At 32.4% G+C, this 72,089-nt stretch overlaps 4 protein-coding genes and 1 long non-coding RNA gene across 7 annotated transcripts; 2 read left to right on the forward strand and 3 right to left on the reverse strand.

Moving 5' to 3' along the window:
* Positions 1-10,618: 10,618 nt before the first annotated feature.
* On the forward strand, positions 10,619-13,665 carry LOC103863647 (inner membrane protein BB_0250). Its single transcript, XM_009141401.3, has 10 exons — positions 10,619-11,753; positions 11,857-12,153; positions 12,238-12,310; positions 12,379-12,491; positions 12,575-12,659; positions 12,741-12,813; positions 12,906-12,961; positions 13,047-13,112; positions 13,197-13,262; positions 13,339-13,665. Exons 1-10 carry the CDS (start codon positions 11,608-11,610, stop codon positions 13,423-13,425), a joined length of 1,062 nt encoding a protein of 353 aa, XP_009139649.1. The 5' UTR covers positions 10,619-11,607; the 3' UTR covers positions 13,426-13,665.
* Positions 13,528-14,959, reverse strand: LOC103863646 (BSD domain-containing protein 1). Its single transcript, XM_009141400.3, has one exon. It carries the CDS (start codon positions 14,809-14,811, stop codon positions 13,780-13,782), a length of 1,032 nt encoding a protein of 343 aa, XP_009139648.1. The 5' UTR covers positions 14,812-14,959; the 3' UTR covers positions 13,528-13,779.
* A 5,266-nt stretch (positions 14,960-20,225) lies between these two features.
* On the reverse strand, positions 20,226-24,712 carry LOC103863648. The gene is made up of 4 exons (XR_632055.3): positions 22,406-24,712; positions 22,161-22,267; positions 21,301-22,075; positions 20,226-20,443 (listed from the first exon to the last, which is right to left on the reverse strand). It is a non-coding gene; the product is annotated as an uncharacterized LOC103863648 (long non-coding RNA).
* A 4,391-nt stretch (positions 24,713-29,103) lies between these two features.
* On the forward strand, positions 29,104-38,613 carry LOC103863649 (chromatin modification-related protein EAF1 B). 3 transcript variants are annotated; one of them, XM_033289920.1, is made up of 23 exons: positions 29,104-29,576; positions 29,687-29,817; positions 29,883-29,937; positions 30,004-30,092; positions 30,170-31,457; positions 31,568-31,687; positions 31,893-32,090; positions 32,351-32,542; positions 32,643-32,723; positions 32,859-32,916; positions 32,987-33,429; positions 33,538-33,591; positions 33,910-33,952; positions 34,349-34,437; positions 34,523-34,576; positions 34,660-34,740; positions 34,908-35,045; positions 35,134-35,250; positions 35,761-35,861; positions 35,950-36,114; positions 36,225-36,570; positions 36,675-38,158; positions 38,247-38,613. In XM_033289920.1, the coding sequence occupies exons 2-22, from the start codon at positions 29,705-29,707 to the stop codon at positions 38,061-38,063; spliced, it is 5,214 nt and encodes a 1,737-aa protein (XP_033145811.1). In that variant the 5' UTR covers positions 29,104-29,576; positions 29,687-29,704; the 3' UTR covers positions 38,064-38,158; positions 38,247-38,613. The 3 variants fall into 3 exon arrangements, with proteins under 3 accessions (XP_033145811.1, XP_018514090.2, XP_033145810.1); XM_018658574.2 differs by having other exon boundaries at positions 29,108-29,576; positions 34,268-34,437; XM_033289919.1 differs by having other exon boundaries at positions 29,113-29,576; positions 29,721-29,817; positions 34,268-34,437.
* A 1,637-nt stretch (positions 38,614-40,250) lies between these two features.
* Positions 40,251-56,522, reverse strand: LOC103863689 (F-box/kelch-repeat protein At5g49000-like). The gene has a single exon (XM_033290464.1). It carries the CDS (start codon positions 47,786-47,788, stop codon positions 46,727-46,729), a length of 1,062 nt encoding a protein of 353 aa, XP_033146355.1. The 5' UTR covers positions 47,789-56,522; the 3' UTR covers positions 40,251-46,726.
* Between the last annotated feature and the right edge of the window lie 15,567 nt (positions 56,523-72,089).

Consider the following 72,089-nt stretch of genomic DNA (forward strand, 5'->3'; position numbering starts at 1 on the left):
AATACGAGAGTTGGTCTAGGAATCTAGTTGAACATAATCGATCAGATCGATAACGCTTACCTAAGGCAGTGTCGATCGACGCTTATACCATAGCATCGATCGACACTCAATCCGTAACATCGATCGATGCTCATACCATAGAATCGATCGATGCTCGATCTGTGTTAACATGTGAGAGCTGAAATACTGAACTTAGTCAATAGATTAGACTCACAGCGAGAGCTGGTTGTCTTTTGCATTAGATATCGAGTTCTAGAATCAATCCTTAGCATCTATAGTTTAGAGTTCTAATAACCTTAATGAAACCCTAAGTTTAGTAACTATCCTTCCATCAAACAACTTTTTGCCAAGATGAACAATTGTCTTGTTCAACTTGTTTACTGTTTACTATTGTGCATATCTTTATTTACTGCTTTAAACCTATTAGCCTAGCTTAATCAAACTGATTAGATTTATTTGGTTTCCTAGCTCCATGTATTGTTTATTTTTACATTGTTTGGAGTCTAACAAAAGTAAATAAACTAGTGTTTTGATCCAACTAAAATCTTCAACTAATAAGTGTATTGCCTTATCCAGTTCAATCCTCGATTAAACTCACTTATTGATGTGTCGTGAAACTGATAAAGCGTCTTGAATCATGTCTTGAAGCGTTCATGAGCCATATGTCCGTTTGTAATTCTATGTCCCACGTGCCGATCCGCAAAGGCCTATATGTTTTGTGGTACATTTGTTCATCCATTTTGAGGACCGCAGCCCGTACGGGCCTGACCCGCCGTGACCCGCTCGAAGACGAGCCCGCTGCGGTACATGATGGGATGAGACGGATCAACCTATTTGACATTTCTATTTACAATATACATCAAACTTTATAGTTTGATATCAAACAAAATGATTGACACATACATTTTTAGAATATAAATCAAACTTTATAATATGATTTCAAACTTTATAATATGATTTCAAACCAAATGGATTCTAAAACATACTAGCCTAGTGAGTTTTGATTAAGATAACACGAATCAAGATTTAATATTCTATAGTTAAAAATGAGGAAATTGGCCAATTCATACATCAGCAGAAGCTCGCAGTCCCGATCAGTACATAAACAGAGACCTTGTGCTAAATCATACATCAACACAAAATATATTCAAATTTCATACATGGAAAAAGATATTTAGGTTTACCCATACATTATCCGTGTCTCCATTAAATAAATGGTAACGGATGCTGACGTGTCTTTTACATTTTATTTAATAGATAAAAACATAATACCAATAATTTAAATCTGTCATTAACGGATATCAAACTTGAGTTCAGCCTATATTGAACCAATTTCTTAACCACTGTGCCACACCTGGTTAATGATTTTGTTATCTATTGTGTCTTACTTATATCTAATATATTTTGTTCATATATTTCTAATTCTAGAGTTCCACAAAATATATTTTGTTCATATAAAAAAAAAGTTTTTTATACCAACTAAATTTAATTTATATATTTCATTTAGCAAAATATATTTACTCGCTCCCAGACACAGCTCCCTAGGTAGTTTCCCCCGAGTTGTTTTCTTCCTCTTTGGTACACAGCCCCTGGTTTCTGCTCACCCTGTTTAAACCAACCAGCCGGTTTATTACCATTTCGAGTAAAGTTTTTTGAATCTCAAACCGGAGAACAAGTTTTCCCGGGTTCTCACCCCCGACGTCGGTCGGAGGGTCCGCCTGAGCTCCTACCCGCCGGTAGCCGTCTTCCTTTCTCGCACCAGCACCACCGCTTCTCGCCCCACTGCACCGTCGTCAAGTTCTTCTACCCCTCTATCGTTGAAATATACACCACCAGTCGAGACCCTCCCTCAACAACTTGAGACTCACGATGACTCGCCGCTTGACTTACGCTGAGAAAGGTAAAGGAATTGCAACTTCATCCTCATCGACGACCCTTCGCCGAATCAGAGCCCCGGAAATCGACACCTCACAAGCCATAAGAGACAATGAACTAACTCTTATCGGCCGAGTTACAAACCCGCAGGAACAGAGCATCAGGGACCTGATTCCCTTCCTCATACAGAGATGGAACCTCAGAGGAACCGCTACTGGTTCGGAACTTGGCCGCCATTGCTTCCAGTTTCGCTTTGAACTCAAAGAAGATATGGATAGAGTCCTAGCCAAACGACCCTACCACTATGCTAGGTGGATGCTCATCCTGCAACGCTGGGAACCCATCATCTCGCCTGACTTCCCTGCAGAAATACCGTTCTGGATTAGGCTCAGAGGCCTCCCTCTCCACTACTGGGACCCAGAGATGTTCGAACGAATCGGACGCGAACTTGGCAGATATGACAGCTTCGAACTGACTCCAACCTCAGCACGAATCTTGGTCACCATTAATGGGCTCCATCCACTGATAATGGAAACCATTGTAGAGTTCTCAACTGGAGAAGATACCCTCGTCACTTTAGAGTTTGAAAAGCTCGCCAATCACTGCGATCACTGCAAAAGACTGACACACACATCCACTGAATGCTCCCACAGAAACCAATCTTCAGGGGAACAATCTATAGCACCTCAGCGCAATCGACCAGTGGAACCCTCTACCTTTAGACGTATCTATGACGCGGATAGACAGAGAGGGACAGCCAACAGCTGGATAGCCACTCGGAGGGACATAGATTATCACAGGGACGAAAGAGCCAGGAGTCATCAACGCGCCTATGATCAGCGACTCGACAGATATGGACGCCCGTTTGGTGTTAGGCCATCCTCCAAGTACGATCGACCGGAACAGACAAGGAACCGTAGAGCCTCCCCTCCACTACGTAAGAACGGCAATAATATCTACCAAAGAAGATCTGAGTCACCTGTCGACTCGCATGCCTACAGGAGAGACAGACCACCAACTACTATACCGAGGAAGAGCCTTACAAACTCCCAACTGCACGGCCAGGAACCACCACCTTACCCCCGGGTTGAACCGCGCAGGAGATCCCTCTCGTTTGGTACAAGACCTGACAACGCCCATCTAGCGTGGAAAGAGAAACCTCAGGAAAACTATACAGAACACATCAGCACTCCTCATACAACACCAGGAAGGATGATCTGTACTGCTGCCAGAGAATCACACCAACAACTACATGAGGAGATTATGACAGACCTCCATGAAGTCACAAGACAGTATGTTAATGTTGCTGACCCAGTTGAAAGGGAAGCACGAAGGCAAAGAGTCCTAGAAGGGGAATCAAATAACATGATGGCGGAAAGAGTAGCAGCAATGTTAGCCCAGGCACTAAAAGACAAAGGACAAGAACAAGAGGCAAGGCAGGAAGCAGCAACAAATCAAGCCTTGCCAGAAGCTGACTCGCACCTTGAGCAGAATGAGCTACTGTTGGGTCCACAGCCAAAGAAGAGAGGACGTCCCCCGGGTAAAGCAAACACAGCGGGTAAAAATATCCTACAAGGAGCGAGCTCGAGGAAGCGTAACATGCAAGCTATTCAAAACTCTCCAAGAGTCAGGAAAGGAAACAAGCCGAAACAAAATAGCCGCCTCATACGAACACAGTCTTCAAAGAATAAGGGAAGACAGGACTCTAGAGCGCCAGCACTCCCCCCGACCCCATCACAAATGCAACAGATCAATTCTCAAGAACTACCGCCTCCTCCAACAGGCCCGACAGCACCTATGGCACGGATTAACGCCGCAGAACAAAACAAAAACGCGACAGAGCAAGGGAGTAGGACAGAGGCTGCGGATTTTCAAAATCCGCTCCAATCTCTTCCTTAAAAATACTGAGCTGGAACTGTTGTGGGTTAGGGAATCCCATAACAGTCCAGCGGTTGAGGGATATCAAGAAGGAGCTTGATCCCGACGTTATTTTTCTCATGGAAACAAAAAATTCCCCGGAATTCATCGAGTCAAAGCTGGAGGTTCTGAATTTCGACAATAAACATCATGTTCCACCGCACAGCGTGGGCGGAGGAGGGCTGACACTTCTATGGAATTCTTGTATTGACCTGAATGTGATTGCTTCTTGTGATAACTTTATCGACGTGAATGTTATTTATAAGAAGAAATCGTTTTTTGCTACATTCACCTATGGAGCGCCAGAACAACAAAAACGCAGAGAGGTACTCCAAACACTTACCAGTATAGGGTCTGCTCGTGATCAGCCCTGGTTCCTCACCGGAGATTTTAATGATATTATCGAGAACTCTGAGAAGGACGGTGGGCCGCAAAGGGCGGAAGGATCCTTTATTGACTTCAGAACTTTCATGTCTCAGTGTGACCTGTACGATCTTCGCCACACTGGTAACTTCTTATCATGGAGAGGCGTTCGACACACTCATACAGTGCACTGCCGACTTGATAGGGCCATGTCAAACAGCCTGTGGGCGGAACTCTATCCCTCCGGGCGCTGCTCCTATTTAGACTTTGGCGGATCCGATCACAGACCCCTCATCACTATGCTAGAACCCGATACAAAAAGAAAGAAAGGGCTATTCAGATACGATAGAAGGCTCTGCAAAAACGAGGAAGTCCGATGTCTAATAACCACTACCTGGAACAATATCGAGCTACCGGTGGAAGAACATATCGCAGCCTGCAGACAAGCCATCTCTCGATGGAATAGATTACACCATCAAAACAGCCAAGCGACCATCAAAAAGCTCAAACTGCAGTTGGAGGAGGCAATGACGAGCTCAGCGGACAACACACTACTCATCAATGAGACCAACCGAGCGCTCAAGGAGGCATATAAGGAGGAAGAAGAATACTGGCGGCAGCATAGCAGAACGCTATGGCTAGCACTAGGCGACAAAAACACAGGCTTCTTCCATGCTACTGCACGCATTCGCAGAGCTTTGAACAAGTTTTCTGTCATTGAAGATAGCTCCGGAGATGCAGTATTTGAAGAACCGGAGATTCTCACTGTCATCACAGATTATTTCTCCAAGCTCTTCACTTCTTCAGGATCAGTTGTGTCAGCCATCATCGAGGAAGCCCTATCAGCCACAGTCTCAGCTGAGGATAACGATACTCTAGCCAACATACCAACGCCTAAGGAGATCAAAGACGCCCTCTTTTCGATCCATCCCGACAAAGCGCCTGGTCCGGATGGCTTCTCAGCTGCTTTCTTTCGCACCAACTGGGGAACAGTAGGACCTGCTATCATCGCTGAAATAACACACTACTTCGAGCACGAAACCATGCCGCATAGCATCAACCACACACACATCAGGCTCATCCCCAAGATCACGGCGCCGAAAACAGTGGCTGACTATAGACCTATTGCACTCTGTAATGTCTACTATAAGATAGTCTCCAAGATCATCACCCGCCGGCTACAACCGATCCTGAACATGCTGATAGGGGAAAATCAGTCCGCCTTCGTACGTGATAGAGCGATATCCGATAATATCATGATCACACATGAAACATTACACTTTCTGAAGCGGTCTGGTGCGGTGAAACATTGTTCCATGGCGGTAAAGACGGATATGAGCAAAGCATACGATCGGCTTGAATGGAATTTCATTGATGCAGTCCTCAAGCGCTTCGGTATCCAAGACAAATTCCGCGGCTGTATCATGAGGTGCATATCCTCAGTAATATACTCGATACTGCTCAATGGCGATGCTCAAGGCATGATCACACCTACCCGGGGAATAAGACAAGGTGACCCACTCTCACCGTACATCTTCATCATGTGCAGCGAAGTGCTTTCCGGATTATGCTCTGTTGCTCAGAGACAAGGCCGCCTCGCAGGAGTTCGCGTCGCACGTGGATGCCCGAGGATCAACCATCTCCTCTTTGCGGACGATACGATGTTCTTTGTAAAGACCTCCCCGACAAGTGTGGAAGCGCTCAAAGAGATTCTCAGGAAGTATGAATCTGTCTCAGGACAAATGATCAACACCAACAAGTCAGCTATTACCTTTTCGAAGAAAACGCCGCTAGAAACCAGAGATAGAGTTAAGGCGAGTCTTGGCATCTCAAAGGAGGGAGGAGTGGGTAAGTACTTAGGACTCCCCGAATATTTCGGGCGCAGGAAGAAGGACATGTTCACCTCCATTGTGGATAGAGTGCGACAGAAAGCTGCAAGTTGGCGAGCTAAACATCTATCCGCTGCGGGAAAATTGGTGATGCTCAAATCGGTCCTCTCGGCTGTCCCCTCCCACTCCATGACGTGTTTTAAGCTACCAAAGAGCCTAACAAACCGAATCCGATCCGCCCTGACTAGGTATTGGTGGGATTCAAACCCGGATACAAAGAAAATTTGTTAGGTTTCATGGGATAAACTAGCAACTTCAAAAAGGGACGGAGGTTTAGGCTTCCGGGAAGTGGAATCCTTTAACGATGCGCTGCTGGCGAAACAGAGCTGGCGAATCCTACAGCGACCTGAGTGCCTCCTTGCAAGGGTGCTGCTCGGGAAGTATTGTAGAACAGAGGGCTTCATGTCAGTCCAAGCCTCTAATGCATGCTCCCATGGCTGGAGAAGCATCTTAGTTGGACGCGACCTCCTTCTAACCAATACTGGCAAGACTATTGGCAACGGGAGAGACACAAGCATCTGGAATGACCCATGGCTATCTACAACAACTCTAGCCAGACCTATGGGCCCGCCTGAGCAGGCCACAAAGGACCTCAAAGTTGCAGATCTTCTCTCACCAGCAACGGGCGGCTGGGATAAGGACGTTATCAACCGCATTCTCCCTCATGAAGCACCTACAATCCTATGCCTTAAGCCTAGCAAAACAGGAGTGCAGGACAAACACTGTTGGATCAAGACGAAAAATGGAGAGTACTCCACCAAGACCGGTTACTACTCAGCGCTAGACAAACAATGGGAGCAACGACCAGCACCACCAAGCCGCCACCTCTGCAACTGGATGAAAGATGTCTGGACGGTCCCCCTGTCCCCGAAACTACAAATCTTCTTATGGAAGATAATGAATGGAGCCTTACCGCTCGGAGAAAGCTTGGAGAAAAGAGGCCTGCGAGAAAACATAGCATGTGTTCACTGTGGAGCTAGAGAAACGGCTACACATCTCTTCTTACAGTGCCCTTTTGCTATGAGCGTGTGGAGCTCTGCCCCTATACACCAGGTGGTTTCAGTCGCCTCAGCACCAGACTTCCCGACTGCGCTCAAGTTATCAAGGAACCTACCCAACCTACCCCCCACCGGAATGAGAATTGGACCCCTGTTTCCTTGGATTATCTGGAGCATCTGGACAGCACGGAACCTTAAAATCTTTGAAAACAGAAGCTTCAGCCCTTCAGAGACGCTCACAAAGGCCATAGCAGATGCCCGAGAATGGCAAGACGCCCAACAGATGATACCCCCTACTCTGCCGCAGCTACAGCAACCATCACGCCATCCATCAGGCCTTAATACACGTTTTACCATCTTCACTGATGCAGCCTGGAGGAAGGAATCTCTTACGGCTGGGCTAGCATGGTCATGCACAGATAATCACGGGAATATCGTCTTCCAAGGAAGCACACCGGAGCCATGGGTCGAATCAGCGCAACTGGCGGAGGGATTGGCCATAAGGGAGGCACTGCTACAAGCGCAGGCTCAGGGCCTCAACAACATCACCATTAAGTCAGACGCTCAGATCATCATCCGAGCTATCAACAACCGAGAATCAATCAAGGAACTCTTTGGCACTCTTCATGACATCCATAGATTATCTTGTGATCTCGATGTAGTATCTTTTATTTTTATTCCAAGAACTGAAAACTCCACTGCTGACGCTCTCGCTAAGAGGGCTTTGCTGAACTACTCCTTGCTGTAACACCTTCGTTTTTATTAATTAAGTATCTGTCGTTCAAAAAAAAAAAAGAGTTCCACAAAACATATATAAATTCTAAGAAATTGTGTTTATTTGCCTAAATTATTGTTATTGTGTTCTAAATTTTTTTAAAAACTTCAAAATAAAAATAAAATTTTGAAAATCAAAAAATCATTTTCAAAATTTAAAAAGAAAATATGAAAAAAAAATTGAAAAACAATTACTAAAAAATAATTATAAAAAATTTAAATTTGAAAACATATAATTCAAAAATATTTTTTAAAAAAATTATTTTTATTTATTTAAATAATTATTTATGTTGATATAAATATTTTTATTTAAATATTTTTTTATATTTCAATAATTTTTTAATTAAATATAAATATAAATTAAAACTAAAATGTATTTTTGAATATATGTTTTCAAAGTCAAACCTTTTATAATAATTTTTTTCAAATTTTCAAAAAATGTATTTTTCATATTTCTTTTTAAATTTTGAAAATGCTTTTTGATTTTAATTTTTTTTTTGTTTTGAAAATTTTATATTTTTTTATAATAAGACAATAACAATGATTAAGGTAATTAAACAGAATTACTTAGAATTTATATATTTGTAGAACTAATTTTAGATAATTAAAAATATATGAACAGAAAATATAAGATATAAATAAGACACAATAGATAACAGCAAACAAAAATCTTCATAATAGTTATCCGGATCTCACAGTGGACTCCCTCATTAATGTGGAATCCCGAACTTGGAATATTGAGGCAATTAGAACTTTGGTGGATCCTCATGATGCACAAATTATTGAAAGTATTCCCTTAAGTAGAAATCAGATGGACGATAGGAATGGATGGCATTTCACTCATAATGGAAAATATTCGGTCAAATCAGGATATCAAGTGGAACGGGTCTATCCTGATAAGGAAAAACCACCAGAATTTTATGGACCTACAGTGGATACGTTAAAAGCTTTCTGTTGGGAAGTGCGGTGTCCGCCGAAGTTAAGACATTTCTTATGGCAACTTCTTTCAGGATGTATAGCGGTCATGAAGAATCTTCATGGGAGAGGAATACAAGGCGATATTCGCTGTTCTCGATGTGGGGATCCGGAAGAAACAATAAATCATGTATTTTTTGAATGCCCTCCAGCACGTCAAGTATGGGCATTATCTAAGATCCCATCAAATCCGAGTCTTTTTCCTACTGGTTCGTTTTTTGGTAACATGGATCATCTCTTTTGGAGAATTATTCCAAAGATGGAAGATCACCAATTCGCGTGGATATTATGGTATATATGGAAAGGTCGAAACAATAAGGTGTTTAGTAATTTGGATATTGATCCAAGGGAAACACTTAGATTAGCAGAACTGGAATCGACTCTTTGGGCTGAAGCACAGATAGTCACTGAACAGAAAAGGGATAGCCAAGTCCTGATCAGACAGACATTAGAAACGCCAGGACGTTGGTGTTTTATAGATGGGTCATGGAAGGAAAATGATCTTTTTTCGGGGCAAGGATGGTATAGTACCTTACAGGGGTTTGATGGTTTATTAGGTGCAAGGAATGTAAGGGCGTGTCTATCACCTCTTCACTCAGAGGTGGAGGCTTTGATTTGGGCAATGGAATGTATGAAGAACTTACGACAGTTTCAGGTTACGTTTGCAACGGATTGTTCTCAACTGGTGAAGATGGTTTCGGAACCAGAAGAATGGCCAGCATTTGAAAGCTACCTGGAAGATATTAAGCTTTTACGAAGAAGTTTCCACAACTCGGAGATCATCTATGTACCCCGGACGGAGAACCTACGGGCGGATAGCCTGGCACGTTGTGCTAGGAAACAACCGTCTTTCGTCGTTCACATGGATGCGGAGTTACCGATCTGGTTTATAGAGTCAATATGAGTCTGTAAATTTCTTGCTGTCAAAAAAAAAAAAAAAAGATAACATAACCAATAATCTGGTTTGGCACAATGGTTCAGCATTTGATTCAATATCATTCGAACTCAGGTTCAGCTCCACCCAACGACATTTAATTTGTATTATGTTTTATTAATTAATTAAAATGTAAAAGCCACGTAAGCATCTCGTTAAAGCCACATCAGCATCTGTTACTATTTGACTAACAGAGAGACAATCAATGTATGAAAAAAACCTAAATATCTTTGTTCACGTATGAAATTTGAATATACTATGTGTTGATGTATGTTTTAGCATATGATACGTGTTTATGTACTGATCGGGGCCGCAACCTTCTGTTGATGTATGAATTGGCCGATTTCTCGTTAAAAATGATTTAGTCAAGTTAATCTCGTATTAGCCATGTCAGCAAATTTGAAACCATAATTTTAAATGGAATTGAATAAAATTTGAGCCAACAATACATGTCACCTTTGTCATGTAAGCTCTTAGAACCAATCAAATTATAACATTTTTACTTAAATGTATTCTCATTTAGCAACATAATTTCAATAAATATTTTTTTTTTCAACTAACGATATTCTATTACTCAAACTTGAGGTGATATGGTTAACTAGACTAGAATAGAACAAAAAATGTAACAAAGCTCTCTATGAAAAGATCTCGCAATCCTAACTAAAAAATCTGAAATTCCATTATGTGCCCTTGGGATATGAGATATCTTGAAGTTTGGAAAACATATATGCATCGTCTTTATAGCCTCTAATTATGTTGTAAAACTTGGCCAACCTTGAGACTCCTTTAACATTCTGATCAGATTCTTACAATTTGTTCCAAAACACTGACATGACTGATCTAATCTTTGTATATTTGTGTATATTCTTTATGATTGGCTGGTTTAGTCTTTGTATATTTCTTTGGTTTTGGATTCTGGAAGTTTGTCATAACTTGCCAGCTTTGATCCAATCCTTTATATATTCATTGTATAAGTTTATAATCAATATAATCAATCAGTATTATAAAAAAAAACACTTTCGTAGTTTGTTATGTTTGCTTGTAATTTAGAGTTTTGTATGGAACTATAGAACTTTTAGAGTTTTTTTTTGTCGATGGTTAATTATGATATTACAAACTATAATAAATATTACAAGATGATTCTACCGTCGGTACTTCTATCCGCTATATGAAGATTCACGCCTGACTGTATCATCTTGAGCCGTCTTATGAGATCCATGATTGACGGTACTACTTGCACCATGCCGATCTCCTGTATTCTTTTCTCCATAAATCTGTATAATTTGTCTTTGCTGGGATTCGAAATCCAGGCATTTTGGTGTAGAAGCATTAATGAACCCTTATTCAAACAACTAGATTAAGGGCATGATTAACTCTGATCTCTTAGGCAGAGTTCTTTACTCATGATTTGACATTTTTTTGTTTTTTTATTTTTTTTTATACTTTTCGGCTAAGAGACGGGTCTTATATCTCTTATTTAAGAGACAGTTTTTAGTTTTCCTTAGTTAAAATCTAAAAAAATATTAAAAACCGTCTCTTAGTCAAAACTAAGAATTCCAATTAAGAGACTGGGGTTAATGATGGTTTTAGGGTTTCCACAACTTTTAAGGTTTATAATAGCATAAATTACCACTTTGAAGATTTACAAATCTATTTTCAATATTATATCTTTAGCTTATTTCTTAAAATACTTTATGACGTCTAATATTATTCTGGTACAGAATGTTCAATATATCGAAGCTTTTTGGATCACGAAGAGAATATGCGTACCTTCAGAGTCGCCATCACAATTCAGACAAGGCCCTTTGGAATCAAAACTCACACATTGTTTCCTCTTCTTCTTCTCTAGAACCAAAATCGTTACCGTCATCTGTCTGTAAGAATGTTGTCTTCCATGGCGGTTCCGATTAATGTGCTTTCTTTAAACCTTCAGAAACCAAACCTTATTGCTGTCTTGAGGAGCAGAGTTTTGTATGGTACTGCAGAAAGCTTATCCTTCACGCGTCTCTTCAAGCCTTCTTCTTACAGGTTCTATAGAAAGGATTAGAATTTTGGCACTCATTTTTTATTGAATTTTCCTAGAATTAGCGAAAACAAAAAGTATATTAATTTCATTTTCTTACTGTTTCAGGATTAGAGTAAGAAGCTTTCAGAAAGAAAACATAGGAAAGAATGAGTCTGAAGATGAAATGCTTAAGAGCGAAAGCACAAGAGTTTCTGAAAAGAAGAGAGTCTCACTCATAGCAAAGTTAGGTATTGGGTTAGGATTGGCTCTGACTATTACAGTAATATGTGTAACCTTGAAAGGCTCTGCTAGTGGTGGTACACCTTTTGACGTTAAGAGTCTATCCAAAGCTTCATCATCTTCAATTGGTTTTACGTTCAATGCATTTGGAAACAGATTCGTAATTCCCGCAAACGCACCCGGGTAATGAATGTAACAGTTAGCTACAAAACTACCTGAACTAGATTGTACCCCTTTAGCTCTTTCAGTGTGTATTTCTTTCTACAGATGGGTTTACTTTTGCTTGCTAATGGCGGCTGGATTCGGGCTTTTTATCAGCGAAGAGGCGCTAAATATTTGGGTCTGTGGTGCATTAATGTTGGATTATGCTAATCAGATTTTTCATTTTTGATGAAATGTTGAGTGCAGGTTGGGATAACATTGGCTAGAATGTTAACTCTGGATGGGACGTGGCAATCTTTTGCTGAGTCTTTCTCTCGGAATGCTCCTTATATAATGTCTACTGTATCTTGGGTTTACTGGTAAAGATGCAATATTTCTTTGTTAAAACAACATAACAGCTTCAATGGTTCTTCTTTGATGTTTTTGGTGGCAACTTGAAAAGGGGAGTTTGTATAAGCGATATGATACCGTTTTACCTAGGGAAGCTCTTCAGACAAAGTGGAGCATCAGATGATGTTTGTTCAAAGGTTACTTCCCTTAGGTGAATCCACTCCGGAAAATTTTGTATCCGAAAAAGCTGATTATTTTTTCAACATATCGATATAAAGCTGGGTATAGGTAAAGAGAAAGCGATGGGCATTACCCAGGCCGTCCAAAAATATGGAAACCTCTCAGGTTTTGGTAAGTTACAAACTGAACTGAATGCAGTGGATATATTTTCTTGAATATGTGATGTATTACTTATCTCTTTGGTTTTATGAATTTGAATGCAGTGGAAAGATTTTCGCTGGGAGTGAGGAATCCTACAGCATTCTTTGCCGGAGCACTAGTAAGTCTGTCCCTGCACTGATTCTGATTCCATGTAATGTGTAGCAATTTTGGTTACTCGAATCTATTAACATGATCCATTACAGGGAATATCTCCAGAATGTTTCTTTGCAGGAGTTTGCTGCGGTGGTTTGATAACTCTTCCAATTCAGGTTTAGCTTCTTTTCATTATATTCGATTTCAGTCTTCGTTAAAATGTGGACCATAAGACTAACTATAATGTCCAAATATTTCAGTTTGTGATTGGGTTTCTTCTACGGGAACGCCCCATGTTTGCTGTCGCAACAGTCGCAACTGTAGTGGTACGTATATAGAGAGACAACAGAGGTGAACAGCTTTGAGCCTTTGATACAAGTTTTGGTTCCATCTTTTCTGCAGGGAATATGGACAATCTTCCCGTATATGGTGGCTGCAGCCACGGCTTTGTACCTCTATATTCGCAGTCGCTACACACCTAAGACTTAGCTGTCCACATTACTTAAGTATAATACATAGACAGAAAGATACAAGAGCTCAATACTCAGCAAGCCCAAACAAATAAGGTGGTATATACGTATAGTGTAGTAATATCTTTAAAAGAGTTTCACTTGAAACTAATTTGTTCCTAGAACAAACTGTTCTCTTATTTTTTTTTACAAATATGAATATTATACAACTTGTTTGTGGAATATGCACGTTTATAAAGAATCGTATATGCTTTATTTACCTGCCATTGCCCAAGACAAAAGATACGTGTTTGAGCAGACTCACAGTCTTCAACATTAATATCACTAGACCAGTGATCACACTTTTGATTGCAAATCTTGCTTTTTCTAGAACTTATTGTTTAACAGAGTGATCATCATCTGCAACATCCCAAGTTAAATCCTCTTCTTCCTCTGCTACACTGACCCGTCTTCGCCAATCAGATTTCTCCTCATTGCTTCTAATATCATCTTCCATCTGATCCCACCCAAGATCTTCGACCTCACGTAAAGATGGCTGCGTCGAAATCACCGAGATATCGCTATCCTTAGACGACACTTCTCTACTCTCCACCTTCCCCTCCTCACAGACTTTCCTCTCTTTCTCAGCTTCAGTTTCATCTCCCTCGTCATCAAGATCCCAGCTCAAATCCTCCTCTTCTTCTCCAGATGTAGCTCTCTTCACAAGCTTAACCCTAGCCTCCTCAACTTCCTCAAGCTTATGCACTTTATAGTAATACCTCCTCCAGAAAGTCTCAGCATCAACTTCCACAGGCACAAGCTTCACGTACATCTCTTTCACGCCTCTGTTTCCATTGATTAGATCAGCAATCACGTCTCCTTTCTCCTCTAGCTTAAACCCCAAACTCCATTTCTCAAATTCCCCTAAATCATCAGGTTCTCTACCATAGGTGGCTTTATCAGATTGAATCGCAAGCAACTGCATCTGGAATCGACTATAGGGTTTCACAGATAAGCCCTGATGGTATCCACGATCACCAAGATGAGTCGAAGAAGACAAGAGAGAGTCCTTACCACGGGATATGATCTTAGCCGTTGATTTCCACACGGCGCCGCCGATGTCGTCGATCGCTTGACCGACCGATTCGAGGGACTCTTGAGCGACGGAGGCGCCGACGTCGAGGGAAGCAGGTAAGTCCTTGACGGCACGAGAAGCTACTTGTCGGATCACGGAGCTTTCTTTCTTCAATTCGGATCCGAATTCCTCGAATTCGCGACGGTAGGATCCGATTACGGATTCGGATTTGGTTGCTAGGGTTTTGATCAGATTGCCGAAGCTCCATGAAGAAGAAGCCGCATCGTCGACAGGAGATTGAGTGGATTCTGATGGATCGTATTCGGGGAGAACTGATTTGAAGAGATCCATAGGAGATGGAGATTGAAGCTAGAGAGTTTGATCAAGTTGAGTTTTGTACGAAATTGTCTGAGAATATTCCATCTATAAACAAATGAATCAGTGTCGTTACTTGTTATTCCGATCGCAAGTTATAGAAACCGACATGTTTTTTCCCTTTTTTGGTTTGGTTCAACTTTAAAAAAAAAAAATAATACCCAAGTATATCTTTCCATGACACGTAGATAGGGGTGTTCAATCCGGATATCGGTTCGGTTTCGGTTCGGTTATTTTTGGTTTTCGGTATTTCGGTTAGTAAAATATAACTACCATTCTAAATCCATATTTACTTCGGTTTGGTTCGGTTTATATACCGTCGGTTTTCGGTTTATTCAGTTTTATACCAAAAAACATAATTATTTAGTTTGAGATCATATTATATGAATTTTAGAGTCATATTGTCAACACCGTCATTTATTAAAAATATATTACATGTTCAAATAAATGAACAAAAAAAGCAAAAATGCTTCTACCATCAAATAAAATAATCAAATCTATAACTAAAATCAAAGCTTGAAATTTTGAAAATAAAAATATGAAACAAAACAGAAACATGAAAGAAAAGTTTTTTCACTCTTCTATATTTAGTGTTTATTAAAGTCATACTTTTTCAATTGAAAATTTTCCATTAATTATTATTCATCAAATTTATAATCTTCATATTAATTTAGTGAAGACTAAAATAAAGCAAAAAGATCAAAAAAAGACTTAGAAAATAAGATGTCTGAATTGCGATGTATTGTTATTTAGTTATAGTTCAAGTGTTTTACAAATTAAGGTTTTTTATTACTATAAAATTATGGTAATAGTTATTAACACAAATTTAACTTATGTAACAAATAGATTTTCATGTATTGTTATAAAATAAATACATATTTACATGTTTCTACTTTAATCGGTTTTGTTCGGTTTATTCGGTTTAATCGGTTACATACCAAACCATATCCAAATCCTACGGTTTTTATAAAATTATATCCATTCGGTTTATATGGTATATACCAAAACCAAACCATATTGTCTATTTCGGTTCGGTTCGGTTCGGTAAGGTTGGGTTTTACCATATTGAACAGCCCTACACGTAGACTTAAACCCTTTGCAACTACCTAAGGTTGATTTGAGTCTCACAAAGAGATAATACCTAAGCATATCTTTCCATGACACGTAGACTTAAACTCTTTGAAACTCCCTAAGCGGCTTCAAATAATATCATCGCGTAGATCCATAGCCTGTCAAGTATGGTATATATTGTAGAGCGCAAGTTAATCTACTAAAGTCGACCAATTGACATACGTCTTTGGCGAAGAAGACTGATAATTCGATGTATCCGAGCGAGTATGTTGTTTCTCCTGCGAAGCTAGTGAGAGCCTGAGAGGTGCTCTAGTGCATTTCAGTTCGGTTTTATTGAAACCCATACGTCTGAAGGCATAGTAGAGCAACACGTCAGATCGAACTTTCAGTATCAATCATTAAGCGAGACAGCTTGAAACTGGTGACGACTAGTTTTATGACTAAAGTGTCATCATGAGGTTTATCGAGGTGAATTGTTTAACTTTCGTGAAATATGATTTCGTTGTGGGAGAACAATAATCTTATTTCTATCAATCTAAGTTTAATAATACACTAAAATAGGATAAGACATGCACATTGCACATGGTGAGTTTATTTGTATATAATATCGACAATTTTTTTATATATTTGATCATTTTATTTATGCATAGACAATATCTTTTGTTGTTATTATATAATTTATTTCCACTGGACCGGATCAAATTTTATTAAAAATTGTAGAACTAAGCTATAATTAATATATCATGGGTTGATCGGATTGAACATTAAACAAATTATGACACAAAAACCTTATTTTTTTTCACCGAACACATTCTTGAATAAAGTGAACAGTATTGTTTCCACAATTGAATTATTTTGACATTTATCTTCGAGTTGATTTCTCTATGGGACACATTTTTCTCTTTTTTGACACTTTAAGACACAATGTGCTGGAGGCACACTTTCACGGTGTACGAAACATCTTTTTGACTCATATGCCCTTTGCTCAACGATAGAAAAAAGTGATATATAATTGTTTTAGCTAAGCATCTGAAAAGTCAATTTGTTATCTAGTTAGAAAAAGTAACTTGCAGATGTACTAAAGTACGTGTATATAAGAAAATGTCCACCATTTTATTTTTTATTTTATGCTATCGTTGTTTTTTTTATTTCACTTTTGTTTTCTTTTACTCTTATCTCAAAAATTAAAATATATAAAATAAATATAATTAACTATAATAAATTATACATAAGATTCTTTATCATTCAACATCCATTTCATATATATATATAAACATTTATATAAAAATGTGTGGACATGGATATATAAACATTTATATAAAAATGTGTGGACATGGACACAAACCTAAATTTTTTAAAAGCAGACGTTCTCGATCATAAAAAAATAAATTTGTGGATAAAGAAGGGTGGACAAAGATCTCAATAAATATGATAAATGTAGGATATATAATTTGTTGTATAGAACGAAGAATTCAAAAATTGTAAACATAATAATTTATTGTTGTGGTCAGAGAGACGTGACTAAATCTGTGGACATGGACATGGATTAAATTTGTGGATATGGACGGAATCTGTTGATAAAAATTTGTAGACAAAAACGTTTTCATTACTTAAGAGAAAGAACAAAGGTCTTGAGGCAACGACTCAAACCAAACTAAAGGACAAAATATGAAGGACAAACACCACTAGGTGTCAGCATCAACTCTCGAGCTTTATGACCTCTTAGACTCTCCTCAAGGATCCTGTCATGTAGCCAACAAAAACTTTCAGAAGTTATACGATTGGTAACATTGTTGGTAGGTGACACTATCTGCAATTTCTTTGCCACACCACACATACATGATACCACAAACGAAACACAAAACACACAAACACAGTAAAATACAGTGACATAGAAACACAAAGACGATGACATATACAAAGACGAAACAACAACCGAACATCAAATTAGACAAAACAAAAACAAATAAATCAACCACGCGTGTTTCAATACCAAACAATACAATACAATGATATCAACCAAAAGATAGTTCATATTTTCATGGAGAAAATGCACACAACACATCAAACAAACTAAACTCAAACCCGTTTTCCTCAAATTTTCAGAACATCAATTTCACAGAAAAAAAAATCACAAGTGAAGAAAACAAAAAAGAATCTTACCTCAATTTCGAGAAACAGAGAGAATCAACAAACTCAGTCCACCTTTTGTTTGTCTCGAAATCTCAAATCCTTCTTGATTTCCTCCCCACTTCTCAACTTCCTCATGATTTCATCTCAAACTTTTCGTTTATGGTTTGTGTTATTGAACGGAATTTCCAAAACAAAACAAATCAATTAAGGAGTGTATTTGAGGAGAGAACTTCGATAATTACGCGCCGTATATCAGATTAATGTTTACCTTTGCTATGGAGATTGGTTTCATCAGTAGGAACTAAGCTGAATCCAATCAAGACACATCACAATAAAGAGATTCGTCCAAAGGAGAACCACAGAACCAGACTGTCGTACATATATATTTCGGTGGAGGATTCTCGAGAGTTCCCAAGTCGTGTAGATGAGATTACACAATCAAACTCGCGGCGGACCTCTGATTTCATGGTGTTCTATGGAGAAATTGAAGATGAAGAAGAATAGGGTTCAGGGAATTAGGGTTAGTAAACGAAGGGACCGTCAAATTGGGGAAAGTAAATCTGAATCTGAAAAAGTAAAGTTGGAGAGAGAATATAGGTTGGTTTTTGAAAACTCAAAAATCAGAAACTGATCAATCGTTTTTTTTTTAAAGAAGGGAAAGTGACAGCTTAGTTAAGAAGGGTTGTGGTTAGGAGAGAGTGTAGTTAGATTGAAGACATATAGGACATTGCACAAAGAGAAAGTGTGCCTCCAGCAACAAGTGACCTATTGTGTAATTTGAAAGAATGCATTTTAAGTTAGGGTAAATGATAAGCATCATTTTCAAAAATAACAAAAAATTCTTTGTTAATTTATATTTTTGTATTTGTTATGTATAGTTTCATTAGATTTGGAAACAATAAAATATGATTGATCTTGTTTGAATTCTAATACATACTTTCCTATACTTTGGAAAGTTGCTAGTTTATAGGGATATTTGTTTGACTTCTTCATCAAGTTTATTTTGTTTAGATTTCATATAAACTATCATTTTAATTATTAAACAGAATCCAACAAAATATGCTAAAGAAAACTAACAAATCAAATAAACTTTTAAAATACATTTTGGAGGAACGAATGTCTAATTAAATATATAGTAACTAAGGCACATATAAACTATACCTTAAGAAGTCGAAAATGAACATGCTACATATAAATTTGTCTAAATATGCGATTGTCAAATTTTTATATTTATTGTAACTGTTAGTAGCTAATTCTTATCTAGTCCACTTTATTTTTGGGTGAACGTTGGTTTTTAAAGTATGCAAACATATAACTTTACTATAGAAAATAAATTATGAAAAAATAGTTGATACTTACATTACATTTCCTCATTTTTTCAATTTAATTAATTTGGTAAGTATATGTTTGTTTAAATATGTGGGCCAGATTGTGAACCACAAATAAATATGGAACACGCAAATGGTTTATGCTGATTTTGGTTTAGTCCCGTGAGCAAAATTGTGTTCATTTATATGTTGACCATGTAAAACCCAACCAATTTAACATGTATATCATGTTACTTTTTATTGTTATTTTTTATTGTTAGAGAAATATAAGGTAAGACCAAAAAATATTGAAGTCTAATGAAATGGTCTAAACAACTTTCATAGGTAGATTTTTTTAGGACTCCTTCCCTTTTAATAGTATTGATGATCCTCAATTAATGTATATGGGATGTGGGTGGATGGTTAATTTGAAGAACAGTTGATGAAACAAAAAGAACAGTTGATGATTTGAAAAAGAAAATGATAAGATTTGTATATTTAGTTGAGATACGAAACAATTTTCATGATAAAAACAAGATAAGTTATATGGTAAGTATCTTTATTTTTTATTTTAATTTTCAAGAAATAATGAAAAATCTGCAATTATTTATGTTCATGAAAACCTTTTTTGATATTTCGTCATACTTCAAAAGTGAATTACCTATTTTGTAGATTAAAACGTAAAATTATTCACTTTCGTCCGCACATGCGAGGATAATATTTTATAATCAATACTATTAAAACTGAAGGGTCTTTTTTGAAGTCACCTAGGAGTTTTAAAGTATTTACAACTCCATGCCATTAACTTTATTTAAAGATATGCTTTTAATTAAAATCAGTATTTTCGAAATTCTTTTTAGTCAAACAGAAACACCTACATTACAGCTACATAATTCTTTTATTTTAAAAGTAACATAATGTCTTCCTAATGAAACATAACGTATCATTAAATAACAAAGTAACATCTACATTTTAAACAAACTTCAATTGTATCAACACTAATTTTCCTTTCTTATAGATTAGATGTACCATCTCTTTGTATATTGAGAATGATGTTCCAGCAATACCAAGCTTGAACGTTTATTGGATTCTGCAAACTTCAAAATAAAAACAATACATATCTGTTAATATCATTGTTTTTACCAGTCATCACTTCCAAACAGAAGTTTTGTTTACAAACGATTGCAGCATAAATCCTATATGTTGCATTATTCAAATATAGTAGACCAAATTATTTAAATCCCAAACAATATCCACTAAATCAAAACCTCAAAACTTGGCAAATAAACTTGATTGCCGGAAGAGCCTACCTAACAATATCTATATACCACCAATCTTTTAAGAAAAGGATCTAAATTTTCGTAGGTTCCTTAGATAACAATAAAGAATATACCAAAGCATAACTACCAGGTCAAATTTTTTATTTTCATATCTTCAAAATATAAATAACAACCAATCAAAATAAGATTAATGATTTTAATAAACTCATGCCTTATTATATACTTTAACAATATTGATTTGGAATATCTTAAACCCACGGCCTTTTGTTCCTATATATACAGCATACTAACCTCGGATCAATCACGCAGATTTCAAAACAATTCTCATATAATGTATTCTAAGAAAAAACTGGTTTGCAAACCAAAGTCATACACATCTGCAAACCATTCAAAGCCGGATTTGGTGAGACTTTAGAGATCATATTGGCAGACAAAAAAGTAATACTGCTATAATTTAAAATTTTCAAGAGTAATGATTAGTTTTACTTAAATTGTGAATAATGTGTTATTCTTTAAAATTTCTTCCAGGTTATCAAAGTTCATGCTACTTGTAGAAATAACAATTTGAAATCTTTGGGGGATCAATGCATTGTTGGCGAATGCAAGACTATTGAAAACTTCCAAGTTAGTGAACTTGGAAAAGAGTTACGGCCAAAAGAAGAGCTAATAATTACCTGGTAATAAGAGGAACCTTTGTTTGGTATAGATTGTAACCATTTTCATTTACTCCTGAAACAAACCAGAGAATAAAGGTTCATGAAACAATAATCAAACTATATTGAAAATAAATGAGCTATGTACTGAATAACAAATGATATATCAATTAGAAATTTTAAGATTGGAGATCCTTTTACCGTTTCTGATTATCATAATCTAATAAACTAAACAATAATAGTTCATGACAGAGATCTTAAATGTAGATACCAATATTTAATACAATCATAGGAACACTAAAATAAACGGACAAAAATACAGTGAGTGTTAGCAATCAAAAACAAACAAATCATGAAGTTCACATAACGCTTTGAGAGGGTTCCTTTTAATCAACAAATAAAAAGTAATTACTATTGATACCAACATAATTATATTGTAATTTAGTAAAGATTCAAACATCCAATAATCAAACACTAATATATTCAATCTGGAAACTTTGATTAAATAATAAATCAACTAAAGTACGAAAGCTTGTGTCCTCGATCAAGTATGTATACGAAAGCTTGTGTCCTCAAGTATGTATTGATACAAATTTTCAAACCATTCAGTAAAATCAAAACGCAAAATTTGAATATGAACGGATATTATATTATAGCATAAAACTTTAAAAATGTGAAAAAATGAAAGACTTATCTTTAGAACAAGAAGTTGAAGGTATTGAGTAAGCAATTTTCTCCCGATCATTGATCCACAAGCATTTAACGGCATAACTCATCGGGTGACATGAAACATATTCTGAAAATAGTAAAAACTTCAGATTTTGATTTTTTTTATTGTTTCAGTAGACTGTCTGAATAAACTTATTTGAAAGTAAATTGACCTGAAGAGATCGATCTTTATGTATCCTTTAGCTTTAGATCTTTTTTTTGTCTTGAGATATGACTTTTATGATCTTCTTCAGACATAGACGACACTGACAGAATCAACCTGGGATGAAGCAGATCATTCATCATATTAGAGATGCAAAGTAGATCAGAAAAAGAAAATTTGATTTTATATCATAACTAGCTGTTTCGATCATGAGCCTATGATATATTTATAAAAAATGGATTATTGGAGATATACCTTTAACGATCTGTGTTGATGGAGCAAGTTTCATCAGATCTCTGTTTACCGAACATTTTGATCCAGAGACGAACATTTTTTTTTCTGAGGAAGCTAATTGTGGAATGTCAAAATGACAGCTTATCTTTTTCGGTTGGTACTATTAACCTGTTGTGGGTCTGAACAATATTGAAAATATTTCAACATGAATTATAAGCCCAACTTACTTGAATAATACCCCAACATGAATTATTATCCTGTTTTTCCAATAGTTGTATTCAATTAGTATTTGACATAAAATTGAAACTTTTGTATTAGCGATTGACTTTTCTTTTTGAAACATTTTTTTAAAAGTCTTTAATACCTTGGCCAATGTATGCAGAATGTTTTTGAAATAAATATGATCAGCGTTTTTCAGAATTAAATGTAATAAAGTAGAAGACTTTGCATTTAGTTTATTGTTCCAAATTAAAATTTGATGTAGCAAAATCTTTACTTATATTTAAATTTTAAGCATTAAATTTATAATTTGTTATAAAATTTATCATTAAAAATATTTTAAAATCAGTTATGAGCAATGTTTTAAAACCCAACCCGAACACTGAACCGGATGACATACCGGATTGCTGGGTCACTGGGTTGACCGCGGCTGAATCGTGAGTTAATAAATGAATTAATTTTATTATATAATAATATATCAGCTATGTAAATAAAAATATAGAAACTAAAGTTTAATATTTTCTAAATGTTTTTGAAAACTTAAAATAATAGTTTGGATATGTATATATTTTATGTTTAAAAACATTTCAAAAATACTTAACTTTAGTTTTTATATTTTTTTATTTTCAATTGACATACAAAATATCAAAAAATAGTTTAGACTATTTAAAATTTTCTCTAACAAGGTAAGAGTTATGATATCTTTAAAAAATCAAGACATAAAATTTATAAATATTTAAATATCTAATGTAAATAATAAATTAAACTTCAAATACAAAATAAACCAAAAGTAAAAAACCATTGTAATAATTGTCAATAACGGAAATAAACTAACACCAATTCACCTCAACTAATTTTGGTTCTCTCTACCATCTTTCATTTCATTTTCTTCAGGTGGCATAGTGAAATCTTCATCAAAATCTAAAAATCACAAATATAAAACTGAAAAGGGAAAACCTAATATTTTTTTTTTTGTCAGCACCTAACTTCTTAATTAGAAACTGAAAATATAAAACATAATTTAAAACTAAAAAAAAAGAAGTTATTTATTGGTTCACCTTGTTGTTCAACCGGTATCGAGTTCCAGGTTTTACTGGTTTTTGCGGGTTTCTAAGTATTGAATTTTTCACAAAATCCAAACCAGACTTTTTCTGGATCACCGGGTCTACTGGTTCAATCGCGGCCGGTCCGGATCGGGTTTCAAAAACACTGGTTATGAGTCAAATGCAAGACAAGTTTTTTTAAATAAATTTAAACCTCCACATATAAATCGAACCAAACTAAAACATAACCAAACTCAAAATTGTAAAGTAAAGAAGAAAAAATGTTCATATAAATCAGAATGAATTATATATTTATAGAACATGAAAAATTGAACTAAATTAGAACTAAACCAAAACCGAATCAATGTACCAAATATCAAAAACTAATCACGTCAAATAATTTGAGCCAAATCTATACATAATCGAATGGTTTTTATATCTTTTTTATCTAAAAAATAATTATGACAAAAAAAATCCTGCGCTTTGATTTATATATTTGTAGAACATGAAAAATTGAACTAAATTAGAACTAAACCATGAACGGAATCAATGTACCAAATATCAAAAACTAATCAGGTCAAATAATTTGAGCCAAATCTATACATAATCAAATGGTTTTTATATCTTTTTAATCTAAAAAAAAATTATGAAAAAAAAAATCATGCGCTTTGATTTATATATTTGTAGAACATGAAAAATTGAACTAAATTAGAACTAAACCATGAACGGAATCAATGTACCAAATATCAAAAACTAATCAGGTCAAATAATTTGAGCCAAATCTATACATAATCAAACAGTTTTATCTCTTTAACCTAAAAACTTAAAACAACAATCGAAATAGAACCGAAAAGAAAAATCCCGCGCTTTCAAAGCGCGAGTCAAAATCTAGTCTATACTATTAAAGCAGGATCCTATTGTCATAATTACCTTAGGGGCATGTTTCCTTCACTAACATTGCATGTTTCATTAAGGGCAATTAAGTAATATTAATAACAAATCTATATTGGGTCATTATTTTTGGATCCAGCCCAAATCAAATCTCTCTTGGGCCATTTGGACCTATTAAAAAATCAGATTCAATTCTCACTTTTTTTTTCTTTGGGCCATTGAGTCCAAGTTCAAATAATTTTTTTTCAACTATTCTTAATTATTATTTTTTTCTTTTCTTAATATAATTTAAGCATTCATAAAAATAATTGAATTTTTTTTATTGAAAAGTATAAATCTTTATTAAAAGTATATAATTTTTTAATTAAAATATTAACCCCATAATAAAATTAATTTATCAGAGTTATACCAACTTAATTCATTAAAAAATAAAGTTTAATTTTTTTTAACATGAATAGTCATTTAAAATGATATACGATAAATAAAGATAAAATTTTTAAGTCTTTTATAAAATAAAACACAAATATATGAAAATGTGACATTTACTAAATATTTGTCAATTGAAAAAAAAAACAAAAATAAACCCGCGCTTTGAAAGCGCGGGTCAAAATCTAGTCTAATCTATTAAAAGAGGAGTACAAATATATAAAATGCTCCTAGGTTTCCAATTTATTTACAATAACATGACATTGGAATTATTAATTAGCCTACTTTTAGGTTTCTATGTCTTTTTCTGTTTAATTATTATATTTTTAAATTTGAGTTTTAACTAAAAAAAGCAACAGTAATTTAAGAAGTTAATTTCGCCAACTAATTAATTATTACGGTTCAAAACACTTCCTATAATCTAGCTGGCTATTAAATATTTTCTATAAATGAAATCATCTACCATTTAATTATGACTAGATTTCCACCCGCACAACCGTGTGGGTATATATTTTCACATTTATATATATATAGATATTTGTTTTACATAATTATTATATATTTTTAATGTTACTCACATATTTAAATGTTTGTATAATTATGCCAAATATAATAATTTTATAGTTTTCATACTGTAAATTAAAATCATCACATATATATTTTGCTTATTATATATTTGTCTTATTGAATTTGTGTTTGATTACTAAATTAAATTTTTTAATGCATGAAACAACATATATGAAAATAATTTTATATTTAATTTATTATAATCATGATCCTTAATTCAAATCGCTAGATTTTTTTAGTAATTTTTTAATGTTTATTAATTATATAATAAATTACTGTATATTAAAAAGTTTAAGATAAGTTAAAATTTTATACATGTATTATATAGTTTACTAATATTAACCCGTTCTACCAACATATTATATTTTTAGCATAAATATTTTATATTTATGAAAATAAAATATGTTAATTTATCAATTTAAAATAATTTTATCATATTTTCTTCAATATAACATTTTTATTTTAAAATGATAGATTTTATTATAAAATTGATAAAATAGGATATAATTTTATTCTTTTAGTAACATTTCATTACTAATTACAAAATTAGTTGAAAATATTTATATTCAATTTATGACAATTAAGATCTTATTATAATCTTTTTAAGAGATTTGTTAGAATTTTAATTTTTTTTAAAAAAATTAAAAGATATTATGATTAAAGTAGTTAAAAATATTATGTATATTAGCATTAGTGATATACATTTAATATAAAATTTAAATGAGGGTCCAAATAAAAATATCACTCATCAAAAAATCATGATTTTTATTTTATTAGAAAACAAATTTGAGAAAATTAAAATTAAAATAAATATTTATTTCTAACAAAATCTTTAAAAATTATTAGTAAATGTATTTGTGAAATTAATTAATTTCATTTTATTTAAATTTTTGTTTATAAACCAAAACTATATTCAATTTTAATTTCTAATTATATTTTATGATAATTTAAATTAAAACTAACTAATTTTTGAAAGTAAATTTAAAAAGATTCTAAGGAAATTTTAAAAAGATTTTGTTAGAAGATTTTAAATATATTCATTTGTATTTCAAATAAAATGATAAAGGTATTAAAAGATATAATAATGAAGTTATGTAAAATATGATATTTTCTAGGAATGGTCCAAAATAAAAAAATCACACATGAAAAGAAGTCATGACTTCTGTTTTAATATATAAGATATAAAATTATGTCTTCACCGTCTTTTACCCTTGATATTCCTATATAAGTAGAATAAGTATAAACGATGTAGATTTATTAATGTTACATTATTAATAGTTAATTAATAAAAATGATAAAACAACTATAAAGCCACCTAAATCAATTTATGTTTTTATTTACTAAATTTAGAACACAATATCGTTTTAAAGATATATACTTATAATTTTCACTATTAATTAGTAATAACTAAAAAACCACATAAAAAGAATCATTTATATAATATATTAATAAACATATATTTAAATGTAAATATATTATTTTATGTATACTCTTATATAAATAACCCAATATAAGTGTTGAAGAGTATAAAATTTTGATCCGTAAAAAAATAAAAATAAAAATTTGCGCAGATGTTCGGGTCAAATTCTATAAATAAGTGATAAATATCGACATCTCAAAAATAAAATATAATAACTCAATATAAACTATTAAATTATTATGTTTTTGAAATATCCTCTTAAAAAATTATTTAACATAGATAAAGTTTTAAAATTTATATTATTATTTCTTATAAAAGGTAAAACTAAACATCTGTGCGGATGCACGGGTCAAGTTCTGGTTATTTATTAAAATTACATCCATTACTAATTAAAAGACTATAATAATAAATTATTATTTATGTTATCATATAAAAATTCTTACGTATTATAATCATTTTTCATTCTTATGTATACTATATTTTTTTTATCTTATTATATAAAATAGAATTTTCTTCTATTTTGGATGTGCAACATCATTAAATACTCTATTCTGAGTGTGACACGTGTTATAAATTGAAATACACAATATTTATAAAAATTATTCTTTTAATAATATTTTTAAATTTTGGATATTTTTTATTATTATTAATTTTAATCACTTATCTAATCAAATTTTTTTTAATTTGTTTTATGTTTTTGACTAGTTTATGTATTTGATTCATTAAAGATATAAACAATATTAACCGCTGTAATTTTTAACGTAAGAGCTCGAATGCGAAAAATAATTTTACAAATAATAATAGATAGTTATCCAGTTTCCCAATTTTCAGTAAAAAACAATTCCGGTTTGAGTTATTGAAAGCAACTAGGTTTACACCCGCGCTACGCCGTGGGAAAATGTCTATAGGATTCTGTTATTTGATGCAACTAACATTTCATATTTACTTCGTTTGAATAATTCAATCGAACATTTTTACCTTAACTTTAAATATGTTGTTTTGTGATTTTTAGCTTAGCTTCTCCGCTGATCTCTTACTATTTTTTATGAGTTTTAGCATTTGTTATTAATACAATTTAATCATTTTAGGATGCATTTAGATGTATATATTACATTAGAATGTTCATTTGCATTTAACAGAGGTTAAAGTGCACTTTGAAAAGTTTGGGGCGAAATTACAAGTTTATTCTTGCAAATTTCAGAGTTTGTGGCCGATTTGAGAACCGTCAAGAGGCGAGAGACCATTCTGCAAATATGAGGGTTCTGTAATGTACAACTGAAAATCGGGGGTTGATTTGAATGGATATCTTTGCAATTTCAAAAGGCCCAGAGCTAATGCAAGAAGAACCAAAAGGTTCAAGGATCAACTGTGAAAATAATTGAAAATCTACAATTGTGGAGTTCCGAGCTTTTCAATCTGAAAATGGCCGCGACGATTAGAGGCAACGACTCCGGAGCTTCGGAACTGGCTGCCACGACTCGAGCTGAGGTCACAGCAGTATTATCTAACGGCGAGTGAGGATTGCGAGAAGACGGACAAGTCGGAGGGGAACCACGGTGGCTAGGTGAGCACGGCCATGGTTTGGGCGCCGACGCGCCGACGGATCTGAGCATGACGACCACAAGCTGATAGCAAAGATGCGTGGAGGAGCTTGATTTCATGGCCGAGACTTCGGCTCGAGCTTGACTGAGCGAGGAACAGGGGCTGTAACTGCGGACCACCCCAACTCCCACCGCCGGAGCCCGCCGCAAAACTGGAGTCGTAATTGACCTCTCTGAAGAAAGCGCCTATGCCGTCCGCTGGGCCGGCCTCGGAGACGCCGTCGTCCTCCTCCACGTCTCCCCTACCTCTGTTCTCTTCGGCGCCGACTGGTACAGAGAGAGAGAGCAATGGGGTTTACTCTATCCTCGAGGCAGAGTTATCGAAATGGAGCCAAGCAAACACAGAGCTGTTAAAATTGAGGGATCGGGGGCGGAACTGTCGAAATTGAGGCAAAGACGGAGCTGTCGAAATTGAGGCGGAGATGTTTAAACCCATACGCAAGAAAACACAAGAAACCTGGTTCTATAGGGACAAAGATGACGTGTATAAACGAAATGATTTTACTGGTTTTTCAAGTTTTTTCATTTAATGACATGTTAAAACCATATGTCTTTAAAAATCTAGGTTGTCAAGTCCTGAAAGAATCTTGTGACATTATTGTGTTGATTAGACTCTGGTTAATTTTAATTTAATGTGGAAATAATTTCCAAAGAAGTAGATCGTGAGGGACAGAGTTTTGCCAAGTAGCTGTTGCATGTTCGGAAAAGAGCAAACAAAGGGCCCAAAAGAGGACGCAAGGCCCAGTACTCAGAGCGAGCGAGCGTGATTCGCATAGTTGCATCGAAGAGAAAATTGAGAAGGAGCGAGAACACAAAATTATCTGCGAGAGGGAAACAGAAATTGAAAGGAAAAATTTGCAATCCTACGTGATGAAATCCTTTGTCTGAACAAATTTCGTTTTCGTCTTCGATTCGAAACTGTTCCGAGAGGAGAGAAATCGCGATTGCAGCAGCCAGCCCTAGGAGAAATTTTAATTTTGGTGCCCTAATTTCTTGCGTTTGCGTTTTCAAACGTCCAATCTCAGGTGACTCTTTGCTCAATTCCCCAATTTTGAGATTTTTCTCCTACGTCTACTCGCAAATTCGATTAGAATGCTGAAAACTCGTCAAGTTAAACTACTGGCAGCTAGCTTCTTTGCTAAAGTTGTGATGAATGCAAGTGGTTTCAGGATATCCTGTAGTAAATGCCGAGGTTGATTCCATGGAAGGAGGAGGACTTAGCGATACTGGAGCAGCAGCCATTCAGAAGGCTCAAGCGGACTTAAGGTATGTGTGTTTCTTTTGCTGCTATTAGTTTGTATTGAGTAATGAAAAATCACTTGTTTCAACAGGCTGGAGTACCATGTCCGCGAGGAAAGGAGGAGAGAACTGGAGTTTCTGGAGAATGTAATGCAATACTTATTATTATTATTATCTTTATTTTTTGGAGTCTTATTATTCTCTCTTGTATAGGGTGGCAACCCTTTGGATTTCAAGTTTGGTTATGCTACTTCTCAAAGCGTCCAATCTACTTCGCTCATAGATAAGCAAGCAGTAAAGAGGTATTTTTTATTTTTTATTTTTTATTTTTTTAGATTTCATGGATCAACTCATGATTCTTTGTTATTTTCACGTACAGGGGAGTCAAGGATAGCACTGCATCACCACCTGGTGATTCCGTGGAGAGTAGCGGCAGACTTGGAGTTTCTGAACCCAATACAGCTGATAATCTCTTGCTCTTTGATTCTGATAATAAGTCTCTTGAAGGAGATAGAAATTCACAATATCCTAATAAGAGGAGCAGAACTTCTGAATCGCAACGGTCTCTCAAAGTTAATCATTCCCGGGATAAAAAGGAAACTGAAGATTCTGCCATTTTTCGCCCATATGCTCGTAGAAACCGATCTAAGATTAACCGTGATCCTGCACGGGCAAGCTCTACTGAGTTAGTTCAGAGTCGTGGTGGTCTTGCAACGTCTCTCTCACTTCGCAAAGAGTCTGTGGATGTAAAGGGTTCTGATTCCGAACCAGGCAATCATAAGACTAGGCAAGTACCTTGTCCAACTTCCAATGGTAATCCCCTTTTAAAGGATGTAGTCCCAGGGAACTTGTTTAAAACACAAGATGATGAAATGGTTGTACGAGAAAGCACTGCTGCAACAGAAAACAGTCCAGTTGAAGAGAAGGTAAATATCGCTTATGGAGAGACTGGTCTTACTGGAGTGAAAGCACATGCTGTCTCTGCTAGTACAGTAATGGATTCTCTCAGTGCTGGTTGCCAGGAAACTAACTCTAGCCAGTTGAATGGCCTTAAGGATCCCAGAGGAGAAAAAGAATGCTCAAAAGATAGCGCAGCTGTAGAGGCAAAACGGTTAGATCGAGAGTCCTCTCATGCTAACGACGTTGAAGTAGATGTACATACTAAAGTAGATCTCCATAGGGTGGACAAATCTGACTCCAACAGTATGCCTTTGCAGAATGCTTCAAGAGTAGACGAGATACTAGATCCCACAGTTTGCGAAATGGTGAATACAAAAAGAGACGAGGCTGGTGAATCTACCATCATTATTAGTGAGCAGAAGTCTGGGTATCGAAGCCAATCAAAATCGCTCAAAGTTGAAAATCAAGATCATACAAGTACAGTGGAGATTAAATGGTCTGAAACTGAGAGCAAACAAGAAGATGATTTGGCAATACCGCAAAATGATATTAAAGTTACTAGTGGATTAGCTGACGCTTCCGACAGCTCTTTGTGGCCTATAACGTCTCAGGCAGCTATAGAAACCAGTCCTTGCAGAGTCAGGAAAAACGTATTGCCGGACACTGGCAGTACAGCACTAGAAGACCAGCATAGCTTAGACGATAGCTCAAGAAAGGCGAATACTTTGATGGAGGACTCTATCCTTGAGGAGGCACGAAATATAAAGGTTCTCTTTTTCAACTTGGCTTCGTGATCTCAACCTGCCAAGCTTCGGAAGAAGTTCTAGTTACTTTTTTTTGTCCATTGTCTTGTATGTCTTACCTGCTACACTAACAGGAAAAAAGAGAGAGGATTGCTGAATTATCTTTGGGTACCTTACCAGCGGAGGTTCGTACGAGATCTCAATGGGACTTTGTCCTTCAAGAAATGGCATGGCTGGCAAATGATTTTGCGCAGGTGTGGTGTACTTGATCTTTCTGATCTGATTTTATCAAATCAAATAAAAATTATGCTTTTTATGGACTGCCATGCTGGTTATTACTAAAAACATATGGGTACTCCTCTGTATGAATGGTGTCAGACTTTCTGTTACTGGAACATTTATGTCTACGTAGAGATAATTGCATTTCTGTTGAACTCACTTTTACTTCTCGAATTTTAGGAGCGTCTTTGGAAGATGACTGCTGCCATGCAGATTTGCCATCGAGCTGCTTTTACCTCTCAGCTGAAATTTGAGGATCGAATTCAGCAGAGAAATCTGAAAAGCTTAGCTTCAACATTGGCTAATGATGTCTTGCAGTTCTGGAATTCTGTGGAGGTCCTTAGGGAGCAAGAGGAGACAAGCTTGGAAACTAATACGGTATACGACTGCCTCACATATCTGTCTTATGTTTTCTTATGACAATGATGGCTATATGGTTTTTCTTTTCCTTTCGCGGCGCGCACACACACACACACACACACACACACACACATTCTTTGTATATTCGCCTCTAACTGCAACATTGTATTACTCTGATTTTCTTTGCATAGTCTTCCATCTTGAAGCCTAAGAGCTTGCTCTGATTTTGTTTCTCTTTTATTACACTACTGATCATTCCTTTTTTGGATCATATGCAGGAGACAGTGAAGGAATTCAAGTCCGATAGTGGCGACAAACGTCCAGCTTCTGGTGTCAGAGAATATGCACGCAGATTTTTGAAGTTTATGAAGTCGTCTACCCCCCATCTGCAAGCAGCAGCACCGTCGACACCTGAACATATGTGTGACCCTGGCATAGCGGAGACATCTTGGGATGATCAGCTTACAGAAGTATGAAATTAGTCATTTGTTTTTTCTGCAGCCTTTCGATTGAATACTAACTTTGTGGATAACTCTCTATAACGTTGTAACTGATCTTTTTAATGTGCAGGAAAGCTTATTTTATTCAGTTCCATCTGGTGCAATGGAGGCCTATCGAGGGTCCATTGAATCTCATCTTGTCTTGTGTGAGGTATGTGATAGTATTTACTATTTAGTGCTAGGAGCTCTGGTCAGGGCCTTTCTTGGGCGTAGCATATGTATATATATATATATATATATGTATGTTTGAATTTCTGAAGATATCTAACAACATTATCCGTATCAGAAATCCGGAAGTAGCATACAGGAGGAGGTTGAGACATCAGCGTATGATCCGGCAGAAGGTATGCCCAATATATTTTGTTGAGCTCCACATTCTGGATAAACGGATGCTGATATTATTTTCAACTATAGATACAGGATACAATGGTTATGATGAGGATGACGAAGAAACGAGTAGCTATTATATGCCTGGAGCTCTTAGATATAGGAAATCAAATAATTTAACCCACAAGAAAAGAAAGAACTCGATGAAGTATCATTCTGCCCGGTCATATGATCATGGGGCTGATTTGCCACACGGTAGCTATACTGGTGGCTCCAACCCATTGATGGATAAAAGGCCTGCCAGTAATCTTAATGTTGGTTCAGTTTTAATGAAGCGAAATCGCACTGCCTCCAGGCATAGGATTGTGAGTGGGGACACTAGTGGGGACACTAGTTCTTTTCAGGATGAGCAAAGTAGTTTGAATGGTGGATCTGCCGTTCAAAAAGGAACAGAAGTTGAATCTAGTCGTAATTTTGAGAAGCAGTTACCTTATGACATGGCTGAAACATCAGACAAACCTAAGAATAAGGTTCATCTGCTTTGCATTATGTTTCGACATATATCTGGCTTGATTTTCATAGAATATATTTTATTAATTCTAGCATTATATGATCAATTTTATTTTTCATTTTTACAGGGCTCTGCATATGAACAATCCTGGCATCTTGATTCAATGGTACATGGTGAACAGGTAATATTTCTGGTAAAAGATCTTGAAAGTTAATGTCAACAAAATGGCTGAGTAAAGCGCCACAGAAGTTTTTAACAGTGTCAGTTTTTTATTGAAATGATAAATGTGATATATGTTGGGGCTGTTTGAAACCTTTGAGAGTAATCTCCTCCTTGACTTTGACTTTTAACACTTGGCTTCTTGTTTTTGTTTCCTTTAATCATCGTAGAGTCGTAGATATTGACAGTAATCTTAATTGAAACTGGAAGCATTATGTTACTAAGTAGGTAATTGTAATAGATCTACTAGAAAGAATCTAATGAGCTCTTATTTTGGCAGGAGCACCGGAAGAAGAGACCGCAGAATCAATTCAATATGAATGGTATCAATCAATTATCCGCTTTTAACTTTTGTTGCATGACTGCATGAGTTTGTTCTTTAGCCTTCAGGTCTAACTGGGGGAAGCCTAAGCTTCACCTGGTAGCTAGAGTATCAATACTTTAGGAACTGTTGCACACTATTGTTTAAATTGTTCAGTTTTATCATCATTAAACTCTAAAGTGAAAGTTCTTCATACGGATTTAGTTCTAGAGCTTCTAGGATTACTTGGGTACAATATTATGATGGAATGTATCTCTCTTTTAGTCAGAATGCTTCTTTTGAGATCTCATTGACATTTTTAGCTGTATTTTGTAAGGTCTGTATGGTCCACATAAGAAGCAAAAGACTGTCAAACAATCACTGCAGAATAATTTTCATACTATTCCTTCTCCGGCAGCTTCTCAGATGAGCAATATGTCTAACCCCAACAAATTTCTTAAGTTCATTGGCGGCCGGGACAGGGGCAAAAAATTAAAAGGCTTAAAGGTAGATGCTCCGATTATTTTCTCACTCCTTTACCATCTTGTTTTACTCTAAGATACGTCTTGAATTAGAAACTTTGTTTATGCAGATTTCTTCTGGTCAACATGGATCTGAAAATCCATGGACACTGTTTGAGGACCAGGTTTATATTTGTTATCTCTGTTGAACATATAAAGATTGTAGGTTGCATTTTGCATATCTGAATTATTGTTTTCCACTATGTAGGCGCTTGTTGTCCTGGTGCATGACATGGGCCCTAACTGGGAGCTCATTACTGATGCTTTGAAAAGCACTCTTAAAATTAAGGTAAGAGTGCTTGTTCTGAAATTTCTTAACATGTTATAATGTAAGATGACATTGGGTTTTTGACATAAAAAATATGATGACATTAGGCTGGTAAATGCTTTTTTTGTTCACTTATCCATTGTGCTGGAAAAGTTGTTTGAGTGCCTTTTTTTACATTAACTATACAGCGTATATATCGTCATCCAAGTGATTGCAAGGAGCGGCATAGGATTCTAATGGACAAAACTGGTGGTGATGGGGCTGATAGTGCTGAAGACTCGGGAAATTCTCAGGCTTATCCATCCACTTTGCCTGGCATCCCAAAGGTTTTGATTTTACCTGAGACACTGAATTAGAGCTTCCCATATGTTTAGTATAACCTGTGGTTTCCCTGGAATGGTTTGTTATACTCAGGGAAGTGCGAGACAGTTGTTTCAACGCTTGCAAGGGCCCGTGGAAGAAGATACACTGAAGTCCCATTTTGAGACGATTTGTTCGATTGGGAAGAAATTTCATCAAAGATTCATACAGGTCCGTTCATCCAATGGTTACCTTTTCCTTAGAAAACTTGTTTTTATGCTTGTTATTCAACCATATTCTGACTACAAGCGTCAGCAAATATGGAGTCCTTCGCTAGTAGAAATTCGGAGTTATGTAGAAATTATTGTTCCCGAGAGTGTCACTAGTGCTTTTTCGGTCTATAGCACACCAAATTATGTTTGTTAGTGTTGTATGGAGCTGCTAACTTGTTTTGGCTGTCGATTTTGGACATATGGCTCATGTTGTTTGCAATAGGCATATGTTGCACTTGCTTTTTCTTCATTGACAGAATTTATGCTGAGGAAGGCATAGCGTCACTTTTATTTGACACTTTTATTTGACATAACAGTCTGCAATCTGTCATTTCATAGATGGATGAAATAGGATTGCTACAATATTTAGGACGATGTATAAGAGTCTGAATATTAAAACCCTAATGGTCCTGATTTTGTTTCTTCTTGCTGCTTCTGTTTGTTTGGTGTTGCTTCATCTATCTTCAAGAATGATTGTTGGGATCCTAAGCAGATAGTACCAGTTCACAATTCTCAAGTTATGGCTCTTTCTCATGTATTTCCAAATAATCTGAATGGAAGTGTCCTCACGTAAGTTCTCGTGTTTCTTAAAAATTTATGTATCTCCCGATTACTAAATTTTTCTCTTTTCTAATATATCGTTTCTCTCCGGATGAAGGCCCCTTGATCTCTGTGATACATCAACGTCAGGTGAAGATGTATTTTCACTTGAAAATTCAGGTCTCTCAACGCTGCCGGTGTTACCAGTGGTTCCTGCATCTGAAGCAAATCCTTCTAGCAACAACTTGTCAACTACATCTAGCCCAACCAGTGCGTCAGCAAGGTATTTTTTTATTTTCCTTGTCTGTATTTATACAGTTCTGCATCTCAGCTCAAATCACAGGTTTTTCAACGTCAAATGATTTGACTTTTTTTCTTTTCCTGGGATGATAGATTCAATATTGCTAGAGGATCGTTGCCACCAGAGGAGCAACACCGAATCCAACAACATAACCAGACGTCATCCGGTAGAAACCGGCAGCAGCCTTCTTTATCAACTCCAGCAGCTGTCTCAGGACCTGAACCTGGGCCTCGCCCACCTGGTGGAAATGCTGCGAGTGTAAATGGAACCCATAGGAGCTCACCGTTGTCAAGGCCTGGTTTTCAAGGGGTGAGCACATTGCCAAACTCTGGCAGCATGCTTTCCTCTGGGATGGGAGGAATTTCAAATACTGGAAATAATAAATCTGTAGGAAACTCTACGTTAAGGCCCCGTGGAGCCATGCAGCATATGATGCGGGTAAACATCTTTCTCCTTATAATTTTGTCTAATATTACTGACCAATTGCCATTTTGAGCCAGTTTGTGAACAGTTCATCTGATTTGCATGAGTTTCGGATGCAGGCTGGCAAAGGGAATGGTCTGGGGATTCCGGCTTTGAGTTCTGGATTTACCAATCAAACAATTCCCTCAGTTCAGGCCTATCCAGGCCATCTTTCCCAGCAGCATCAGCTGTCGCAACAGCCGCATGTTCTTGGCAACTCACTTAATCATCATCTCCAGAGTCCAAATCGTGCAGCTGGGACACAGCAGCAAGCGTTAGCTGCTATTCGTCAAAGACAAATGGCTCAGCGATATTTGCAGCAGCAGCAACAGTTTCCAGCAGCCGGTGCTATGCCGCCACATGCACTTTCATCACGACCTCAAGTTACTCCTGTATCTTCTCCACAAAGCAGTCCTCAATCGCAACCACTTGCTTCGTCTCAGCCATTATCGATGCCTCCGTCGTCAAATATGACAGCAATTGGACATCAGCAACCTCTAAAACCGCAGTTACCGGTTCATGGTCTGGGTAGGAATCCTCAGTCTGGTGCTTCAAAAGTAAACAATCAAGCTGGAAAACAGCGGCAGCGACAAACCCAGCAGCAAACTGGAAAACAACATCCACTCCAACGGCAACCAACTCTTGGTCAGCAGCAAAATAAACCCTTGAAAGGAGGAAACATCATGCATCAGAGTATCTCTGTTGATGATCCTTCGCACTTAAATGGTTCTACTATGTCCCCTGGCGTACAGGGTACTGAAAAAGTAGAGGCGACGGTTAAAGCTGTGCCTAGTCAGCCATCCAACCTAGTGACTGTAGTGAACACATATACAGAGTCTAAACCACTGAATCCTCCAGCAGTTGTTACACCAGCAGTTGCAAAACCCAACCATCAAAATTTGCTGCTACACCAAAAGCAGGGCAATCAGCCGCTACTAACATCTCATAGAACCGTTCATCAAAGTCACGACTTGTTGAAGCAGCCCCCTCGCGACCCACAGGCTGTCATCAATACCACCCAAACAGCTAGTATTGGTGTTACAAAGGAGGTTGCGCCTCAAGCGAGTATTAGTTCGATACCCACAGTTACAGTTGGTTCTACTGCTGTCAATCCTCCTCCGAAAGAATTGGACTTACCATCGTGCGACTCCTCGGAGAAGAACGGTGTTTCTAAACTAAGCAGTTCTATTACAAATTCATCCGGGAGTGACCCAGTACCAGATATGGCGAAAGACTTAGGCATTTCGGATCATGGTGACAAGGCTGTAACAGAAAGACAACAGGAACAGCTACGACAATCTCCACCTTTAGTTCAAAGGACGCCACAGTTATCAGAACAATTGCTTGTTCAAAATCAAAAACATATTCCTTCTGAACAGCAGAAGCAGCAGCCTTATCTTAAGACGCTGGAATTAGAAGCAATCCATGAAAAGTCAACTCACAGGCCTCCTGACACCAAGGTGGAATGAGAGATGAACCTAGAAGCTCAAGCAGTTGAGATCCTGCGAGGGTTACGTTTGCTTAACCTACAGTGTACAGGTTCCAACTGATCTAATATCTAATGGTAAATCTTGCATTCACTACAATGCTTAAAATATTCCTTGGTTGTGTAAGAGAAACTAACTGAGACAAATGTATGCTTAACTTTGCAGATGCAGTTTGCTAATTTAGAAATGGCTCGTTTGATGGTGTGAGAACGTTTGGATGATTCGTGCTCGTCTTTTGGCCTCAATTTCAACAGTGGAGGTATCTGATGGGCCCAACTATATATTCTTCCAAATCCTAACCTAATAAAATCATGCATCGTTGTAGTTAATCCTTTTCTTTTGGTTTGGAAGAGTAGAAAGAGTTTTTTCCTTTTTGGTAAAGAGTAGAAACAGCTGTAGAGAGGTTAAGTTGTGTACACAAGTTTTCTCCGAACCCACTTTTTGCATCCTCCAGTTTGTGGTGTATATATATATTATTAGCCTTAGGGCCCTTCTTTGTCTTTTTTTTTTCTTAGTAAATTTTTGCCCATTATTGCTCGTGGATAAAAATGTGATTGATAAAATAAAGACAATCAGAAATCAAACTGGAAAGGTTTTGGACCGATACAACAAGGGATATAGATTAGCTTTGATGTAGTGTCTTACATCTGCTCTATTAAATTCAGTGAAGAATTTGAAAGAAGTAAAAAAGAAAACCATTAGTTAACTGGGTTTTAAATGGCTTGTTGCGAGCTATGGTGTAAATACGTTCAACTTCTTCCAAGCGCATTGGCAAGCAATGTCGATCGAGATGTGTACCACCTTACTAAAACGGTAAGGTTTATACTCGTAACACTGTCAATTATGCTAGTTTGATAAAGACACAGTAAAGATAAAAACCAAAGCACCAATGTCATTGATGAAATAAATGACTAAAATCAAAATACCATTTTTATAAAAATAAAAATTTAAAAATCAGAACTAACATCAAAATACAAATAGGCTGTTTGGCAACCAACTATTGTGGGTTCTGGTATCTAAGCACATGACTAAGTCTTTGTTCCAGCCAGTGTTTTGAAATCTCACCCGGACCCGCGGTTGAACCGGTAAATCTGGTGACCCAGAAAAAAAATCCGGTTTGGACAAAACTCAATATTTAGAAACCTGCAAAAACCCGCAAAACACAGTAAACCCGGAACCCGATAGCGATTGAACCACCGGTTGAATCAATAAATAACTTATACTTCTTGTTTTAGTTTTTAATTATGTTTTTAAATTATATTTTATATTCTAACTTTCCACATAAGAAATTAGGTGCTGACAAAAAAAGAAGAAGTAAGGTTTTCCTTTTTCAGTTTTGTATTTGTGATTTTTAGATTTTGATGAAGATTTCACTATTCCACCTGAAGAAAATGAAGTGAACGATGGTAGAGAGAACCAAAATTAGTTGATGTGATTTTGTGCTAATTTATTTCCGTTATTGACAATTTATTACAATGATCTTTTACTTTTGGTTTATTTTGTATTTGAAGTTTAATTTATTATTCACATTAGACATTTAAATATTTATAAATTTTGTGTCTTGATTTTTTTAGATGTCATAACTCTTACCTTGTTCGAGACAATTTTAAATAGTCTAAACTATTTTTTGATATTTTGTATGTCAAATGAAAATAAAAAAAAATAAAAACTAAAGTTAAGTATTTTCTAAATGTTCTTAAACATAAAATATAAACATATCCAAACTATTATTCTATGTTTTAAAAAACATTTCAAAAATATTAAACTTTAGTTTCTATATTTTTATTTACATAGCTGAAATATTATTATATAATAAAATTAATTAATTTATTAACCCGCAGTTCACCCGATCCAGTGATCCAGCAACCCGGTAAGTCGTCTGGTTCAGTGTCCGTGTCGGATTTAAAAACATTGGTTCCACCTCTCGCATGTGAATAAAGAGTGAATGTCGATTGATACTTCCTTAGACAAGCATTAACGTCCTACATTCACAGTTATCAATATTCTAAATTTAGGGTTCTAGTTAATTACTATAGAACATAATCAATAAGATCAATTCTGTTGAAGAATCCTAATAATTCACCCTTACAGTTCTATGTTATCGATAATTCATCTAAACCCTAATCTAACAAAGTAATTACTCCGACATGATCAAGCAAAACATAACAATAGTCTGAATAGAATACATAAATAGAATAAGGTAAAAAAAATAGAGTTTTGATACAAAATTTCTGAAGGAGTTCTTGATCTTTTCTCCAAAAGGTACTAATTAAAGCCCTAAGTAAATATTGTGTAAGGGGGTTTGTGATGGTGTGTGGTTGTTTGTGATGGTGTGTTTTGCCTAAAACAATGGCAAACACTACAAATACTAGGTATAAAGTAGCATTCTAGTAATATGTGGATCTTCTCAGCTTGAGCCGGTCTTGAAACAAGTCGGGCCCATCTACTTGCATTGGTGTCGAGCAACACTAAGGTTGCAGCGTTGATCGACATTTCTTCTAAATCTCGGCTCTGGCTTTGATTTGTTGAACAGATATGAGTTTCCTTATCCATAAACTCCATAATCTTCACATTCTCTATAACATGTTTGGACCTGACAAAGCTCAGAATAGACTCCACACATAACATAATGACTCTAAAAAGGACTAATACAATAGCTAAAACTGGTAAATTCCATAGTATATCAAGCTTCACGTATCACTTTAATATGATTGTGCAGCCTTTTACCATTTTGATATGGCCACCTGAACATTTAAACTCGCAACCTTTTCTCTCCAGAGTTCCCAATGATATCAATTTCCTAGCTATCTCAGGCATATACCTTACCTCGTGTAAAACAAAAGTCGTACCATCTGGATTTCTGAACTAACTGAAACAATCCCTTTGATCTCAGTATGATTGTTATTTTCCATTTTGACCTTACCTGAACGCCGTTTCTGAAACTGAATAAACACATCTCTTCGAGAAGTCATGTGGAATGAGCAACCCGTGTCTACCACTCATTCCTCTTTGTCATTCTGCTCCACTGACATGTTGTCCACTGAAGCTATTAACCTAACTAGATCATGTGCATCATCTCTTACCATTGATGACTCCGATTTGTGCTGAATTTGAACCTTTCCCTTGTTCCTTTCTAGCCATTTATAACATTGTTTCTTGAAATGACATTCCTTCAAGGATATCCATCATATCTTATTTCTTTGTGTTGACTTGGAGCGAGACTTGTTGAACTTTCCTTTTCCTGGTGGCCAGTTCCTTGTCTCTGAATTATCCGTAACTCTGATACAAAATCCATAGATTCTTCTTCTTCAGAATAAAACCCAAAACACAATGGGTTTGTGATTCTGCTTTGTGATTCTGCTTTGTGATTATGTTTTGTGTTTCAGGCTTTCAAAAACCTCCAGATTCTTCTTCTTCTTCTTCTCTTACACAGTGAGTTTGTGATTATGTTTTGTGATGTGTCTATTAGAGATTTTACGGATGATGTAAATCTTTTGTTTGTTGACTATTATAAACCCTTCCTCACGATTTTGAAATGTTATATAAGAGACTATTAATATAATCAGCCCTCCTCTGTATACTGAACATGTTATCTTTGTTTAGTTGATTGGATTTAGGATATGTTTTCACTCAATGAAAACAGAGGAGAAGAGACACAAGTTCACAAACTCTAGACCTTTTGAAAGTAAACCCCGAGAGTTGATATTTTAAACAGATATTGTGTTGCTTTGTTCTAATTATGTATATTACAGAAATTGCTGGAGTTTTCAAAGGCTTATAAACAATTAGGATCCAACACGTTCTAATCACTTGTCAAGAATCTTTAATACACTATCCCGCGGGGATTTGTCATTGGACTTCTTTGGATTCATCCAATAGAAACATTCAGGTCATGAGTTCGTATAAAAGCTCGAAATCTCTAAACGAGTTCATCTAAGAAGGATACAACAACTCTGCAGCTTCTTAAAAGTAAACATGAACTAAAGCTCTAGAAGTTGTGGTCTCGGTTGAAGATAGAGAGCAAGATGAGAGTGCAGGGACTCAGACAAAACAGTCAAGAGCAAATGAAACAAAAGATTTATACACTGAAATCAAAAGAGAATCAACTTAAAAGCTTGTGCTACTGATGAAGCTGAAGCATTGTCAAAATCTTAGAAGGTTTATAACTCATTCTTTCATTATTTGTCTATCCACAAACGACAAATTCACAAACTTATGTCCACTGCTTGCGTATCCACAACTCGTCTATTCACATAATGTTTGTCCATGTTTATCTATCTACTTTTTTGTCCATTGTAACTTGTAAAAGTTCTCCATCTCTTTTTGTTCATGGTTTTTTCATCGATCCATGCATGTTCACATATTCTTGTTTATGTATTATCCGCACATGTCAATGTTTTGTTCGCTCAAATTTTTTGTATCCATGTCCACACATTTAGTCATAATGATTAGGGAAAGAAAAACAATTAAAAGCTTTGTTCGGCAGAATTTAATCTCCAATCTCTTAAACAAGATTCATCCACAAGACATTTGTTGCTAAGCTTCCTCAGCTACGAACACATACAATTTTGTGTTAGTTTTTTAGTTTTTCACCTTTTTCATCCATTCATGTCCACTCTTTTTTGTTACATATTTTCTGTACATGTCAAAAAATTTCACATCCAAATTTTTAATAGAAAATATTACATAATAGATCACTTTTACACATTTTAATTACACCATGGGACATTTTCAACTCCACACACACTTTTCTCTTCTTCCAACCCATTTTTCTCTTTTTCCAACCCATGAAAACCCGATGTTACCTTTTTGTTATTATGAAAGCCCAACCTATTAAATTAAAATCTAACTAATCGGCCGATTCATACATCAACAAAGGGCTCCAGTCCCGATCAGTACATGAACTCGTACCCTGTGCTAAAATATACACCAACATTTAATATATTTAGATTTCATACATGAACAACAAAATTTAGGTCTATTCATACTTTGACCGTGATTCCGTTAGTCAAACGCTGCTTACGTGGAGTTAACGGATTGCTTACATGTCAATTAAACAATAATATGTGGTGCCTATGTTTAAAATAATGAGAGTATATATAATATATAGTTAATGTAAATAACAACAATCACTATCAGCGTGGCCTAGTGGTTGTGTCACGGGTTTCAATCAAGTTGATCCGGGTTCGAATCTTGTCTGGCTCTATTTTTTAACATTTCTTTAAAGAATGGTATTTTCGTAACTATATCATCTTCTTCTTCTGAAAGTCATTAGGGTTTTCTGCAACTACACAGCGCAGACGGTCAAAGTATGAATAGACCTAAATTTTGTTGTTCATGTATGAAATTTGAATATATTAAATGTTGGTGTATGTTTTAGCACAAGGTACGAGTGCATGTACTGATCAGGACCGGGACCTTCTATTAATGTATGAATCTGCCGATTTCCCGTTTATTTTACCTTTAGAGTTTTTAACTTTTCAAGACACTATTCTCTTTCTCTATCTCTTTCCTTATAGCTTTTTTTTTTCCTTTTTGCCATGGTTTTGGAAACTCAGTCCATCTATAGAAGATGGCAGAGCAGAAGAAGTTGTGCGTTAGATTCATCGATTGCGTTGACGGAGAGTAAACGATATTGTTGATGTAGAGGTGTTATGTGACGGTGGCTCCGACAATTTTGGCGGTTTCTCTGTGGCCGGAGATGGTGATATCGATTCTTCCTTTCCAAACGTCTTCAGCCGTTCACACGCCTTTAGAGCCTCTGTGTGTGGGTATTTAGGCATCAGATCTTGTATCATTAGACAAAAAGACATGTGCTTTCATCTCTGGCGTTTCCTCTGCTGTTTTCCGCTGTCTCCACAACCATTCTCCGCCGTCTCTGTCACCGCACCGCTGTCTCCACCAACATTCTGTAGCATCTCTGCCACAATTCTAACGTGCGTCCTCTGGTTTGTCCAGAGTCAGAACTCAAATCATATCCATCACAACGAAGAAATGGTTAGATTATGATGTTTACAAGTTTGGTCTAGATAAAGATATTTATTATAATTTCTTCCGCAAAACTTCTGTAACAGAGAGTGTGTTTCTTGTTTATGCAGAAAATGAGAATTTATGCCTCTACGAATTTCCAAGTGAGACATGTGAGGTTAGTCTTTTGGGTTGAAGTTCCTTTTGGCAAACATAAAAGATGTCCACAAAGCTTCTGTTATTTTTCGAGAGAGTAGTTAGTAGGGAGCGTGATTATTGTTGCAGAGAGACTAGCGAGTAGTGAATTTGGTTATTGTACATCGTTTACTTTGTATATGTGGACACCAACAAAAACTTCGTGCACACTGATGATGGTATGGTCATATATACATATCAATTTTTTTTTGAAAACTTGGTGTCCTTTTTTCATGTCATTATGACTCTCCCTTGTTTGAATCAAGTGAGTAGTGAATTTGGGTTATTGTACATCGTTTATAGCGTACATGTGGTCACCAACAATAACATCGTGTACACTGATGATTACATGGTCGTATGTACATATCAATTTTTTTTGAAAACTTGGTGTTGTTTTTTTCATGTCATTATGAGTCTCGTTTGTTTCAAGTGAGTAGTGAATTTGGGTTATTGTACATAGTTTACAGCGTACATGTGGACACCAACAAAAACTTCGTGTACACTGATATGGTTGTATGTACATTTCAAATTTTTTTTTTGAAAACTTGGTGTCTTTCTTCATGTCATTATGAGTCTCCCTTGTTTGAATCAAAATTGTGATTTTTCAACTAGTAAAAAGATTCTGATCTCGCCTCTTTGAAGAAGTCCCAGGTTTTATGTTCTTACATGGAACAAACTAATCACTAGTTTTTCATTAATCATAAATGAGTCCCACATCCTCAACTCGATGTTCATTTTGGTTGATTATTTCTTTTAGATTGGTCTATTCATAAAATAGGAAGTCTTTGCAACAAAAAAAATATGTGCACACCCAAAATTATATACTTTGTACATGTGTACATCGACAAAACATTGTACACATTAAAGCTTGTACACATGTACAAACATATAACAATATCAATGTAAGCAACACAAAATCGTTATAGTATCAAGTTTATTTACTTATAACCAGTAAACTTTATACTCCTTGTACACATTCTGACATTATATAAGAAACCATATATAATTTTAAAAAATAAAAATGAAATGTTTGCGTAGACTAGTGGTAAAAAGGCTTTTCTTCTGACTCTCTCGCCCTAGGTTCGATCTGCGGTTTTGCTCATTATAGCTTAATTTCTTTGGAGAGTGGCAATTTTGTAATTATGTCATCATCTTCATATTAGGGCTTCCCATGATTTCTGCAACTATCTCAGAGCCTCCATAGATTTTTTTCATGCAATTTTTTTTTTTTTTGGTGTTCTACCTCCAAACCTTACACATATTGCATACATTTCGATTAAAGCCAACACATAAGAAAAAACAAAATTTTTCATAATTTCTGAGTTTTAACCAGTTACAATCAAAACTCCATGGCTCTTCTCTGCCAAACATTTACCCTATCCCCTGATTTTCTGGTCACGACACACCCGGTGTTTGAACAGGGTATTAAGCACTTCCTGATTTTACCATTGCTTAAACCGGCTAGCCCAGCCGGATTTTGGTCGAAAAACTTAGAAACTTTTGGTCAAAAACAAAATTTATGGGTCAAATTAAATTACAAAGTGTTTGGCATTGCTTTGGTTTTAAAATTTAAATACTTTAAAAAATAAAAGAATTAACTGAACAAAATAAAAAAACACAGTTTGTTTCAATTAGAGGGATAATGTTGTAAAACAACAACAATAAAATACCTTAGTAGTGACAAGTGTCTCAAACTGTGATAAAAACTCATAAAGGGTCTTGAAATGAAAAATACTCGTTTCAATATCTTTACATTCTTATATAATTGTTAAAATATATAAAATATATATATATATGAAACTTAAAATGTAGAAGATAAAAAGTTATAGCTTATTATATCAAAATTATTTATTTAGATACTTTAATATTTGAAAATAATCACATAAATAAATAGGGGGAGAATTGATAATAGTAATATTAAAAGATTCAAATAATCCTAGCCCAACGATCTACTTTTACTAACCACATCTAACAACTCAAAAAAGCCTTTTTTTCCTATAAACCTACCGTAATAATTCCTCAACACATAAAGCAAACTAACTTCTGACTACCGTGAATGTGCCTGCAAGAAGTGTCTTCGGCTGTTAAAAAACTCCAAAACGTGTCTTAAAGAGAAAATCACTCATAATACTTTACTTGAAGTATTTTTTTTTTAAATGCTACAGGTATCCAGAACAGTAAACGTTAGACAACATAGAACGGTAACATTCTTAAACTCACATAGCTGACCAAAGCACACTTTTAGTTTTGAGTAGGGCTTGTGACAGGCAAGGGCGGCGCTGATAATGTTTCAAATGCATTGTAGGCTTGTAGCAGTAACGGCAATACCATAAGTTAACCATTAAGAATCTAAAAAATATTGGAAGCCTAGTAAAGGTTTACAAGGGTAAAAAAAAGCAGCTAAAGACACAGAGAAGAGTCACCATAAGACTGAAACCAGAATTGTACTGATTGATTAAACACATGTCTCAATTGTGTTTCCATCAAACTATAGCAGCAAGAACATGCACGAATGCAAAAGAGTTGGGGACTTTAAGCACCGCTTCAGACCACTCGACGGTCCCGGAAATCTCTTCACTACTACACCTTTCCAGGGCAATCACCGCACACCAAATAGTCCTTCCCTGACAATTGCTAGAACGATCATGCCTGTCCCATAAAACCACCATCTTTCCACCATAATCCGCCAAGTGAACTTGACAAGAAGTGTTAAAACCCAAAAGACACTTAGGCACACTTTCCAAACCCGTTACGAATCTCCAATCTCCAACCTTCTCGTCAAACCATTTTAACTTTCTGTTGTCAAAACAGTAAGACACGTCATCAATCAGGCAAAAAGAAGATGAACGCCGTGTCGTTCCATTATCATCCTCTGATTGCCATTCTTTAGATCCACACGTAAATGACACAGTCGTCCAGTTTTGAGTATTTGGATCGAAAACCTCTACCCACTTGGATGAATTCACGTCTTTAAGCTCCAGACCTCCTTTAACAAGTATCTTTCCATCAATGACATTAGCTGATGGAAACGACCTACCCACCTGCATGTTTGGAGCCTGGCGCCACGAGTTAGACCGGCAGTCCAGAACCGAGACACTAGAGGAAGGCACGCCATTGATGAGTCCGCCTATTTCGTAGATATCAGAACCAACAGCGACTGAACTCGACCGAAGAGAAGTAACATGGGGAGATGTGACTGGAACCAAAAGATAGTCACTAAGCTTCTTATTCCTAGCTAGGGTTCGGTTCGGTCTCCGGCTGAGAGTAAACCATCTAGGGTTAGAGTCAGGAGAGCGCTGTAAGCAAACATAGAGACAGCTCTCTGTGCGGTTTAAAAGGGAACGGGTCGTGTAAAGATCCGGCGAAGCAATGAGAGATCGGTAGCTTTTGCAAACGAGGGAGAGAGTCGGGTAGTACAATCTCGAGAGGCGTCCGATGCAGTTCAATAGCAAATCATGGGGAAGTGACAAGTTTGCGGTCGATAGCGGGAACAACGGCGATGAATTAAGCAACTTCTTATTCCTTTTCTTTTTATGGGACGACATTGAAGCCAACAAACAAGAGCTTTCGACCTGCAACGAATGTATCTTTAGGGATTAGCGATTTTGATCTGACTATTCACTTTTAAAACTGAAAAGGATTCCATAAATAGCACCATAACTCAATCGTGGGCTTAATTGAAAAATATTTTTCTAATCTTAATTAAATAGTATAAAAATCATCAATAAATGGAAAATGAACAAAAATTAAATAATTATTCCATATAACGGATATTTATTTTCTTATATTTCTTATTTCGAAAGAAAATTTCTGAATAGCTACGATTCATAAGATAATTAATTAAATAGACAACTACTTTTAATTTACTGTATGAAACTTTTAGAACATCTCCAATCCATTGTTATTTTTGTCTCTATAATAGTATTTAGAGGCAAAATGGTTCCAATTCAATTGTTATATCTTCCTCTAAAATAGAGATTGCTATTTTTTCCTCTATTTATGGAGGAAGAAATAGCAATCTCTATTTTTTACTCTATATTTTGAATTTTGCTATTATAGGAGAACACATTAAAATAAATTTTATCTCTATTATAGAAATTTTCTATTTTAGAGGTAAAAATAACAAAATACATGGGAGATGATCTTAAAAGCCTTCATTGCCTCTACTAGTAGTTATGCGCATAAACTGACATACTTCTGTACTAAAGACCCAGCTACTAATCCTACTATATAAAAGAAGCTAATTTGAAGGATTTCTAGACATGACACATCATCAAAAATATTCAGAACCAATCAAAGTTACACATCAGCACACTAACGTGAGTTTCATGAAAAATATTTCGCTGTCTGCGTCAAACCCTTGAAATTCTTCTCACCTGCTATGAAAACTGGCACAGTTACGAAACTCGACATCATTCATTTTTGTCATTAACATTCTATTTAACATCATCTCCCCCACTCTTTCCACGATTTCTCATTCAATATATCATCTCCCTTCTTCCAGACGGTGAATCTGGAGTTATAAATATGTAATTTTCTTCCTGTAAAAATCAGCATTTTCTTTTTCTCAGTCATTAGTGATTAGTTTGTACATGTTCTTAAAGAGAGGCTTCGATGGTTGATGAGAGCAGAACAGGTCTGTGTCTTTTGTTTTGATTTTTGTATCAGATATTAAAGATCGTAACTTTTGAGCTCACCTTACTTCAACTTTGCATTTACGTTGATGTTGGTTAAAAAAAAACTTAATTCACGGTTCTGGGTCGTTCTTTCTTTAATTATATGAAGAGGATTTTAATCTACTTTTCACTTTATTTGAGTTTAGATTGTGGATGGAATCACTTTGTTGTAAAGTATATGGTATAAGTTGATTCGATGTGGGTTGTAGAGCTACGATATTCTTAGTGTTCTGTCATGATTAAATCTTCTGTCTTTCTCTGATTGTTATCGGTGAAAGTTACACAATCTTTTGGCTTTATAGATTCTGATTCATGTGTAAGAAAGTTTCTTAGTACATTAAAAAACGTTTACACTTTTCTTATCATGAAAAAACAAAAACTTTATTACTTGGATTGTTTTTTGTTTGTTTCTGTGATAATTGTACTTGCTTTGTGAGATCAAGGTGGTTATACAATTACAGGTATTTGATCTTAAGAAGTGAAACCCATTGTACGGTACAGTTTGGCGTTTTGCAGCGAAACGAGATGAATGTGCAAGAGAGTGCAGAGAAAGGATGCAGTTTATGATGAGTAATATATATGCATATTTAACTTTTAGCGTATGGGAATTAGATTTTTCAAGTTAGTGGCAATGATGATGATGATAGATGGCAGGTGGTGATGATTCAGTTGGTTGGGTTCCTGGTTGTCTCGATACAACTTGGCTCTACAAATTCTTCAATCCAAATTGTATCAAGAAACATCAAGATTCTAGCAGAGACGAGCCAGGTTTTGATTTGTCTACACTTAATTGATATGTAGAAAACTTCCTGCACAATAATTTGTAGTTTTTGTTTCTCTGATTGAAGTGGTTTTTAATATCTCCATTTGTTTAAAGTGCAGTAAGATTTTTTCGTTGGTAGCTTCGTTCTTTGCTGCAGTGTATGTAACAAAAACGAAAGCATATTTTCCCCCAAAAAAAAAATAGAATTCAGCTCAAAGTTGTAATGTCTGCATCAGCAGAGGTGCTTCAAATGTATCTCGCATGGAGACAACAGGTCTGTGAGACATTCTGACCTCAGGTGATGGTGATAATAGGTGGCAGGTGGTTAGTGGCAATGATGATGATGAGGATAGGTGGCAGGTTGTGATGGTCAAGTTGGTTTGGTTCGTGGTTGTCTCGATGAGATACGCAAAGGATGACATGATGCTTTTGACATACACAACTTTGCTATGTAACTCTAAAATTCTTCAATCCAAATTATGATAAAAATATATGTTTTATACATGGATAATAACTTGATCGTAAAATAAGAAAACATGATGTTCAAAAAAAAAAGCAAACATAAAAAAGTATATCAGTAACAACACTAACTTTTATATTGTGTATCTAATTAAGATACTAACTCTATTACATTGAGTCAATTATTTCGTCTTTCGCAATATCTAAATCAAATTTAAGAAAAAAAAGTATAACAAAAAATCAAAGTAAATGTACAAGAGTAAAAAATAAATCATGATTTGTGTAGATTCAAAGTATATACATAACTGTTTGCAGTTTTGGTGATATATTCTTTAATTGTTTTGGTCTGGAATATAAACCTAACATATTGTTTTGTTCCATTTAATTATGTAAGTATACATGCTTTATGATGTTATGTTACTATGTGGAAACTGAGAATGAGATATTTAATTACATAGAAACATTCAATACATCACCACTGAAAAGATTAAATGATTTAGTTACTTCTTTAGGTTTTAGTCTTTGAAAAGACAAACAAATTTCAGAAAACATTTGTGCGCTGTTTGGTTTCTCGTAATTTCCATATTATTAATGATTACACTACAATTAAGTTATTTGATTAAATTATGTTTGGTTTACTCTAGCTTATTCAAAGTAAATTATTTGTTATGATAGGGTGTGAAATTCAAGTAAAATTCTATTAGAAATGTAATATCTTATTAATTTATAACACTATTTATAAAAATATTTTTAAATAGCATGAGTGACATTTCAATAAAAAAAATTTAAAAAAAATTCAGAAAACGCTAAAACAATTTACAAAACATAATTAGTAAAACACTAAAAATTAAGGAAAACTTCATTATAACTTGAATATCTAATATAAACTGAAAACATATATTTGAAAACATAATTTTTGTTACATAAAATATTCTAATTATCATTTATGAAATTATCGAAACTTTTTATATATTACTTTAAAAATATAAATATTTATAATTTTATCACATTACATTTGATTTTCGATTGATTTAGCTTGGAAGTGAATGTATTATTATCGCGAAAAAATAAATTATTGTAATAATATTAAAATCTGGTACTAGAAAAAAAAAATATTTGTTATTCTTGCTTTAGATTTTCTTAAATTTATCAAATTGCAATGGAAATAAAATAGAAAAATATTAATCAATGCATTTTTCTTAGTTTTTATTTAATAATTTTGTATCTAACAAAAAAAAATGTGAATGGTCTTTTCAACTCAAACCAGCAAAATTTAATAAAATTTACAATATATATGATTTTAGAAAAAAAATAGTTTAAAGTAAATTGTCAAATGTTTTATAAAATTAATACATATTTTAATATAAAATAGTTTTAATGTATACTCACCCGCCCGTAGGGCGGGCCAACCCCTAGTTGTAATAATTAGCGGAGCTTTTCATTGTTCCTCGGACCAACTATATTCAGTCATTTTCCTCTTCAAATATTAAATTTTCAAAAATTATTCAGTTACCATCTTCTCTCTATCTCTTCGTTACTCAATCTGTCTTTCTTTAATATTCACTTTGTTTTCTACTTTTTGTATAGATCTGAATCAAGAACTGAGTACACGGCCGGCGTTGAGATCTGAGCAAAAAACGGGTTAACGGGTTTCTATTTTCTCTCTTAAACCTTATTACAAATCTCAACTTCTTAAAAAGTAAAATAAAGACATGTGTTTTGATGGAATTTGCTTCTCCTCTTCAGATCCAAATGCATAAGTTATGTCTTTATCATCAAGAACACTTCTTGAATCAGACAGATACATACATGTTATCTGTAACCAAGTGGGTTTCAAAGAGATCAAAATCTCTTAGATGTATCAAAGACATCACAAGGTTCCATGGAAGCTTCTGGAGAGAGACAACAACATAGAGCTGAAGAAACGAGTGTATGTTTTGAGGTCTTTTCAGGTATAGGTACGTTTTTGAGTATTGTGGAGATCATAGAGCAATTTGGAGACTGAAGAGAAGCAAAACCAGTAGCTGTGCAAAAATACAGATGCCAAAGTCGATATTTGGAAGGAGTGTTGATCGACACCGATGTGTTTCGCGAGGCCGGCTCAAGTTTCCACCAATTGCACTTTTCACCCAAAAGTTTTTACTAATTATAAAAAGACCTCTGGACGTGTTTTAACTTATTTATTCTATATTTACACCCACTGTTTAGGCTAAGATTTTATTTATTCTTAGAGAGGTTTATGGAGATAAGATCATAAGACTCCTTCAGAGATTTGATTGGAATTCCAGTATTTCTTTGAAAATTTACACCTTAGGACACTTTTCCACTTTCTTTTAACACATTCAGACACTTCATGCTGGAAGCATACTTTCTTTGTGTCTATTGTCCCTTGTACCCCCAAACTACAACTTGCCTCATTTTTCTTTTCTTTTCTAACTAAAGTCTAAACCAAACGGTCCAATTAAACAAACAAATAAAAATTGTTTACTCATTATCTCTCCTATTTCAAAGTTAAAATTCAAAATCACTTTCCTTGTTTCTTGAACTCTAATTGAGGCGATTCTCTTTCATCCTCTCCCAGAAACTGAAAAACATGAAGAACTCGGAGGCGCAAAAGCTTGATTGATTTCACTTTCTCAGTTTACTCTTGCCTTCTTCTACTAATACTCTCAAATCTCGCTTATTTTCTCATGAAGAATAAGATGGAGTTTGCTAAAGACTCGCCGTGTTACTAACGAGTTTCTATGGCCGGATCTGAAGAAGAATGCAAAAATCTTGAAGAAGTGTTCAAGTTTCTTCGATCTTAGTCAACGAGTTTGACGGCAAACACCGGACCCAAATCAAGACTTGTCGACCACCGGCGCTGAATCCACTACAGCGAAGCAGAGCCGTCGACGTCTCCGTTACCGAGTTGATATCAACACTCGACGATTTCCCCGAGTCATGTCAACGAGGCAATAAGAGAAAGTCTTCACTTTGATATGACTGCTCAGGTGAACAAGTCCTCAATATATGGAGTGTTAGCTTTTATTTATAAAATCTGGGTTTGATCCAAAAAAAAGTGTTGATGGAGGGTAATAAGCATGTACTACTCGCTTATATGTCCACATGTGTCCACGCTTACTCTACATATATATGGAGTTTGATTTTTGCTAAGTCAGAGTTTAGGGTGATTCATGTTGGGTTTAACCAAAGGATGCATAGTACTTGGGAGGATCCTAGTAAAGTTGAGGTCTTGATGAGATTTAGGAAAGTATATCTACAACATATATATATGTCCACATTTCATTTGTCCACAAATGTTTAATCTACAATTCTTTGTTTTTGTGTTATATATGTTTTTTTTGTTGATATTGTGTCCATGACCACATTTTTACTCAGTCCACAACATATATGTCCACATTTAATTCGTCCACAAACATTTAATATACAATTTTTTTTTTGTGTTCATGTGTTTTCTCATATTTAAATTGTTAAAATCTACTAAAATAGATCTCAAAATGTATAAGATAAAAAAAAATTATAGTTTATTATATTAAAATTATTTATTTATATATTTTAATATTTGAAAGTAATCACATAAAGAAATAGATGCATAATTGATAATAATAACAACAAAAAACGAGTTAGTCAAAACTATTTTCTACCTAAAGAAAAAAGTGACTAAAACAAATAAAGATAATCTCTAATATGAATTTATACACAACTTTCTTATCAAACATTCCATAAGTCAACAAAATTCGCATCCACATTTTTTATGTACACATGAAACCACTAACTAGTAAACTAAAATTCGAAAAATATAATAAAATATTAAAACTATATATATATAGATATCAAATTAAAAAGGAAAAAAAAATTAGACATTTATACAGTTATTATATATTTATTTACATATTGGGAAATGAAATAATAATGAGTTAAATATGATGGAGGTAAAAAAAATACTACAACAAGTCTTGACCCTCAGATTATTTTGTGTGTCCGTCATCTAACGGTTGCAATTTGTCACTTTATCCTATACGTACTTTTTTTCTTCACTAGATTACAAACTGACTTTCCATTGTCTAACTAAACAAAATAAAATCAATTACACTATCTTGTTACATGTGGTTGGACAAAGGGTATTTCTGTACAAAAGCTGTCTGGGAAACTGTGAAAGTGTGCCACAAGCACAATGTGCCTTATAATGTCAAAAAAGAGAAAAATGTGTCTTATAGAGAAATCAACTTTCTCTATTTATTTTACGCAATTCATTCAGTTTATCTTTATGTCTTACTTGAATGTGTATGAGTAGTTTACTTGTTAGATTTAGGGTTTCCTAAGGTTTTGATGAATTTGTAAATATAGAACTGCTATGCTAATCATCTTGCATCCTTCACAGGATTGTTGTAACTTATTGTTTCTAAAGTAATTAACTAGAAACCTGATCATATGATAATCAACAACCGCGATAATGGGTTAGATATCTTAATCTAATCGTGCTAAGCTAAGTTGAAAGACACAACAAGAGTTGGCCTATGAAACATAGTGAACATATCGAATTTGAACATTAATGCGTGCCTTGAATAATTAATTCCACAACGAGAGTTGGCCTTTGATAGTTTAAACATCTGATAGTAATTACATGCGAGAGCTGGATTACTTACTATTGAGTTCGAGTTCTAGGACTGATCTAAATAAATGCCTAGTATCTTTAGATTTGAGTTATGATAATATGTTTGAATTCCATTTTTCTGGTTTTTTCCCATCTTATTTATAACCCAATTTACTGCTTTATGTACTGCTTTCATATATTTTACCTAGCTTAATCTATAAATTTATAGTATATTGTGTGGTTGATACGCTATGTGGATGCGATCTCTAAGTATGCAATCAATCTCTTATTTGCGATGTAAAAGTCACACTTTACTCATTTATAACTATAGAGAGTCGCAATAGTGATTTTGTATTATACTACATACTAGATGATAACCCGCGCGCATGCGCGGGGTGAGTTTTTATAATAATGTTTGTTTATTAAATGGTTTTAACATTTTGCAACACTACAATATCTATCGATTATAAATGACGAATACAAATGTTGGTCTCTTAAATATATCATCGTTGTTGAAAAGTTAACATATTACATCTCATTATTATTTTTAAGACTTCATATGCACAAAAAGAAATTAAGTTTCGCGGCTGACACAAATCACCAAAACCAAATAGGCAACATCGAAAATTTCAAAACAACAACTAAACTAGTGTCTTTATATTTTTAAATTTTTATCTCCAGACCTATGAATAGTTTAATCTTTTAGAAATTAGAAACCAATTAAGTTAAAATATTTTTTAAATACAAGAAACAACTTAAACAATGAATAATTAATTTATTTTTCTTCAAAATTTAAATATCTGAACCCGAACATAAAATACCCGAACCCGACTCGAAGTGTAGAAATACTCGAATGGGTTATATACCTTTATATTGAAATACCCGATACGAAACCGAACGTGTACCCGAACGCCCACCCTTACGATATATGATCATTTGTATCTTGCTTGAACAAAAAAAGTTAGACTATATCACAAAATTTTCAATGTGGGACTTTCGCTTTTTAATAATTTATAGTCATTTTAAAAAATTCAAAACATAATTTATAGTCGTTTTTAAAAATTCAAAGATAACATTAATATTATAAAATTAAAAAAAAGAGAGAGAGAGAGGTTAGAAAAATTGTTATCAAATATGTATTATTCATAATTATTAATTTTCATATATATGTTAACCATATTAGGTAATTCCATAGCTTTTATTTAAGGAAAAAAAATATTCTTTTGTACACTACTAATTAATTTGATAGTTAGTTTAATAAAAAGCATAGGAGAGTATATGTTTATATTGACCAACTTATTTTTCTAACAATTTTAAAAATCATTCTCGTGATGACACGTGGTTACGAAAACATGTTGTAATGCTCCACGATTAATATATAGGGGATTTAGGAAAAAATATTTAGATAGATTTTTGCTTCTTTCCAAAAATATTCGACACGTTAAAATTTTTGAGTTATTTTGCATTTGCTTCTTTCCAATATTTTTCTAACTACACGAATTAATAAAAAAAATTGTTCTTTCCAAGTTAGTTCTTCTTTTTTTTGGTATGCTTCCAAGTAGTTCTTTCCAACTTAATTATACTAATAAAAGAGACCTTTTGAGGCTCCATGAAGCATCTACATCAACAAAAAAAACTTCTCCCGAAAGATGACACGTGACATAAAATATAGTTTTATATTTTAATATTACTACTTTTCGAAAATTATAAATAATATGTAAACATACATCATAAAAAATGGAAAAACTACATTAAACATATGTAAGATTATCATTTTTCACTTAAAAGAAGACGGCTCTTCATAATGTAACATTACCGTTTTATAAAAAAAAACAATATATATAATTTCGAAAGTAATAAATATATGTAAACATACAACATAAAAAATGGAAATACTACATTAAACATATGTAAGATTACCATTTTACATTTTTATTTTTAAAAAATAATATGTAAACATAGAACAAAAAAAATGGAAAAACTACATTAAACATATGTAAGTTTACCATTTTTTACTAAAAAAAGACGGTTTATCTCCATAATGTAAAATTAATATTTTGTAAAAAAAAAACATTATATATAATTTCGAAAATAATAAATAATATGTAAACATACAACATAAAAAAATAGAAATACTATATTAAACATATGTAAGATTACCATTTTACATTTAAAAATAACAATAATATATAAACATACAACATAAAAAAAATGGAAAAACTACATTAAACATATGTAATATTACCATTTTTCACTAAAAAAACGGCTTATCTCCATAATGTAACATTACAATTTTATAAAAAAAAAAGAAAAAAACATAAATATAACTATTTGACTATTTGTCCAAGTTCTTCTATTAAACATTGCTGTTTTACATTAAAATTAGAAAAATACATTAAGATTTAAACATCTATCTTAAAATATAAAATATAGATATTAACTAAATATAAAGTATAAAAAAGAGAAATACTCAATATATAGAAAAATAAATAATAAATAAATATTATAAATATATAAATATACGAATTATATATACAATAATAAGTAAATGCACAATTTTTAAAAAATGGAAAGAGTACATTAAATATTAAACATCTATCTTAAAATGTAAAATATAGATATTGAGTAAATAGAAAGTATAAGAAAAAGAAATACACAACTTAAAAACAACGGAAAAAGTATATTAAGATATAAACATCTATATTAAAATGTAAAATATAGATATTACGCAAATAGAAAGTATAAGAAAAGGAAATACACAATTTAAAAAAAATGGAAAAAGTACATTAGTATTTAAACATCTATCTTAAAATGTAAATCTATCTTAAAATATAAAATTATTAGTAAATAGAAAGTATAAGAAATAGAAATACACAATATAAAGAAAAATAAATACTAAGTAAATATATAATATAAGCAAACTAGGTTAAGACCCGCGCCATGCGCACAATTAATATTATATATAAATTATTTTTAAGTATTATATATTTTTACATATTATGAAATAATAAATATATTTTGATTAATTAAAAATATAGTAACTATTACGTATATAATTAAATTGGTACAAATACTTAAATAAATTTTATTAATCCACACAAACACTGTTTTCTATGGTATAAAATTAAGTTTAAATGATATTATCATGGAAAATTATCACAAATAGCACATTCATAGTACCACTTTTCATGTTTACACTACACTTTTATCTTCATTTTTAATGAAGGGTAAAAGATAATTATACCCTTAGGGTTAACTAATCTAGACTTAGGGTTTAGAGTTGAAGGGTGGGGTAGGGGTTTTGGAATGTGAAATTTAGGATTCTAATAAATATATAAATAAATACTTAAAAATATATAAAAAATTTTAAAAATAGTTTCAAACATAATTTTCGTTTTTCAAAAAGAAATTTGAAAAAAAAAATTTCAAAAAAGAAAAATTTATATAAAAGTTTGAATTTGAAAAATTATAATTTTTTTTTATTTATTTTATTTTATTTATTTTTTATTTTTTTATTTTTTTATTTTTATATTTATTTTTTTACTTTTTTTTTTATTTTTTTTTTATTTTTTTATTTTTTTTATTTAAATAATGATTTACTATATATATAAAACAACGGCATAAGAGTGTTTTGCCACTTAATGAAAAATGTATTTTTGAAAATGTCTCCATAGTGGTGGTAAAAATGAAAAGTGGTACCATGAAAGTGGTAAACATGTAATTTCCCCTATTGACATCTGTTAAAAAATATTTTATACTCATATTATTTTTGATCATTTGTATTTCTTTATAACAATTTTTTTTAAATCAATGATAACAATAAAAAAATTTTGGGATGTTTAATAGTTTTAGTAATTAATAATTTTAAAAACCTTCAATGCAAAGTTTAAATTCTAAACATTAAGTTGTCAATAATTGTTCAAAATATTTATCAAAAAAATTCAAAGAAAATTCTAAACTAAAATACTTATGTATTTTATATGGTATATAATTTATTTAAAAAATAATATTAATATACATATATATAATATTTATTAAATGAGATTTCATACTTATGTAATTTCGTAATCATTTTTATCTTGTTATAACATAAATTTTAAACCATGGTGGATCACAAAAATTCCAATGTGAGATTTTTAACAACTTTAGTCATTTATATTTGTTTTTAAAAATTCAAAATATGATATATACAAAAAAATCTAAATTTTTATTATATAGTTAATGTGGTTTGGTTAATTTATTTTAATAAGTTAAAATTTTGAAAAATGATAGATAATAGACTAATTTTTATCAAATCTTTATTACTCAAAATCATTAATTGTCATATATACTTAAACCTTCATTAGGTAATTCCGTGATTTTTATTTAAGAAAACAATGAAGAATATTTATGATTAATCTATGGTTAGTTTAATAAAAAACTTATTATATATTTATATGAACCAACATATTTTCCTAAGGATCCTAAGAATGATTGTGGTGATGACATGTGGCTACAAAAATATGTTGTAATGCTTCTCTTCTAATATATAGGGGATACCCAATTTAAAAATAGAAAATTACATTAAGATTTAAAAATATATCTTAAAATTTAAAATATAGATATTACGTAAATAGAATGTTAAAAAAATGGAAATATACAATTTAAAAAAAAATGGAAAACGTACATTAAGATTTAAAATGTAAAATAGAGATATTAAGTAAATAAAAAGTACAAGAAATGGAAATACATATACATGAAAATAAATAATAAGTAAATAATGTAAATATATTATATATAATATATGAATTATATATATATACTAATAAGTAAATACACAATTTTTTTTAAAAAATGGAAAAAGTTCATTAAGCATTAAACATCTATCTTAAAATGTAAAATATATAATATAAGTAAATACATAATTTTAAAAAATGGAAAAAGTACATTAAGATTAAAATATCTATTTTAAAATATAAAATATAGATATTACGTAAGTAAAAAATATAAGAAATGGAAATATATAAACATTTTAAAAAATGGAAAAAGTACATTAAGATTTAAACATCTATCTTAAAATGTACATCTATCTTAAAATGGTAGTAAATTATATAAAAATAGAAATACCACATTAAACAAAAAGAAATAAAAATGTATAGTTTTACACCAAGAAAGTGCTTATAAAACCCATTATTCCATCAACATCAACCTCACACTATCAAGGAAAACTTCAAAGCACTCGAGCAAAAAAATGGTTCCACCATCAACTCTTGCCGTCCCAAAAACCTTTAATGACCTTGAAGGAGATTTTTTATAACAATGAACTTTTTGTTAGGTGGATTCATTGTTGGAAAACCTGCAACTTCTAAAAGTCAAACTTATACATGGGAATTGAATTGCTTTTCATAGACTCAAAGGTATTCTTACAAATTTAAATTTTATTGTTAATATTCATACTAACTCTTTCATGATCAAACCATTTCAGTTAATAACCATTCAAGCGGTTATCCCGAAACACTTCCTTCCTCGCCGAATCAGGTATTGGTTTATGTTGGTTTAGTATTGTTTTTGGTTTATTAACCGGGTTAGGATGGTCATATTGTAAATATAATTTAAGTTGGTTTAGTATATATTATGCTTAAAATAGCTTAAATTAAATAATAGTAATATTATGCTTAAAATATAATTTTATAGAGTTTTCAAAGATAGTTTACAGAACATTATAGGTGATGAATTTAATTTATTAAATCCGTTTATTACTTAAAACTAAGTTTTTTTTTAAACATATTGAGTTATAAATATCAATGATGGATTGGTGAGTATAACATGAAGACAAAAATATAAATATATGATTTTCAAGATAAGAAATTCAGCTTTTATTTAGTTACTCAATATATAATATTTTACATTATTTTTTTAAAAATATACATAATTTATATATATAGATTAATCTTCCAAACTTAAACTATTATATTATTTATGAATAATGTTTTTAAATAAAAAAATTTCTGATTTAAAAAAAAATAAAAACAACAAATGGTTATTTTCAAATAATAGATGTAATTTACATTATACTATCATTTAACAAGTATTAGATACGTTTTGATATATCATTATTTTCTATTTCCAGAAAACAATAAATTGTTAAACATCAATATCATCTAGGTAAGTATACGAACAACACAAATTCAAACATCACCAAAAAATATTTAAATAAACATTATAATAAAATAATTTAATCAAAAAATACAATTCAAAAAAAAATATTCAAAAGAATAGTTATATACTTAATATTTGAAAATCAAAGATATTTTTGCTAAAATTGTACTTAACTGGCCAAGGAGATCGACCATCTTTTTACGGATCGATCGATTGTTGAGCATGTGGCCGATCTAAAAATATTCTGCAGGTTAATTAAATATCTAAAACATTTATTTCAACACTCAACAGATAGTTTTGCTAAATATGATAACTAAATAGCCAACAAAATTACAAAAAATATATTTAAATAGTAAAAAATATGTTAATTTAACTTGTTAAAATTTAAAAATAAATTTTAATTATGACATGCATCTTAAAATTTATATAAATATATAGCATAACCTAAATATAAATAATTTAACAACTTAAATTAGAAAAAAAAAGAATCCCGGGCGTAGCCCGGGTTTATCCCTAGTTCTTTTGATATCAAACTTTATAAATTGCTCTTCGCAAGTAAATACTTCACCTTTAGGAACACGCAAAAAAATATGAAATTTATTTATTCAGTTTACTCTATTCTACAATTATAAAATATACTGTCAAAACTATGTTAACCAAGCAGAAATAAAATTATATTGTCTAACCAAAAACGAACTTAACCAAACCGATATCATATCCCTTAAGTTGTGTAACTAAAACGACCTCAATTTAACATAAAAAAAAAGATAAAATTTAATACATACAGAGGTTCATACTGATCTAGAACATGTGTTTGATCTGTATAGCCTCTCGTGAGTTTGAATTTGGGACAGAATTCTTTCATCTGTGTTGAGTCTATTCAATATATAAGTTTATGAACCTTACTTTGGATTATTTTCCATGTTTATATGGACTGTGAGCAGCAACCAAAAGTGGGTTATATTCCTATTTTAGATAGATTATTCAAAATAGGCTTGGGCATTTTAACCTGGACCCAAAAACCCGAACCGGAACCGACCCGAAAATATCCGATCCGGAACCAGGTCGAAAATTTACAAGTACATTTTGGGTCTAAATTTTTTTTACCCAAAAGAACCAGAACCGAAAGGAACCGATCCGAATAGATCCGGACCCAAAAAAACCCGACCCGAATAGACCCGACCAGATAAGAACCGATTTGTACCCGACTTAAAAACATGTATATCTAAAACTATGATGTTTTTGTGTTCTATTTTATATATATTATTTTATAATTTAGTTGAAATATATTTTGTTAACAAAATTTTTTTTTTTTTTTTGTAACATTTTTTAAGTACTATGAAGTTTTAAAATGTAAAATTTAGAGTTTAAAAATATTTATTTTAGTTATTAATAGTTTCATTTAAATTATTTTGTAAAATTTTAGATATATATGACAATTATCAACTAAATTTGATGAAATTGTATATGTCATGTCCTTTTCACATCCTAAATAACCGGACCCAATATGGACCCGGAAAATTATGGGTATTTTATTTTAATTATAGATCCGAACTCGAACCGATCCGGACCCGAGAAGAATTGACCCGAACTGAAAATTTCTAAGTACCTATTGGGTCTAAATATTTAGGACCCGAAAAACCTGGACGCGAAAGGAACCGGCCCGAATCCGACCCGAAGACCCGAACACCCAGGCCTAATTCAATAACAAAAGAAAACTACACCGAATTCAACCTATGTTGTATAACCCAAAATCATAAAACATATATATGATGATGTGAGTTAGTTGGGGGATCAGCCTCTGTAATCTTGGGATCAAATTATGTCGTAAAGTCTGCCGAGTATATAGCATAGGGGTTGAATTCTTGTGAGTTAGTTGGCGTGAACAAACTGTCATATTAGGATCTTTGTTCATAATGATGTTAGAAGACTTAACCATTTTGAATAATCCTTTCGTGAATTTGAAATAGTTCATGCATTTTTGTAATACATACTGAACTCTGAGTTTTATAGTGAACATGCCTATGCTTTTCTGGTAGGTGTAAATCATATATGAACGGTTCAACCACTCGGATTTCGGTTTGAAGTGATGAAATTGGAAGACAGAGCATTTAAATTATCAGTGTACCGTAGCATTTAAATTATCAGTGTACCGTTTGGTAAATGACATCGTAAATTTAACCGGTAAAAAATGCTTGAAAACTTTATTATATATGGTGGTCGTATGTTAAGTCTACAATGACATTATTTGTAAATACTCCAGTAACTATAGACTTTTTAAATGTAAAGAAACCATGCGGATGTGACACCTCAGCAATGACTCATCTCATATATATAATTATAAACTAGGTGATTTTTCCGTGTTCATGCACGGATATAAATGTTTTTGAAGTAAATATACTATAATAATTGATTGTTATTTAATTTTAATTTTAAATTAATTTATAATTTGTATGCATCATTTATATTTATAATATTATATTACTTTAATAATACATATGATTTTATATATGTTATATTTAATCGGTTTTGTTGTTTTTACAGTCAATTTAGTTATCATTTGCGTAATTTGGATTGCATCTCTGAATACAACTATAATATTTTTTATTTAATATATTAAAATTTTGATTAATTTCTTATTTGCAATTAGGTGGTTGTTGTCTTAAATATGTAAATATATTTTATGAAGATTATTCATAACTTTAGATATTTTGTGCTTAGAATAAAAATAAAAAAATAAACTAAAGTCTCTCATTCCAATTTACATAAATTAATATAACGATAATATTCTGAAGTCTCATGCATATATATAAATTTTAGAAAAGAACTAAATTGTAACAATTGTTTAATATTTTATTTTCATTTTACTATGTTTTGAGTTGTTCTATGATTTATATTTACTATTCTTATAAAATTTTATATTCTTATCGTAGTTAAATCAATGATTTTAGATATAAGTTAGATTAGTCGAATCACTCATGTTGTGAGTATATTGAGTTACTGTTATTCTTTCAAATTCAAATGAAATATTTTTATTTTTTATTATAATCAAGTCAAATCAAATCAATTTTATTTATCGTTTAAACGTACATGTATTTTCGTAATATTTATCAAATTATATATTGATGTTTTTAAAAATATATTATAAAATAAAGTGATGCTCAATAGAAAGTTACATACATAAGTAGGTGATACATTTCTAGAAGCTCATGAACACATATTAATATTTATAATAATAAAAATATTCTATAAATTCTAAATAACTTTATGCCTTTGATTTATTGAATGGAAACTAAAATTTATTTAAATATAATTAAAAATGAGAATTCAGATTTGCTTTGGTATTTTGATTATGGTTATATTAAGTTCCACAAACATAAAATTTAAAAGAAAATTTAATATTAAAAAAACAAATAACTTTAATAATGATAAAGTATAATAAATTTATTTTGCAACTATTTGATTATTTTTTGTTTTCAATATCTCTTAAAAATAAGCAGGAAACAAAATTGTAATTTTATTTGAAAATAATATTATATAAGTAAAATATAATTTGTTGATATTGTTTTTGATGTAATTGGAAGCTATTATAGACAACAAAATATATGAAAAATAAATAAAACACTTCAATAATACTAATTATAAACTATTTTCAGTCAATTAAACATATATCAATTTATGTTTCTCAATTATTTTGTGTAATCTTCTAAGAAAATAGATAGATATATAAAAATACTTCTATTAGTTTGAATTTTTTTTGTCTTGTTTAAAATTATGTTTTGAAAGAAATGTTATTTCTTTTTCTAATATCAAGATTATCTGTGTAAAATTTTTATAATGAAATCACATTATATACAAATTTATGTTTTTCATCTAAGAAAATATAGATATAAATAAAGTATTTTATGACTTCTTTTTCTTTTGTCAGCAGAAGTATTTTATTACTTCAAAAGTATATTTTATGCTATTTAAAAATATTTTTTAAATGTAATATTACTATTTTGTGAACTTTCCTTTTAAAAAAAATCATATTATAGATAAATATATTTTCGTTTTCAATTTGTTTTTTTTAACTTTATAAAAACTTTCATTTTTATTATATGTATATGTTTTTGGAAATTTTTCAAAAGCAAACTAATAAAATAAAAAAATAATAGTATTTAATATTTTTAATTCATTGAGGGTATCAGTGTAATCAACCATCGTGAGAGTTAATATGAGAACGATAGGAAACTGACTTCTCAAATAATATTATAGAGATTCTGGAACATTACCACATGTTTTCGTAGCCATGTGTAATCATTAGGATGATTTCTAGAAGCCTCGGAAAAATAAGTTGATTCATATAAATATATATTATATTTTTTTATTAAAGTAACTATCAACTTAATTAGTATTGTACAAAATAATATTATTTATTTACTTAAATAAAAGTTATGTAATTACCTAATATGATTAACATATATATTATAATTAATGATTATGAATAATACATATTTGATAAAAAATGGTATCCTCTCTCTTTTTTATTTAATTTTATATTATTATAAAAAGTTAAACAATCACATTAAGCATATAATAAAAAATATTAAAATTTTTATTATATGTTATATTTTGATTTTTTTTAAACAACTATAGATTACTAAAAATGGTAAATGTCCCACATTGAAAATTTTGTGATCAATAATGGTTTAACTTTTTTTGTTCAAACAAAATACAAATGATCATAAATTGTATGAATATGAGTTTTCATTAATATATATATATATATATATATATATATATATATATATATATATATATATATATATATATTAATGTCATTTAAATTAAATTATATACTATATAAAATCTATAAATATTTTAATTTCAAAATATACAGTAAATAATTATTGAGATCTTAATATTTTAATTTTGAATTTGTATTAAGAAATCTCACTTTAAATTTTTTATGATTAACCGTTTAAATTTTTGTTACAACATAATAGGCAAATGTTAATAAAATCATATGAGTAGAAATCTCATTATTTTTGTCGACAAAAAAGAAAAACTATTTATATTAAAATACACTATAAATATATCTATGTAAATGCCACTAAAGTGTAATTATATACCATATAAAGTAAATACAATGATTTTTTTTATTTATTTATCAAAAAACGTGATTATAAATTAACAAAAGGTATTGATTTTTTATTTATGTGTTTACTCTAATGTATATACTTTTATGCATAGAAATTATTTTTTAATAAGTGGTTTCTAATATGTTATTTGATCCTGAAAATCCCAAAAATACACTTCTTCAAATCGAAATAATTTTTAATATTGGAAACACTATGTATTTATTTCATTCAGATTAAATAATTTAGTCTTGATTTATATTCATAGAAAGCTTTTAATGAAATATCATGACAAGATTCCAATCACCTCCTTTTGACTTTGTTCTAAGAATGAGAGATTTGATCATTCGTCTAATATTTGGTTCTCCTTAATACCCTATCTAGCTATTATAATTGTAAGAATGAGAAGCACTACTCTGGGCTATGGAATGTATGAGGAATTTACGTCAATCTCAGGTTACGTTTGCAACGGATTGTTCTCAATTGGTGAAGATGGTTTCGGAACCAGAAGAGTGGCCAGCGTTTGCAAGTTATTTGGAAGACATCAAAAGGCTGAGAGCAAGTTTCCTACAATCAGAGATCGTCCATGTACCAAGAGCGCAGAATACAAAGGCGGATAGCCTAGCACGCAGTGTTAGGATTCAGCCGTCTTTCGTCGTTCACATGGATCAATATCTTCCGGCTTGGTTTACAGAGTCTATATGAGTCTGTAAAGTTGACGACAAAAAAAAAAATAATAATTGTAAGAATGAGAGATTTGAACTACTTATTATAAGTTTTCTGGTTTCTCATTTAATAAATCAAGCAGTTCTTAGGTTATACATAGTTTACATATACTAGATGGGTAAAGTATAATATATAATTTTTATTAGTATACTCTTAAGTAACTAAACATCAAAAGCGTAGATTAATAAAATAAATAATTTGTTTTGTTGGTCTAGAAATAAATGATTTTTAGGCCGAACTGGTGAATATACAATAGACAACACTTATATTTTGAGTTTGTACTTATATTCTATAACATATTTGATATATTAGATTTGAACACTAACATGTGAATAGAGTTTGTCGGTGATTTTCTTCAAAAATTAGATATGTAACTGGAGTGGAACTCATTTTTACAAATGTCCATCTTTCTAAATTGACACTTATGTAATTCACCGAATCCATAGAAAAAGTGAATAATAGTAACATAACTCATATCAATGAGACAAAAACGAGAACGAAAGCATAATTTTATTGAAATAAAAAATGAAATCTCTTATGGAGAGTCAATAGTAAACAAATCAAGAGAAGAAAACCTAATCCCTTTTTGTCATTTTACAATCGATGTTGCCTATCTGGTTTTGGTGATTTGTGTCAACCGTAAAACTTAATTTCTTTTTGTGCCAATGAAGTCTTAAAAATAATTAAAATGAGCTGTAATATGTTAACTCTTCAACAATGATGATTTTTATTTATTTATATATTTAAGAGACCAACATTTGTATTCGTCATTTTATAATCGACAGAATTGTAGTGTTGCAAAATATTAAAACCATTTAGTGAACAAATATTAGTATAAAAAACTCACCACGCGCATGTGTGCGGGTTATCATCTAACTTATATATTATTTGAGAAACATTACAACATTTGAGCTATAACACATGTCATCACGAATATGATTCATAGAATATTTAGAAAAATAGGTTGGTACATATAGACATATACTATACTTTTTATTAAACAAACTTTAAAACTATTATAAATATTCTTCATTCTTTTATTAAATAAAAGTTAGGGAATCACGTAATATGGTTAAAATATGTATGACAATTAATGATGTTGAATAACAAAAATTTGATACAAATTTGTGTAGCTTCTATTCTTTTTCCTTAATTTAATATTGAAAATAAATTAAACAACCACATTAACTATATAATAAGAAAATAACTTTTCATATATGTTATATTTTGAATTTTTAAAAACAATTATAAATTGCTGAAACCTTTAAAAAAATTCAATACTATATTTTGTGATTAATATTTACATTTTTTGGTGTAACAAGTATAAAAATCATTTGAGTAGAAAGTCTCATTTAATAAATATTCAAATTATATATATATATATACATTTTAAAATTTGCATTTAATAAGTAGTGAAATATTAGTATTTTAATCTATATCTTGTGTTTATTTATTTAAGGAATAAAATTGTAACTATTAATCTATATTTATTGTAACTGTTACATGATCTATATGTACTATTAAAACATAAGACCTTTTTTGAGGCCCCCCTGATTTGATGTAGTATTTACAAGTGTGCCATTACCTATATTAATTATAAAAATTTTAGTTATTTTAAAAAGAAACAATCCCTTATATATTAATTGAGAAACATTACAACATTTTTTGGTAGCTACGTGTCAGCACTAGAATGATTCCTGGATTTACGACAAATTAAAGATGTTTTTTTCTTTGAAATTATGACGAAATAAAGACATCCATTTTTTTGTTTTACGATAAAATAAAGACGACTTGGCAGCAGTTTACAAAGAAATAGGCAAAAAATTATATTAACAACTAGGCTACGACGGACGTTGTAACAAGAAGACTAAATCCTCGGGCGTCTGATAAATCCCGATTATCATTTGCAAAAACAGCGATTCGTCCCAAGTTGGCCAACAAAATCGCTGTATTTTCACATGATCATCCCCCTATATATTAAATGAGAAGTGATTTTAGTGATTTCTGGTGATTTGTCGCTCATAGGTGAAGTTTCAAAAAATTGTTATAATTTGATTGGTCGATTGTTTTTAATTTTTATTTATTTAAATTAGATCTAAAATTTTAAGGTAAGTCTAAAAATATTTAACATCACTTGCCTTATAATCTAAGGAATATTACAAATAAAAATTTATGGCAACTAATTCTCAAAATTATAAAAAGATTAATAATGTTTTATTTATTACTTTTAATATTTATAAACTATAAATATATAATAAACTATAAAATATAATAAACTATAAAATATAATAAACAAATTTTTATATAAGATAATTATAATAGTTTTATACTCTACTTGATGAATTGTATTCGAACATAATTATATAATAACTATTTAAAATATTACAAAATCCGAACATGTCTATTAATATGATTTTTAAGTTATTTATCGTTGTTTACAGAATAAAATTTTCAGAATTTTAAAATTATTTATATAATGTTATAAATTATTTATAAAAATATAAATCCTACTATATATTGATTGAGAAGTCATATAAGTGATTTTTTATTACGTATTGATCATAAACGAACTCTTCAAATTGTTATAATTTGATTGGCTGATTATTTTTAATTTTATTTATTATAATTATATCTAAAAGGAAAGGATAATTCAATTACCACTTTCCAAATAATCTACATAATATTAGAAATAATTATTTATGGTAACTAATTGTTGAAACTATGAAAGAGTAATAATGCGATCAAATTTTTTTATATATTTATAAATTACATAAAATAATAAACAAAAATGTTTATTTGAATTGATATAATGATTTTATATTCGTATGGAAAGAATTATATTTGTATATAAAGTATCATAATAACTATTAATGTCTAATAATTCAATGCATGCTTTATAAATATGTTATCAAATTATAAATACATTTATAAAATTATTTATATTGGATTATCAGATGTTTTAAATTATTATAAGATGTTCTAAGTCATTTATAGAAGCTTATACAACAATTTATAAAATGTATTTTGAAAATTTATTCTCCTATTACAATATTTTGAATTTTTTCATTTTTAATGGTAAGATTCCTCAACTATGTTACTTAGTTTAAAAACCCCTAAACTAAAGATTTACTGGCAGTAATGGTAATTATGACCTGTTAGAGTTTAATTCATTAAATAAAGTTAGTTTATGAAGTTTTTCGTTAAATACTTAGTTTGGGGGTTTTTTACCTAAAACAAACTTAGTTGAGGGGTTTTAATGTTAAAATTTCTTATTCTTTCCTTATTATCTATTATTTAAATCCTTATAGTGGGATTTGTTTTATCAAAAACCAGTTGTAATCAACTGACGAGATATCTTCTTTCCTAATATCATGCATTTAGTATTTAAATATATATATAACAAGATTTGAGTTACCAAAATGCATTTAGAAACTTAAACTAATTTGCTATATAAATATCACGCCATCCCAGTTAGTTTCACGCATCTATCTTTTAAGTTTTCATATGTTTTTGATCGTTCTAATTTAAATTTAAATTTTATGATCTTGCGCAGGTGTATGATAATCAATAAGTAACTCATAGACGGGAACACCATTACTGGTAATTTTATGAGAGATTCTTCTTCTCCGTTTATTTTTGTTCTCTTCCTCTCCATGCTGTATCTCTATCTATATTTTTGCATCAGCAGTGATTCAACTAACAAAAAGAGACGACTCTGTTTATCCAGGAAATTATCATCCCTTTCGAAAAAGGTAATTTTTTTTTTATAAAATTAAATCACTTAGCAAGAATATAATATAAGATGTGTATGCTAATCAAGTGCAATTTATTTATTGTGCGTGATCCTCTTCAGGTACGTCTGAGAGCCAAAGGTAATCTCAAAGCTTTTTAAAAACTTTAAAACTCATTGACGTTGACCTATCAATTGTATAATTTGTTATCTTTTGGGGATTGTTTACATCTTTAAATAGTTTTGTTAGAATTACCTCTTTTCTGACTCAAGGCTTAGAGAAGGAACCCGTAAATCATCTCTGCTGTTACAATAAAACCAATGATAATAAATCTCAGGTAATTCAAATCTCTCTTTTATATTTCATGGCTGATTTTTTTATTGGGGTTATGCGTGAAATGTTTGTTTCTTCTCAATTATATTTTTCTGATGTTTTAAGATTAGTACTAGATTTTGACCCGCGCTTCAAAAGCGCGGGTTTTATTATGGGTTATATACGATGTTGGATATGAGATAGTATTTTAAGTATATTGTGTATTATTATGTTATAAAGTCGTATTATATCAAATACAGAAATTTGTTTAAAATTATATAACTTATGAATAATTTTATTCGAGATTTTTATATACACTCTTATGTAACTCTTTCTTAAGCATGCAAATTTTCCTAAATTTGATAAACGAACCAAACCAATACGAAATACAGATTGAGGTTCAGGTATTGAAAAAAAAATACCTATTAGATTTTTTTGGACCTGCGGGTCTCTGTTGGACTCCGGGCACCCAAAGTACCCAGAATGTTCTCAGTATAAAAATATTATTGTAAATTTTGGATTCGCATTTTCTGTTATAGTTTCAAATTTTGGGTAACATTTCAAATTTTAAAAATATATTTAAAATATTGGATATTTTTGGTTCTCGGGTAAGATTTTGGTCTTTTAGATATTTAAGAATTTCTGGTATTTTTTTGATTTTGGGTAGTTTCGTGTTTTGATTTTTTGGCTTTTTGGATTCTTTAGATCTTTTTGTCCTAAATACTCGAACCGAGCTAGACTCATTACGTAGCCAAATTACATAGTAAGTTTTAAAGATATTTGAATTATTGACTCAAACTGACCTGGAACTAAAAGGAACCGATATGAACAAAAAATAATAATTCAAATACGTAGTTGGATATAAATGCCCAAGACCCAAAGAACTTGGACCTGAAAGAAACCGATTTATATTTGACTCGAAGACCCGAATGCCCAAATCTAACATATCATTATATTTTTGTGCATTTTATAAAAATTACATTTGTTTAATTGGTAAAACTTAAGATTTATTTGTGAGGTTTTTGGCTAATTTAATAGTATAGATTTGTAGGTTTTTTGTTGAGCAGTAAAAAAACAATTTGTTGGGTTTTTGATAATTTTAAACTTATCTTAAATACTAAATTGTTATTCATCAATAAAATAAAATTAACATAATATATAATTTTTAAACTTATCTTAATTTTAAAGTTAATGAGATATATTTAGAGAATAATATAATAAAGTGTACGTGATATTATATTTTCGTGAACCAAATTTATGTGGTCGTATATATATGGTATAATCGTTTCGTTTACAAAAAGATATGAGTCCAATAAATAAAAGG

Source organism: Brassica rapa, chromosome A04, assembly GCF_000309985.2.
Source record: "Brassica rapa cultivar Chiifu-401-42 chromosome A04, CAAS_Brap_v3.01, whole genome shotgun sequence".
NCBI classification, from domain to species: domain Eukaryota; kingdom Viridiplantae; phylum Streptophyta; class Magnoliopsida; order Brassicales; family Brassicaceae; genus Brassica; species Brassica rapa.

Coding starts and splice junctions, on each gene's coding strand:
- LOC103863647 (XM_009141401.3), top strand. CDS start 11,608: ATGTTGTCTTCCATGGCGGTTCCGATTAATGTGCTTTCTTTAAACCTT. Junction 12,154..12,237: donor ATTCCCGCAAACGCACCCGG/GTAATGAATGTA, acceptor TTCTTTCTACAG/ATGGGTTTACTTTTGCTTGC. Junction 12,660..12,740: donor CAGATGATGTTTGTTCAAAG/GTTACTTCCCTT, acceptor ATCGATATAAAG/CTGGGTATAGGTAAAGAGAA.
- LOC103863646 (XM_009141400.3), bottom strand. CDS start 14,811: ATGGATCTCTTCAAATCAGTTCTCCCCGAATACGATCCATCAGAATCC.
- LOC103863649 (XM_018658574.2), top strand. CDS start 29,705: ATGCAAGTGGTTTCAGGATATCCTGTAGTAAATGCCGAGGTTGATTCC. Junction 35,251..35,760: donor TTCATCAAAGATTCATACAG/GTCCGTTCATCC, acceptor TCTATCTTCAAG/AATGATTGTTGGGATCCTAA. Junction 36,571..36,674: donor CCATGCAGCATATGATGCGG/GTAAACATCTTT, acceptor TTTCGGATGCAG/GCTGGCAAAGGGAATGGTCT.
- LOC103863689 (XM_033290464.1), bottom strand. CDS start 47,788: ATGTCGTCCCATAAAAAGAAAAGGAATAAGAAGTTGCTTAATTCATCG.